We start from the raw sequence: 72,089 nt of genomic DNA, 5'->3' as shown, positions 1-72,089 counted from the left end.
AACACAGTGGTTGCTGGAACCAGGATTTGGATGGATGAATCCAAAATCGATAAATGCAGAGGCTGAGTTTGGGCTTTTAAAATAGTCCAAGCAGAAGAGTTCAGTTTTGTGCCTCCATTTATCCGTAGCCGACGGTCGGAGCAGCCAGCTGGCGCTTGCCGGGGCGGCCGYGGAGGCGCAGCTCCGGCCGAGGGGGGCGGCCTGCTCGCCTTTGCCACCTGTTGGCGCAGCAGCTGCCGGAGGCCCAGCCGGAGCCCCGAATCCCCGTGGGATTCTCCGCGGCGCGTTCCCGGCTCGCGGAGGTGGCAGGGGGCAGGACGGCAGTGCGGTCTCCACAGAGCGCAGACCCCCGTCGTGTTCTTCCCGCAAGCAGGGCTCCCAGCCCCTTGGCACCTGGAAGAGGGAGATCCAAAGGCATAAAGCCYGCTTCTCCCTTACCCCGTTCTTTGGGACAGGAACGGGGTGGTGGGGGGCAGGGGAGGAACTGAGAAACCATGACTCGTATTTGGCTTTGATTTTGTGGCTCGGAGTCCTGCCTGCCTGGCTGTCCTTGCTGCTTCCCTCTCCTCTTCTTCCTCGCCCTGGTTGTTTTGTAGCTGGTGACGTCGTCCTGTGGTCCGGGGATATTTGCAGCAATGCCAGCGTGGCCCCGCTCGGCCTCCGGATCAGGCTGGTCCGGTGCTCGAAGCAGAGTCCAACAGCAGCTGCAAGCCTGTCCCTACCACCTGGAGAGACCCCGGGCCCAGATAAGGAGGAAGCCTGCAAGCGCCRAAGTGAAAGAAAGCAGATGCAGCAACAGCAGAGGTGGAAGGGCCGGAGACGCCCTGTGGGAAGGGGGCTGCTGTGGGCGCGTGGCGCTGCAGAAGGGAGCGGGTCCTGTTCCCGCTGTGCCKGCGGGAGGCCAGGCTCAGGCTGGCAGCTCTGCTTTTCCAGAGGGCAGGTGTGATGTGAGAGGCATGGACCTATTGAGGCCGTGCATAGAAGGAGTGAAAACACCCCAAAACCCTGTCGTTGCCTTACTTTGCTATGAGAAAGGGCAGTGTGGGAACTTCCCGCTGTCTGGGACGAGGGGGTGATGGCTGGGAGTGGATGTTGACTAGGAGGAAGGGAGAGGAGAGGAGCTGGCTGTGCCTTATCTCCCCGCTCGCTTCCCTGCTGAGTGCCAGCTTGTGTCATAACTTCATTTTTCATCCATCCTGCTTAATTTATTTCATGAGCTTTCTTAGTCAAGCCCGGAGAGCCTTCCCTTCTCAAGCATATTTATGCAGAAACAGTCTGAGACAGTCTATACTTGTTTTTCATAGACTCATGATGTATTGGTGGTTTTTGTTTATCTTATAGCTGTGATTTTCAGAGTTTAAGACTCTATTAGAATCTAAGAACCAACAGAACAAAGATCAACTCCACTGTACTCAAATTAACTTTCAGAGGGGATAAGATGTATAAAGTAAACAATTCCTTGACTGAGCGACATCTAAGATTTTCCAAGAAATCCCTCTGCCATGACCAGGGACTTGCCACTCCTGATATATTTGAGATTAAAATGCAGAATAAAATAAAACCAATTATCCCAGGCTTTATCTGTGTGTCCTGAGGAGAATTTTTAAAAAGCCTTTTCACACTACTGCTCGAGCTATTTGGTAACAAAGTCCCCRTGTGTTGTCCTCAGCATGGCACAGTCCCCATTTTCAGACCCCCACTTTAAGCCATATTTCTTGTGGATTCCTTACCCATTGGGCAGGTCAGAGATTATATCGTCCTCTTCAGCCTCAGGGCGTTGTCTGCTTCGCTCTTGCAGGAAAGAAATGACAAAGCTAAAAAAAAAAAAGAAATATTTAATAAAAATACGTAATAAAAAATACGTTCTGCTGAAGACCATAAAAAGGGCTTTGGGGCTGGGATCATGGGTAGCTCCGTGTATGTGTTACTGAGATCCAAGGACACTGACAGACTCCAATAAATAATTCCAGTTTACTCTTCCTTACTTTTCTAGCACAGAATGGGTAAGTTCTCAAACAATACTGTAGCATAGCAACTTCTCATTCACACTGAAAATTACAGGAAAAGTAGCTTGAAAATTGTACCATAATGGATTTCTTTTCAAAGTAAACTGTAGAGCTCTCCTTTTCAAACTGTACTTCAGTGAAATTTCCTTTGGGTTTGCTGTTCCCTAGATTTCATTCAGCAAGTTTCCTTTTAAATTAGATCACTGAAATGCCATATCCATCATAGAGTACTGCACATTCTCCACATATTTTCATTCAAAACCTGCCACTATTCTATAAAGCAGATGGGATGATCTCATGATATTAATGAAACAAATCTTTCTGTTAATTCTTTTCATGGTTTAAATGATGTGGCTCAGAAATGAGATACATTGTGACAGTTCCTTTGCTCTGCTCTGCATGAGAAGTTCAAAGCTTACAAAAGTGCCTGAAAGCTAACTGAATAGGACGGAAATATTGTAGAACCAGAACTATGTATATCACCCTGGAACTGGGTCTCTGGTTTCATCCTTCGTGTAAAATTGTCCAAGGTTAAATATAAGATGAAAGCAATACTAGGCTGTAAGCAAAGATGGTATAACTTGCTAGGTACCTACAACTACCCCCCCAAAAAAACGAATTATCAGAACAGTGAGAAGGAAGGGAAGGCAAGATACAAAAGGGAAAGATATCATCTCAGAAAGAACAAGCCTCTGGATGGAAAATTGTCTGCATTTCTAGTCCTCCCGTATGCAAAGCTCTGGTATGTGAAATACAATGGAAATGAGTCTGYTGCTGCTTTCCAGAAGACAAAGTGGGATTTGTTCCTCTTTTGAGTAAGTTGTATTTCTGTGGTTTATTATAGGGCACATTGTTTCAGGGAGGGAAAATCTTCCTCTGTGTGTTGTGGCCTCCTCTGCTAGAAGAAGGCTCAAGTGGAGGGAGGCTCCTGTGGTGTCACCAAGCAGGTGAACCGGAAGCTTCTGCCTGCTGCTCTTCTTGGCTGAAATGTCCCAGGGTTTGATGCACGTTATGGAGCAATGCTACAGAGGACTTGAATTTGCCCCCAGAGGAGCTAGGCTAGATGCTAGGTACAACCGCTGTAGTGCCCTTTTGTTTCTGGCTCGCCAGCCCTGCTGAGCGAGGCTGTAAGAGAGTGCTGAGGCTGGTGGGAGCGCTGTGCTAGCACGTGCACTGCCTTGGCTTCTTGATCTAACTTGGATATCCCAGCACAGTCCTGCGCTGGGCTGCAGAGACACGCTTGTGCATGTAAATGTCCAGCACATAYGTGTGTTTCAAGTGGAGGTTGACCCAGTACGACTAACATTATCATAGATTAGCACCAGACTAACTAAAGTGCCAACTAAAATCAGTTTAAAATCATGTTTTGATTATTTCAGTATGTTTGCATTTTTAAGATGTTGCTAGGGTTCGTTTAAACAATGAGTATAACCAACTGAAATCATATTTAAATCAGATTTAGTCCTAATTCATAGCAGGTAARTTAGTGTGCCACTTTATACTTTGCAATTCCGTTTTATGATGCTTGAAAACTTTGTCCTAATTTCTTCCATGCAGAATTTGTTTTAGTCTTTGTTCCTAGCTGCAGGTGAAATAATGCCACTTAGAGTAAGAGCAAGACTAAGAAAAGGTTCTTATTTTACATGAGAATTCAGGATATTCACAGTATTTCTGTGTGCTTAGGGCAGAAGGGTTCAAAAACAAGCCAAGATCATTTACTTTTCACAGTAGAAGTTTATCATGTAATGCATGGCTTTGACTCACAAGTGAAAGACAGATAACTTGTAAAAGCTCTTCAAATGCTTTGGTGTGACTTTCAAATGGAATAGTGGAGTACTAAAGGAGGACAGTCATTCAGACACTATTATACAAGTATCAGCTGAAGAACAAAAATGCAAATATACCATACTACTTATGTGAATCTACAGTTCATTAGAAAATAGAAGYCAATACGGTCAAATTAAGGTGACTGATAAGTCAGGTTTTGATCAAGGAGTTATTCTGTAATGGAGAAGTATAGGCAACTGTGAATCCTAAAATATTGTGTCATTGCTACCAGATTAATATTTGAGGAGTTTCCCTGTAATGCCTTTGTGGAATGATAGTCATTATGATACATTTTTACACTACATTTTCAGAGGTGTAATTATCTAGAGGTGCAATATGGCAGTGGAGAACCAGTGTCTTTTTCATCCTTAGCTTATAAATATATAAAGTTTGTGCTTCTGTTTTGGAAATAAGCCAGTATAACTCAAATGTCAAAGGCCCAGTGCTCTGGTTTGATCACAGGAGGTCATTCTGAGTCTCCTGTGTGTCTAAAGAGTAACTATAGATATTAAGAAGGTAAAGATAAACATGCATATGTGAGTGGGGGAAAAAATAGTAGCAGCAAAAGAAAAATAATGGCAAAAACTGAAGTCCAAGTTGAAAAATCATTAAAGTCTTCTGGTTTTGGACTAGTCATCGTGTGCACAGGCTGGCTTGTCATGGTTTCAGAGCGGTGGTTACACCTCAAGAATCGCAAAAGGTGATAACTGCACGCCAGTGCTATGCTGGGTGGGGTGCCCACGTGTGGGGCCACTGTGTACCCACTCTGCACGTTTTTGCGCCAGACGGTTGTGTTTCAGGAAAGTAAGGGAAGAAGGAAGGGAGCTGCAACCGCATGTTTTCTGTGTTGGCTAAGTATGACTTAAAAGATGGGATGGAAGCTAGGCCAGAGCAGAGATTGTGTCCGTGCTGTTCGTTGTGCAGCACGGCAGACTGCTGCTCTGAAATGGGCGTTTGGGGATGTGTCATCCAGAAGCCAATTGTTGGGCATCCACAGGCCTTATTTCAGAGCTCTGCAGACCTCATTCTGACCATGTTTGTTCTAAATAGAAAGTGAGTAAATTCCTATATTTAGTAGCTGAGTAGGACCTCTGTTTTTCATGTATCTATTCATATGCTTAATTATATTCCAGTGATTACTTCCTTTAGAATTGTTGGAAGTACTCATGTTAATAAAGTTAGCATATGTGCATCTGCAGAAGTAGGGCTTAAATATCTTTAAATTATTCATTCTTCCCAACTGTTTTCTCAGTATTCAAACTAARTAACATGGGTGAGTAGAAGAAAAAAGCAGTTAGGAAATTAAGTTTTTTTTTAACAAGAGTGACGCCAGTTACTGCTTTATAGAGGAGAGGACAGAGAGAGAGGGAAGTTTAGCTGTTGAACTAAAAACCTGTTGCCACAGTGCTGACATTGCTAGATTTGTTATTTCCAAATGCACTTTTATATACATATATACATACATATATACATACATACATATATATATATATATATATATATATATAAACAGATACATACCTTGTAACAGATTTTGGAAAAACAACCTGATTGTAGCTTCCAGGTACAGAAAACAGATTTTTTTTTTTTTTTTTAAGATGTTCAAGAGCTGCAGTTCTCTTGAAAAGGAATCGTATTTGCAGCAATTGGTGCAAAAAAAGAATGTTTTTAAAGTACTCTATTCCCTCTGTCATAGCTCATTTTATCATTCCTTAGAAATGATATAGGTATTTTCTCTGTTTAAGTTTGAAAAAGAAACACTTCTACTTAGTGGAAACATCTTCAGTTTTTTTACATCTTAAAAACTACATTTCTGAGCTACTACACATTTTAAAATTAAGTTATTCTTACACCTTTAAACAATGAACTTCCATTCTGCATAATGTGTTTTTGAGTGCTGTGAAGCTTAGGAGGGTCATATGTGCAGTGTGTGGAAAAACACTAAGATACAAGTAAACGGAATTGTGCTTTTTAAAGTACAGATTCATTCTATTGGATACTGTTATGGGTTATCATGAAATGCTATGTTGTATATTACTCTTTGGAATATATATTGAATCTTCAATGGTTAAATACATTTTTATTGTTGTTGTCATGGGGGAAATATTGGCCTAGTTTTAGAGAAGAGAAAAAGCATAGAGCCCTAACTGTTTCTGTAGAAGTTATAACAAACCTGTACTAAGAACCCCCGCCAACTGCAGTGACAGGGGTTGATTCACTGGAGGGTTATTGCTCAACCCGGAGTCTGCAGTCATCTGCACAGTTCGTAAGCATGATAATATGGAACTGCCAGGAATTTTGTAGCTATGAATGTACATTCGTATAAATAACACCTGAGGTTATGCGTGTCTGATGAAGGCATGCAGAGACAAGGCATACAAATATTTAGGTGTTGGCTTGCTGTAGTCATGCAGCTTTTTTAACAGGAAAGAAATGTCTTTTCATAAAGTATTTTAAAAGCACTTTTCTTCTGATGTATTTAAAATACAAAAATAATCAAGTAAATGCACAGGGGTAGTTCAAGAGCTAATAATGAAATAGGAGATGTGGAGACTGTGGAGCAGAACAATAAATAATAAATAAATAAATAAAAAAAAAAAAAAAACAAAAACCCAACTCTATGGATAATTCTAAAAACAGAAGTTGCTTGAAAAATGAGTCCCTTTTACTGATGTCACGACTGGAAGATGATCAGGGACCCAAGTAAATTAAAGGGATTTTCCTAGGATAAGGATTCTTGATTTCTAAGAGGATTTCATGCTGCCAGTTGAACTCTAACTATGAGGCAGCAGTCTGCTTTCAAAGGGCAGATGCACTTTGGTGTTATCTGTACTAGGGAGACGTACAGCCTGGCTGGTAATTTTGGAATCAGGGAAGTAAGAAGATATTTATAACCTTCTGAAGGGTAAAGATGGCTTCTGGGTTCATGATACTTCTACATTTTCTGAGGTCACATCATGATAAGATTTGGAATGAGGAACAGATAAGAGCCTGCTGTTAGGCTCCAGTCTGGCAAATGCACATGTTCCGACAGCACATAAGTGCATAATTATGAGTATGTAAGTAAAGATTTTTTGTGTGTTCATCCTATTTGTTCAGGGCATCATCAGTTGGCTAAGTTGACTAAGTATTTTCTTAATAGTAAGTTTTACCAGGATTTATTCTTCTTTAGATTTGAAGAAACACATGTGTGACATTGCTGAACTTSTAAAAAATGGAGTTTTAACTCTGTTTGGTACTAGAGGACTAGAGGATTGCAAATTTGAGGAAAATTTTGAAATACGGTGATTGGAAGAGTTATAGCAGCTAAAAAAAAACTGTAAGAGCTGTAATAAGAACAGTATTAGTGGCTACATGGAAAGTGAAGAGTTTGCAAAGGGAAATCATGCTGGCTGGAATTCTTTCAAGCAGACAACAAGCAGGTAGGTAAAAAGTCAGTTGTCACAGTTTCCTTGGATTTTCACATTACTCCAAGGCCTTAAGTCTTTAAAAGTAGTACGCAATAAAAGACATATTCCTCTTGTAGATTAAGAACCAGCTGAAAAAARGAATGCAAATGGAGAGAGATCTTCCACACAGGGAGAGATCTCCAAAGGGATCAGTCCTGGGACAGATGCTGTTCACTGTATTTTAAAAGACCTAAGAAGGGACGTGAGTATTAAGGAGACAGTGTTCACTGACTTTATAAAATTATTTGCAGGTCAAAACTGAAGCTGACTGTAAAGAAAGATCTTGTAATATAAATGRCTGGGAAATAAAACAGCAGGCCTAAGATCAGTACAGTACAAAATAATATACATGAAAAATTATAYTAACATACAAAACGGGCTCTGAATKAATTTGTTCCATTCAGCATATTGRTCTTACTGTTGGTGGTTCTCTGTCATCTCAGTKTTTAGTAGCAGTCAAAAAGGAAATTAGAGAGTTAGGAATTAGGAATGAATTAGCATATGAGACAGAACACAATTACACTACACTGCTATAAACCCATATCTTTGCTRCATCTTGAATATTGTGTATTGTCCAATAATTTTGTCTCAAAAAGGATATAGTAAAATGGTAAAAGAATGCCAGAAGTGATTAGAAACAATGATTTTTTGTTTGAGATGCTAATTAGATAAGGATTCATCTATGGGAAAAGAGGTGACTGAAGTGGGGAAAGTCATGAATAATATTGAGGAGATGACTAAGGATGTTCATTCACTGATATTCATATAACAGCAGGCACACAGTGAAGTTACTGGGCAGAAGAATTTGAAGCAAAAAGTCCTTTTTCAAACACTGCATAATTTAATTGCATAACTCATTTCCACATATGCTATGAGGGCCAATAATATAAATTAGAAATTAAATAATATAAATTAGAACCTGTCAGTAAATACAGTGGTCTGTTTACACCCATGGATGTTTACACCCTAATCTGCAGGTTACCAGCAGCAAGCAGTAGAAGAAGGAGCGCTGTTACTCTTTCAAGYGTCCACTAGTGAGAAAGATTAGACAGGATATTGAGCTAACTGAACTTTTGTCTGAGTCAGTGTATAAGATTAACACTGGAAATCACAGTCAACAGGAGAAGAACCAAGCTAAAAAAAAATTATCACATACTCAACTAAGTGCTAAATACAACTGCAYAAAAAACTGGAAACAAGAACTGATAAAGCAATCACTTTCTGAAARAAAAGGCTGAGGAAACAAATGGGTTGCAGTGGGTGAAACTCTGCCAAGGTCCTGCCGAGACCTCCTTCAATATTGCTCTATTAAGAAAGGTGAATACTTGTCCCATTAATGAATTACAGCTCTAACTTCAAACTTTATAGGTTACAGTATTTGGAGAAAGCCAGCAGTCCATTAGTGGGTCTCTAAAACGTCTCAGTGCCTCCTTCCACTGCTGCCAAAGAAGCTGTATTGCTGTTGGTGAGACCTTCCCCGCTATGGCTACCTCTTGAACGCCTCCATGCTGGGAAAATCCCTTCAGAGGGTGATTTGTGGTAAAGGTAATGCAGCCTCTGTCTTTTCAGAGTTGATCAAAAAACCTTCTCTTAGTCTCTTCTCAGGCCAAGCCCCCTCCTGCTCAGTGGATCTTGATTTCTGGAATAAATACAAGAGAATGGCACAGCAGAGATTAACATCCTACCTCTCTTTTGTGTGGAGGATATCTGTGGGCATATGTTCTGGTCTTGATTTACTAATCAGAGGAAAAATCATGCTGCAGCTTTGTTGAAACTTGTCTTGCAAGATAGTAAAAGCCTGCTGTTGACTTACTAGTAATAATGAAAAAAGAAAGATAGATCTGGATAGGTATTAACCTCAAGCTAACCAGAGTGAAATGCTCCTTGTACTGAGAACTGAAAGCTCTGTGTTTCATGATGCCAGAATAATAAAGCAGCTTGGCACTTAAATTTTTTTTCCCCTGACTTAGGGTTGCCTGTGAATTGAAGATTTACAGATACTGTTATCTATTCATTTATCTATTCATGAGACTGTTTTTTTTCCCCTTAGTGAAGTGCCATTGTAAAAAGATCTTTTCCTAAGACTATTAGAAATGATTAAGAACTGAAATGCCTTTTCAAAGGAGTCTTGGCCCTGATCAGCAAAGGAAAGTTTTACTAGAGATATTTACTTCCATTGAATATATTCATTGTTTTGTGTCCTGCTGATACAACTCTTAGCTTATGCTGGTCTGATTAAAATAATGTTTCCAGCTTTCAGGTGCTTCTGTTCCATTACTGCAATGTTACTATATTACTAATTACTATTGCAAATAGTTCTCCTGCAACGATCCCATAATGTAATGAACATGGCCCACTCCAGTTATGTTTTGGAGCTTTGGTGCTGTGAGTCACTATGTTTGGACTTTTGCTTTGTAACATTTGAAAAGACTTCTTTTGCAAGAACCCTGTAATGAGCACTACAGTGTGGGCCCAAGCAAGGTCAAGGGTGTACAAATTGTGCAAGAATCGATGTTATTCAGMTGGTCCAGAAGAGATGAAGAAGTATTGGATAATGTACAATGTCAGAAAAGGGTACAAGAACTGCTGACAGCTTTATCAGAGCTCCCTTTTTTTCTGGAGAACTTAGCCCCATACTGTATGGGGCCTACTAACAACCTGCGGCTAACAGTATATTCCCATACTGTTTGGGAAAAGCTTTGACCAACAGAGCGAGAAAGAGCTTCTGAAGGATGCACAGARGGCAGGTATTTGGCAGAGTGGAGATATTTAACATACCTTAATGACCTAGCTTGAAGTACTGGAATGCAGGCTCACTGGGGCAGCTCTAAAGCTATGTATATTGCCMTGGTCAGACTGTTTTTAGGTACCCAAGTTATTTCAATATGTTGTGTGATGTTATCCGCAGAAGGTGAAAGAACTCAGGTACTTTACAAATCACAYGTGTGTTAAAGTAACTCTCCAAATGGACTGTGACATGCCGCTGCCTTTTTTCCTTTGTATCTCCAATACCAAGAGATTTCATGCAGACAGGGAACAGGACAYTGTAGTTTAAAGTCGCAAATCATTTTAGAAGCATGTACATTAAGCAATAATCACAAAATAACAGAATGAATGCACAAGCTATGCAGTATTCCCTGTCATAAACATTAGCAAAAACTACAGTTCAAATTGAAGAGCAAATCACAAATGTCTTCTATTACAATGAAAACAAAATTGGAATATGCACCCAAGAGTACTAAACATGTAAAACAAATTCATGGAGAAAAATGAGATCTGCGGTTAAGCAATGTGGCACTATTAAGACTGCATAATGCTGTAGGACTGTCTTTTCAAATGCCACTTCAACTTTTATTGTCTACAGTAATACTTTTTTGTGTACATAATGTTTTTATGTTCCTACTTCAAATCACAATATTCTGACTTCTAGATATGCCTAGTCCATTACCTACATTTCTAGGGAAGCCTTCTTATTTGACTTTATTAATTTCTCTGCTTTGTTCATACTTGTGATTCTGCATGCAGGCTGTGGTTAATGGTTACACACATCTGCAAAGTAACTGCCTCCTGCAATGGCTTTGTTTTTGACACCAAACAGATTGAGTGATGCAAACTTTCCCTGTAAGACTGATAGCCTGACTCTTCTCTCTCAAAGCAGCTGTCATTTTGGCATCCTGATGCTGAAATAAACTTGGCGCAGAGCCTCAGGAACACAGGATCTCAGAAGGCTTGCAGTCACTGCTGACAGGCACAGACTTGTGCCATTACCTGATCCCACTGCTYGGCGATTGCCCTACCATGTGCAGCTGGTCAGCAAGGACTTGTGACATCTGTTATTTGTTGTTTATTGTCTGCAGAACATGCATGTGCTCAGATTTCTTTTCTAGCTGCTGCGCACCTGGCCGATCTGGTAGTTGTAGTTCCACATTACGGACAAATTGATTCCTTCTCTTCTGGTCAAGTCAGCCCTGTGTGACAGTGAAGAGCTTGCAAACTAACTCATCAAAGGTTGAAATGGAACAGAGAGAACTGCTAAGTTCTTTAAATATTGTGTGAAAATGATGAAATGGAACAGGAGGATTTTGACACCGAACTCTTATTCTCTGATATTCACTTGTAACCCACAATGTTCTGCAAAAATTCCCATAGGGAGTCAGAGTGTCAGGATGGATATTGTTACAGTGGTTACCTACAGCAAAGCATAATTTCTACTAACAGAGCCTGTTACTCAAAGGCTAGGACTTATCAGCCAAATGTGCGTATGTTCAGGTATYGCAGCTTAGCAGCTGATGGCTATACAAAAGAGAACAGGGCCTTTATAACTGGGCAGAGGAGAATTCACACCAGACCTGACTCTGGGTCCTGCTGCAGCTTTCCTCTGTGATACTGAGGCACTCTCCTATCCTTAGGTAGACTRCCAATCTTTTCCACTAAAAAATGGAGATTAGAATACTTCCATAGCTCACAGAGTAAGAATGAAAATGCTTTTTGTTCTGCATGGAAAAGTACATCATTACTCTAAAATAACTGCATTGTATTCAGTTAATGTGAAGATCAAATCTACAGTAAAAAGGGTCAGTATACATTTATTTGTACTGAAGTAGCAAATAAGAATCATGGCCTCTAACTGCCAATTAGGTTGCATAGACGTTGTTCCTTGGAGACGCTGGTTGACTTTAGGAGGAGTTGGGCAATAGGAACGGATGTGTGTATTTCACAGAATGATTTCATGATCAGAAATTCACAGAAGTGGACCTGCTTGTATGTTGGAACACAGATACTATTTGTTAGGTATGTTTTTTTTTAAAAAAAAATCCAACCCCAAAGTAAAGAAAGCGATSTATTTGTGGTATGTGAGATTACTACTCTTAATACTACTCTTRCTGTAGTATACTCATACTGTAGAAAATTACAGGAAAGGTATAGCCCTAGTGAAAACTGAGAGAACCTATCCCTGACTGTACATCATCTTACCTGGCTAAGCTTTAAGCTTTTTGTGTTCCCAGACGTATGGAAGGAATTCTGGTAGGTTTTAGGTGTTCTCCTTGAGATTGCTGGAGTTAGATAAATGTARATAAGCAAGACAGAGAACTCCCACTACACCTATGCAGAGATTGTTATTTTCAAATGATGAAAACATATGTAGTTCTGATAATGTGTACTTTAGGAAAGTTCCTCTTATCATATTATAAAATATGTCTGGGTTTGTTTAAATGTGAATACCATAGGAAAATGTAGAAATGACTTTTTAAACTCTCAATTTTTTTTTCCTGAACTAATTCACAGGGAATGACCAAGCAAACAATCTTCTGAAAATAAGCAGTGTATAGAAATTTAGAAATATTCTAAATTGCCATAAATCTTTTACCAACTTATGATGTTATTGGARTAATTGTTTAAAACTCTAAATCTAGATTGCCTAGAAGTTACTAGGCATTTTGCCCTTTCCTAGGAGGGCCACTAGAAGTGTGGAAGTATAGACAGATGGGGGGGAAAAGGAGTGAGAAAACTGGATACATAATGTTTTATGTGGAAGCTTGCATTAGAAACCCTTTCAGTACAATAGGAACATTTGCACTTTCATAATTAATGACCTTTCCTTCCTAGCCCCTAATTGTATTCGTTCGAGACAAATGAACAAAAGAGCAAAACACTTGAAGTCAGTGAAGCTAACTTCCGTGAAACCTTTTGCCAAACTGATTAGATTTGCAGTTTACTCACTAAGCCTGCCTGGTCATGGAAGAATCATGCAATGAATCTTTTCATGGAATAAAACTGGAATTACAGAGGAACTTTTTTTTCTATGAATACTTCCTTAGTGCTTGTTTAAACATAGAATTGTTCCTGATTAACTCCATGTATGAGTAGTCGTCTTCTGGAATAAAAGTATCTTCTTCCTGTTAAGCTTAAGATAGTAGCTTAATAATTAAACAGAAGCAGTTATTTGGAAAATACTGAATGTGCAGATATCCTCAGTCTGTTTCCTTTGGTGGATGTAAATGTTTAGTGGTTGGGTACAGAACATATATTTTTTAAAATTTGTCCTTGGATAACAGATACTCTTAATTTATTAAACCAAATGAGAAAGTTAAAGTATCTGATAATTTTAGCATATAAACTAGTAATACATGTAGATTGGAATGCAGGTAAAAGAATCCTTTGCTGCTGTAGAATAACTTATGAAGCCGCAGAAACTAAAGGTTGCATTGCTCAGCAGGGGCTTTGGAACAACTACAGTGTGTCCTAGCCCTTYGCGTAACTGCTATTCATAATTAGGCAAAGAAGAGAGAGAGGGAGCGCACGCAAGCCAACGACCTGATTTTTTTTTTTTCTTCACTCAGACAGTAGCCCAAATCTTAACAGGACTGGGCTTTCACAGGCTTTATTTAGGGTCTTTTTACAGCCTTTGCATAGTTAAAATCGCCATCACTGTGAGTGATAACATTAGCAAAAACTGAGACCGAACAAAAGACTGGATTTGTTCGTCATGTATTAATTAACCCCCCCCCCAAAGATTAATAAAACTAGATGCTGTTTGGAAAAGATATTTTTAAATGATCATTCAAAGGAAGTAAAAAGGATGACTGTGATACTCGGTGCTAGTTTGCCCAGTTTGTTCTCCAGAAATCAGGATGTCGATCYAAAAAGAAAAATGAATACATGTGTTTGGTTTATGTTTACTTAAAACAACAACAAAAAAACACCTATGGCCTCCATTAGCAAAGAAAAAGTAGAGAAAGCATCTTGCTAAGGCTGCTAAATCTACACCTTAACCAGACAAGCAGCCTTTGCTGGCTTTGCCTCCAGTGCTCTGAAAGCCATGTTTGAACACGTCTTGAACACTCTTCTGCTCAATCAGCAGCAGACRTGGTTTGCTTAGCACATGTGAATGAAGTGGCTATAGTGCCAATGTTGTAAAATTGTTACAGACAATGAATATCAAGAAAACTACATCTATTTAAAAACAATCATATTTCTGATCAGGATCCCAAACTAATAGATTTAGCAGGATCCCCCCTCCCCTCCATGGTTCTTGTTGATCCTTGGCAACCTCTGCAAATTCCTTCTCCCTGACTGGGCTTTACCACCTTTGTGGCAGCCGAAYGGCCAGCTGACCACCCTCCCAGCTGGGTGTGATCCACAGCCCGATGGGGAGCAGGTGCAATGAGTGTGCTAGTGACCAAGCAGCAAGGGGAATTGAGGGTACCAGCTGTGCCATGCTGTTACGGTAAACTAGACAGTGACCTGCAGACCAGATTCCTCAACTATCTGTACTTCTTGATCTTGGACTTTGCAGACTCTGCCCTAAGACCAAGTCCTGTGTGTCCAGCACCTAGCGCAGCTCCTAGAGGTAAGTGGAATCAAGTTTGTACTGAGCTGTGCTTTGGGTGATGGCCAAAGTCTCTTTAGCCAGAGTTTGTGTGAGCTAGGAGAGCAAAAGTGTTTTGTCCTGAACAATGATTACTTCTGGCTCCTGATGCAGTTCAAATATGTCCATTGAAGATTCATCTTGCTTCCTAATTTCCTGGAGAGAGTCTCCAGGGAGAACCTATGAATATTTTGCTTGCAAGCATTACCTACCTGAGAAAGATCTTTATTTAATCTCTTTTGCTAGCCTATGCCATGTTACCCAATACAAGTAACCTCTGTTGACTGTAGATTTCTAGGTTTCCTTTACAGTGAGGGGTATAGTCCTATAGCCTTGGCAATAAGAAAACCGACACCAAGCATCAGGAAGGCATTTTGCCTGTGAGGGCAGGGCCAGATGGAGCAATGGTTGGCTCCTTTGGCCCAGATATGCTATAAGGCGCACACATAGATAGATGTTGAAGGAGAGCTGAGTAGATTAATTGCCTGAAAGTGTGCCTCTGGTACTGGAAGCCAGGTTTTATGTGTGGCACAGTGTGGTAGATCAGGACGACATASATGGTATAGACAGATCTGGGGCACATTCCTAGAAGTCTCACTAGCAATGATGCAAGAGATTGTRGGATACGTATCTTGCTGAGAGCGCCCCAAAATGGGTTTTCTCACGAAAGGCACCTGTGATGCGTATAAGGTTGTTTAAGCTTAGGCTGCCTTTATTGGGGGCATCTTATACAGCTGTACATGTAGCTGRTGAATTAGAATATGTATGCATATGTTTAAAGTGACTGCAGTTTTATGCCTCATTAAATTTTGAAGGAACATCCTTAATTTTCTCTACAGCAATCCAAAGTATTGATGTTTAATTTCCATTTGTTACCAGTATTTCTCTCACCTCTGCATAGCTATGCTCAGAAAAAGTGCCTGCTCCACATGTTTACAAGGATGTTCACTCTCCAATCYGCAGTAGTTATTCTAAAACTGCTTAAGGTATGTTCCTGACAACTTGAGTGGAAAAGTATTCTCGTATTAAAAAAGACATAAAGAAACTGGTATTCTGGAAAACTGGGAACTGGTACAAAACAATTTCATGTTTGGATAGAAATTCTTCTGTCATTCCAGATTTTTGTGTGTAGTATTTTACATACTGTATATACACCTGTTAAAACCATGACACAAAATGTTAGAAGTCCAGACATGTAGTCTTTAAAGATTTCAAGTCATAAATATCGTGTCAAATTCTAAAGAATTTATCTACAGAGGCAAAATGTTTTTGCTTTGTAAACCAGTAAAGAATGGGAGAATGATGTCTATAGTTTTATACATTCAAGGGGGGAAAACCCCCCCAGCAATATCTTAATTTGTAACCAGAGTTAATCTKATTAAAACAATAGAGCAACAGGTACAAAAGTTGAATCTTAGAACTTTCTTTTTGAAAAGATAGTAAAGAAAGAGAGATGAGACAATCTTCATTTTATTTACAAATGATATAAATAAGACTAGAGTCAGTTCTGTATAATTCAGAATACCAACTGTGTAAATAGTTATATTTTAACACTTTAGTTCAGAACGAAACACTTTGCTTATTCGTTATCAAGCACATTGCCTCTTCTACTGCTGTTTGCTGGTCATGACATCACTACTAAAACAGAACCAAGAACAGCAGTAAAGGAAATTCTAGCAAAAATAGCCCAATAACCTGGATGCAAGACAGATTAATAGTTCAACTGTTTATTGTAGTTCATGAGATGCATCCGTTCAGAAAAAATAAATMATTTGGAGAACAAGTGCCTCTAAACATGGTATGTGTATTGCATTCGGAAGAAACCATTCAGAAGGTTGATCCAGGTTAATAATGCTTAAAAGTAGTTTATGGTTCTGAACTGAAACAAACTTAGTGGCTTTAGAACTTGCACAATGAGCCAAACTTTTTTGACCTATATCAAATTTTCATCTGGAATTACATCAATTGTAAGATTTTTTTTTTAATGAAATGTGAAGGGTATGTTTACTTATTTTGGCTTTTTGGAACCATTTGATRTGCTGCATTAAAGCTGCACAGCTGAGTATCCACAAGTTGTGCATTTCTTGCATAACATGCTTTGTTCATATAAATGATAAAAGTTCAGAAAGGCAAAGCATTGTTCCTGGTCTTCCTTTTCGAGAAAGGCTAAAATGTCTTGCCAAGCTCTGGCTTTTCCATCTCATCTCTTCTGTTTTTCAGATTTTTTTTTCCCTTGGTAATTAACTACACAGTTGTCTGGAGGAGGAAAGTATTACTGGCACTAAAGCTTGCTCAATATGCAGACACAGCAGGCAAACACCTTGTAGCCCTTTGGCAGAGTACCAACATACCGTTAATAAGCAAACAGCTTGAAAACTCAGCTATAGCAAAACATTTGATATAGAAAAGAGACTTAGCTTTGATCTGGCTAATACTTTTCTTAGAATCACCACAGTATTATGTATAGTACAGTGGTCAAATTTAATTGGTCATAGCACCTATTCTTTGCCCCCCTTTATACAGGGATGGTACAAGAGAGGAACTCCTGAAGTGTGTGTTAGTCATAGATAACCCACAGCATGGTTTTTTTTGGAAGAAGAGCAAAGGAAGGAAATTGGGATTTTTTTCAAACTTTTTTTTCCTCCTCTCATCTAGAGCAAATTAAAATAGTACAAAATGACAAGAGACTATCCAAGGTAACTCTAAGCTGTTTGTGTGCAATTTTGCTCCACCCTGTGTATAATCTATTTTTGTTGTTCCTGCTGTGGTCACTTGAGACAGATTTTAATATAACTATGTTTTCGAATGCTCGTTTCTGCATCTGGAGATGAGAAAACTGTCTCACTCCTCAGCAACTTCTGTGATAACAACAAACAGGTAAAACATGCCCAGGCAATGCTGGCTGGAGAGAGGGACAGGAAGAAATCACATGAACCTAATGTGCCAATATCATTCAGATGGCTCTGGATACTGCTTGGAAGTATTTCTGTGACTCCTTACAAAAGTTATCGGGTACAAGTATTGCTTTAAGTAAYTATAGTTACTGTAAGAGTATTATAAGCATGCAAGTTTAAATGGTTCTGAAAGGCAAACTAAGACTTTGGTACAGTCCTGGACACTATTTAAAAAGACTTGCTTTCACATCTTTGCTAATGACTGCACAGCACACAGACTGCAGTGAGCCTACTCTCCTGTAATTAGCCCGGAACCCTTCCCCCTCCCGAGCCCTGCAGCGAAATCCTAGGGCAGCGTTTGCGCCCGCGCAGTTTTCTGCCATGGCAGCGGCTTAATGTGATTAAACACTGGATTAAAACTTTGAAAAAGCTGGGCACAAAGAGCAAGCAGGGAAAGCTTCCTTTAGGAATAAATGTCTGGGAGCCTAATTTAACAAAATGTTTTGTTTTCACATTAAATGCACGTTTCTGGTGCATTTTCTCTATTCTTGTGATCAAGGGTGCTTTAGTTGAGCTGAAGACTTGCCTATGCCGGGAGTTATCCTAGAATAATTACTCTGGAGAAAGTAATCTGGATCAACTCCACAGAAGCATAGTATTGTTCCAGAATAAATTATTGGGAATATTAACGTGCGAGYGGTCTATCTCAACTGCTCTTTTCTCTCTTTTTGCTGAAATTTGTTTTCTGTGAAGAGAGGTTTTTCTGTCCCCATCTTTAATATCAATAGAAAAGAAAAAAGGTATTGTCACACTGCTTAAAATTTGTAAGGCTTAAAAACCTTACGTTCACTTTCCTAATGCAGACAGCTGTAACAAGACTTAATTATAAATGGACAGAAGTCTCTATTGGATGGATAAAATCGTTAAGGTGTGTTTAAAAATATCCTTACAGAGTGAGAGCATGAGATATGATATAAAACCCATATATTTGTTTTAAAACACAGTAAAGGGTTTAAAAAAAAATCTGATCTGTTCAAAGGCTGGGAATGCTGAAGGAATGGAGTTTGAAGACTTGTATGTGGGCTGAGCCTGTGTRTTCATGTGCTAACGTCTTTGAAACAGGTATAGGTGCGCCGATGCTTTTCGTTGCATGCCTTTGGGGGAATACGGGCTGTAAATACTAGAAATACAGGTAWTTACGCTGCCCTGGCCCGGCGAGGCGGCCGCAGCCTACCCGCGCCTCAGCCCGGCCGTTGTAACGGCTCTGCCCCGGCCGTTGGAGCCGTTAGAGCTCGCGGCCCGCGCCGCCGCGGAGGCCGCAGCACCCGGCGCGGGAGGCAGGGACGGAGCCCCTCGGCTTCGCCGCCGCCCCCTGGCGAGGCGGCGCCTGAAGAGCTACCGCGGGGCTGTAAGGGCGAGGGGAGCGCCGCCCCCGCTGAACGGGGACCCGGGGGACATCTTGTGCCCGGCCCGCCGCCCCCGTTGAGGCGGGGGACCCAGGGGACATCTTGTGCCCGGCCCGCCGCCCCGCTGAGGGGGGACCCAGGGGACATCTTGTGCCCGGCCCGCCGCCCCCGCTGAGGGGCGCGGGCCTCGGTGGCGGGAGGCGGAGGAGGCGGAGCGGGGGCCTCCCCGCGGCGGGGCGGGGCCGCCGGGGCACAACGGGCGGCCGCAGCGCGGGGAGCGGCGGCGCGCGGCAGGTCCCGTCCGCGGCCGGAGCAGATGGCGGCCGCGCTCTTCTTCTGCCTGCTCCTGCTGCCCTGCCTCGCCGGCGCCTTCAACCTGGACGCCGACAACGTGATCAGCCGGCGCGGCGAGCCGGGCAGCCTCTTCGGCTTCTCCCTGGCCATGCACCGGCAGCTGCAGCCGCAGGAGAGGAGGCTGTAAGTGCTCCCGGCCGCGCCGCGGGCAGCGACCTTCCCTCGCTCCCTTCCCACTGCCTGGAAACTTCCCGGCCGGGCCGGTCCTGGCCTCGCGGGGGGCACTGGGCGAGCGGGGGAGCCTCCYCTCGGAGGGACGGAGCGGGCACCTGCCGGCCGCGGCGCCGCCGMGCCCGCCGTGCCGCCGAAACCTGGCAGGAGCAGGCCGGGGAAAAGGAGCGAATAAGGCAAAATGCTCCTCGGCAGCGCGGCTTCCTGCGGGCCGGGCGGGAGGGGTGCGCCGGGGCAGCGCCGCGCCGCCCTCGGCGCTGCGTGCTCGGCTTCGCATCGCAGCCTTTGCTGGCGGCTGCGGGCGGGCTGGGCGGCTTCTGGGGAAGAACAACGTTGTTTGTGTTTAGAAGAAAAAAAGAAAAAGTGAAATCGCGCTGCTCGGATCGCCCCCACGATGCGAACGCATACCATTATCCTGACTTTACGTAATTCGAGCGCTGGTGTTCAAGACCGAACCTGTCTAGGAGTGAAAGTGGGAGACGATATAAGAAAGACAGGAAAAATAAATCAATTAGCAGCATATGGGTGAAAGTCAGGAACTCCCTTTRGAACATCCAAAGGCAACATGAGGCTTCTTTGTACATCTTCAGGAGAGCGGAGGAGTCCTTGCTTGTTCACGACTGTATTTGAGCAGGGCGTATGACCCCACCCTGTACCACAGTGCTGATGGAGTGTGTCTCATATTAGGTATTGCCATGAAATGAATCTCTCCACTAATATTTTGGTTTAAATCAAGGGAAGATGAGCCAGTAATCCCAATAGAATGCATGGAAGAAGAAAATGGGAAAGAAATCATGAGTCCTTAGTAAAGTTAGCTAATGAACTTAGTTAAAAGTGTGATTTCCTAGAAATCRTAACGTATAAAAATGTATAAATCACAAATAACTAAATTCCAGCTTTTATTGTAGTATACAACATGTCCCAAGGGTATTCTGAAAGGCAAAATATACACCTGGGATTCCTTTTCAGAGTTCTGTGTTGTAATTTGTAGCAGGATTAAATGTTTGTTGGTCTTTGTTTCATTAAGAAAACAATATTTGAACTTGTTAGTATCCCATGGTGCTGTCAAATGCTGGTAAAATGAACGTATCCAAATATGCAGAGACAGAAGGCCTGTTCAGAAGTCAGCAGAAGAATAGTCATAATACTCAAGCAAGTCTGCAAAGTTTGGCTGAAATGCCTTGATGGTTACTAGCTTGAAAGTTCTGTATTGTATGTATAGTAAGTGCCTTCTCAGTACCCAAAATCAATCCAGATCAGGGACAGAGCAGAGCCAGATGCTTTCTCTGTTACTGACATGGCTTTCTGAATCCAGGCTTTCATGAGAAATGAGGGTCTCTAACAAAGACTACACTAGACTGGGGAAACCATGTTTTCTGCTGGTATATACTTCCGAATGTGAGATATTTTGTGGGTTTTTTTTGTCTATTTGTGTGCTTTAGCATAAAGAAAGATTGTCTAATGATTTGAGTGCCACTCTGGGTCTTGGAAAACCTGTGTTCAGTTCTTTCATATAGCATGAGTATGTTATGATCACTTTGAGCATTTTTTTTTTCCCTGTCTGTAAGAGTGGTAGTGTGTGCCTGTGAGAGAACAAGACGTTAAATATGCTGAATTGTTTTGTGTGACACCTTCCTGTGGCAACTGTGGAAGTATATTTCATAGAGATAAGGGTGTGTGTTAAGTTCTCTTCACGTAAATTGTGTCATATGAAACAGATGGGAGTTTTAATGGAGAAACTTGAAGAAAGGGCTTCCACGTTAGGCTGCATGTTTGTAAGCTACCAGATAAGTGAGCGACACTAACCTAATCCTGAGCAACTTGTTTGGCATATTCAACAGATACCAGTTTCGATTTCTCGATGKATTGATTGTTTAGAGGTAGAGCAAACTGTATCTTTTCCCTAGATATTCAGTGAAGGTGGGAATGGAGGTCCACAGGGAAACAAAGTACGTCTAATCCATATATGTTGCCTATTATCTGCAACGTTTGTGTTCCAGCTCTGTTGCAAAGGTGGCTTTATGCCTGGCTACCTCTTGTGTCAGGTAGAATGACACAATAGCGACAGTAGAAGTACTTATTAACACCCCTTCTTCTTGAGAGGATGCTAACTTCAAAGCTCAGYTATGGCTGTTCGAGTTCGAACACTGTTAAGCAGTTGCTAAAATAAACAAAACTAGTTTCATTGTTGAAGCTTAATTAAAAGTGACATATCAGTCCCAGTCTGGTGGAGCTATCATTCCAAACCACCAAGAAACACTCCAAGAAAAAAAAAACTTTATAAAATCAGAAATGAATTATAACTGACATGTGCAAGGTCACTGGATCCTTTTGTGAACAAGCTAATGTGTAAAGATGAAGTACATGAATTCTGTTCAAGGGCTGCTTTAGGGTTGGTAAAACATGCTAAATGCTTAATTTTTCTCTTGCATTGCTTAAGTTCTCTTTTTCTCCCACTGAGTGAGTGATCCAGTGTTAAGCATTATGAAAATTCATTGTAAAGATGAGGGTRGAGGTCTACAAAGCATGACAAATAAAGCTACAGCGGAAATAGCTTTTAATTAAACATAATATTTGCTTTTGATCACCTTTTTTTCTTAGTCACAGGATACCTTGGGGTTACATATTAGCTTTAAATGGCAATCTTTTTATTTGTTAGCATTAATTACTAATGCTATGTTTACTAATAGGAAGTTATTTAACCCCTAGTAATACAGGTAAATGTCTGTTCAAGAATTGCTTTGAATTTGGTTGTAAGTGGTACCAAATTTAAGATTATGGATTAATAACAGGTTTTTGTGTGTGTGTGTCTATATGAGAGGATATTTTCAGCTGAAAGAAGCTGAAAAGTTTCTCTGTTGGAGAGGAGAAAAACTTTATTAATTCAGAGTAATAGAAAGTGGGCTGCTAATGGCATGTGGGTGTGGAAGAGAGCAGAAAAGACTAATGGAGCTCTAGGAGAGATGCACTTGTTGCCTTATATAAGATTGTTCTGTTTTTAGTGTGTCAGTGTGATGAAAAGAAGGTTGTTCTGGTTCTCAGAGGTGGTTGTAGCACAGTTACAGTACACTTAGTCGGAGAACTAGAAGGTTTGTAACTTTGAGAGGCCTGAGACTCTGGGACAGTGTAACTGTAGGAGTAATGTGGTTAAAGTTTAACTCTCTGTGACAGAGAATGCGAGTGTATCTAGTACCTATTAATGGGGGACTATATTCAGTAGATACAAACACACACACACACAWGTACCACCCCATGTAAGATGTCCAACAGTTTTTTTCCAGTTCTTTTTGTTTATAACTCACAATGGTTTAAGCAAATTTCATAAATTAGAACACAAACCCTGTGGATATTTACATTTGTCTATAAGTTTACTTGCAAGTAATTCTGATGTTACTTTAAATAAAAGTAGGGAGCTAAATTGTTGTAGGTTTTTTCCTTGTTCAAGACAAAAAGATTGAAGCTGTACTAGTCAACAGGATGTTCTCATCAGAAGAAAAGCTGCATTGTTAAAAACTGTGGAGAGGCACAAGTCTTCATTGACCATTAGCAGCTACGAAGCCTTAAAAAAATCTAATGTTTTACTGCAATTCTTGCTTGTGGCAGGTTCTGCTGGTGTTGCATATCCCTACTGTGAGCCGTTATATTAATAAATAACAAAGCTGCCTGTGGTCAGCAGGGCTGCTAACATTGTTGTGCTGCTGCAGTGCATCCTCAGTGGCATATAGCCAGTGCTTCTGTGTTGACTGAGGGCTTGTGCTCATAGACTTTTTGCTCCTGTAATAAAAAGGCTGAATTGTGCCACTCTGCAGTGGAAAGCAGCAGTTCTGCTCTCAGAAGTGCTGCAGTGTAATTCAAGCTTTAGGTGTGACTGAAATTAATAACACTGCATATTGGTATCCTCAGGATTTAAATGCACTAATAATGCTGGTTTTTAGTGCAATAAAAAATAGACTTAGTATTTAGCATTAAAAAATAGMTTTACTATTAATTTTCCATGTTTTTTCTTTAGATGGTCTCCCTACTTCCTGTTATACTCAGTAATTTTCTTGAGTGTCTCTCTGTTTTTGTCTATGAAAATTGTTCCTGGATAACCTTAGTGAGGTGCTTGATTAATTTCTTCATTTATGACAATAGAGCAGTTTGTGGTCTGTGTTCCAGCTAGATGGAAGTTCTGTGGCAAAGGCTGGGGTTAAGGGAAGCTGAGAAAGAGGAAGAAGTAGTTTAAGAATAAGATTGCTAGAACACCAACAGGCATCTTGATTTTGGAGGTCAATTTTGGAGGAGTAATTTTAAGGGAAGATTTTTTTAAAAAAGCCCATCATACTGATATGGGTGAGAGAGGAAATAAAATAACTTCATTGCTAACATTAGGTAAAAAAGAATTGCTATGATTGATATACATGGAGTCAAACTGCAGGAAGAAGGTAAGGGACCTTTCTGTTTGTTTTTTTGTTGCTGTTCTTCCCCCCTCCCCCGAACCGTGTTAAATTGGAGTTGTCATGTTATCTGTTGCAAAGACTCAGCTGAATGTACAAAACTAAGTTGCAGAGAAGGTTGGCAAATAGGCTCTGCATTTTGTGAACTGTCTAGTTATCCAGTGGACAGGTCAAGTTTACAAAGCTTGAAAAGTCCATCAGATGATCATTTCCACTGTCTGACTCCTGATTTTGTTGGTGGAAAAGAATAATTCAGTGTGTGTGTGTGTCCCTCAAAGGAACAGGAAAAGATTGCAGTCAGTCCTGCAGAATACTAGTTAGAGAAGGAGGATGAAGTGGAGTGTTGTGCTGATACACACTAGAAGGTTGCCTTAGTTAAATCCGTTGCATCAATGTGAATAAAGAGCAGATCTTTGGGTAAATGAACTTGCTTATGTTTTGTCTAAAACCAGACTTATTTTAGTTTGGCTTAAAATCAATATTAGTTTGTTTTTCTTAAAAATAAGAATTAATGTAGCCCTCTGCACTAATATAATTGAATTGATTGAATATTGCACTTGATTTGTAAAGTTAAAATTTAATTCAGTAACTAATAGAGTCTTCTGCAGATGAAACCTGAAGCTGAGTGAATTCAAGGCAAGGTGGCTGGCACATTGTCAAAACTGAAGAGGAGAAGAACACGACAGCGTATTTCTGCTGAGTTTTGCACTCACTATCAACTATTTAAATTAACCATTTCATAGGTTTTTGCCTATGATTTTGAAAAGGTAACGTTGGAATCAGTAATGAAGTGCAGGCAGTAAAGCTGGTTATGAGGGACTGGCCATTGCAGTTCTTGGCAGGTCTGGCCTTCCCATGGCAGGGTACAGCTTTAGCGCGCAAGAGTGCCGATGCGTGGCACAGGCAAGGGGTGCCTGGCCCTGCTGCACAGCTCTTTGGAGAAGGCAGAATTCCCTCTAGGCAAGGAAGTTCTTGTGCTTGTATAGCAAAATTATTTTCCTGAGCAACAGTAGTGAGGTTAATACAAGTTGCGTCTACATGAATATTTTGGCAATGTAGTTGCATCATTACACAAGGTGTATTTCCCCCAGCTTGTGTTACAGATTGACATGAGGCTTTGCCATCGCAGCTGTGTTAGAGATTGCGCYTGTGCTGGGAAGCTTTTGCTCGTGTGGATGTGCTGATATGTCATACTTGCAAGGTACTAGTGAAGTCACACATCACAGTGAAAATATGCTCCTACCAGGACAATTTAGTCCAGGTAGCTCCGAAAAGACTGTGTCAGGAAAGATGTGTTACAGTACAGTCCTTTTCTTTTAGCTGCACAATCAGCCAATACTGCAGTGCTGACTGGCATGGCAGAAATTCATAGTGTAGAACTAACTTTCAAGTGTGATAAATGGCAAACCTCTTATCCCAGTATTCTATCTCTTTGAGACATTTGTTTCTTAAGGGTCATATACTTTTTAGATAATTTTTTTTAATAGTTACCTGCAGATGTTTAAGATTCTTGATCAAACTTGCATGACTTCTATTACGTTGCTATTAAGAATGAGCAAAAGAGTGAATAGTTAGTGTGTTAGTAGGAACTTTCTATGAGTAAGGACTGTAGGATGTGCCTTTTGTCTGCAGTGCTGTTAAGTAGCTTCACGTTCAGACTCCAGAATTCAAAAACAGCGTAGGCTATCAGCTTCAATTAAAGCTCATAAAACTGTTACACTCTTACTGGAAGATGCATGCACCTGATGGAAGCGCTTTGTTTCATCGCTTTTTGTCTTTATATTTGCTGGACCTGACTGATAAATATGTTTCTAATGTAAGAGGTACCATCTCTTTGGTTTGGTGCTGTTGCTGGAGTGTAAAATTTGCAAGGCAGAGATGGTGACAGGTTTAGGAAAATAATGGCTTAAGCTTTCTTATTTTTAAATGTTTCTTATTTTTAAATGTCTCATTTAAATTTTTAAATGTGAATGGAAATCTATGGAGGCACGAACTCATCTCTCTTAAGGCTGTTTTTCTGGAAAGAGGTGGTGTTCTGTAAGATACTACTCTGCATATAGAACATGGACCTGCCAAGCCCTTGCAAGAGCATATAAGTAATGGCTCAATTAACGAAAATTACTTTAAGTTCTGCTCCATGTTATAATCATTGCTTTATAAAAAGATTGAATTTATACCAGCTAGTTCTTACCAAATAATATTAGAGTATACATCAACCCTAATGAACACMGCATATGCTAGCCAGACAGCTGTTGTGGCCAAAGTATTAGACACATCTCRGAAACAGAAGAGGAATAGGATCAAAATGTTAATCTTGCATACGCTTTACACTAGTAAGGTTAGAATAAAGTAACTAGAACAGAATAGCACAGTACAAACAARGACAGACCTTGATCTTGGAAAGAAGAAATGCTGTACTTTTTATTAAACTAAATGAAAACTAACAAACTATACAAACTGTAAGTTAAGGACAAAGGCAAAGAGTTCTTGACAAGTTGTTGTGTTCCTGAGCAAGGGCAGTAAGCCCTGAAGAACATAGTACTTAGTTATGTCTGGGAACTGGGAAGAGAGATGTTGGGGGAAGGGTTAAAGAATTAGGAAAAACAGCAGCTATTCTGTTTGGTTTCAAACTGAGCTGGTGTAGACAAACACAGGCAGACAAAGTAAGCATGATTGTGTGTGCGTGTCTGACTGCTAAAGCCTTTAGTGAAAGTGTTCATGATGTATTCCATTATGAAAAGGCCATAATACTTAATGTTGTTTACTTTAAATAAGGATGGGGGGCTCATGCTATACCCCTCTTATCTGACACAGAGCAGTTTCAGAACTGTAGCTGTGAGCTAGATGGGCTAAAATATATTTCAAGAGCAGAACCATTTATCATCTAAAACATGAGCAGGGAGTGAACCAGAGAAGTGCATCTCTTTGTAATTCTCTGTATTCAGCTGAAGGCTGAAATGAGAAGTGGGGTGCTGCTGGCGAYGTACTTGCTGGGTGCTTGCTTTGCACTGCTTCTTGGCTGTGCTGGCTGAAGCTGCGCAAAGAATTGAGGCTCTGTGTAGCGCTGGAATCCTGAAAGGTTCAGCTGGCAGACAACTGCTTGTGGAGCTAATTGCTGTTCCCATTTTACTGAGTGACTGGCACAAGAAGATTTGCGTTGCTGTTTAGACTTAAAACCTGACCATCAGCTACAGAAGAGTAGAAAGCGAGAGAGACGCAGAGAATATTGATCAAGATGCAGGGGTGTAAGAAGAATGCCATTCAAGTATATGAAGTATGCAGCATGCATAAAACAAGGCCCCTGCTTCTGCGTGCTGCCCTGTTTCAGAGAAAAAGAGTTTAGGATGGACTTGTCAGGAGTCCTTCTGCAGCAGGGACATTGAAAAGAGCATGGTATAGTCAAATAATCTGCAAATTGGAATCTTAAAATTTTTCCATGGATTCTTTTCATTTTTCTATTTTTCTGAGGTCTTGCAGGCAGTAAAGAGTTTTCAAGCAGGTAGTCTGCAAATAGCTGGGATGTGGTGATAGTTTTGGATGTAGACTGTGTCAGAATTATTCTGAGAAGGTAAAATGAAATTTTTGTATCAGTTTTACTGTTACAGATTTTACTATATTCTTTTTGGTCAGATAGTTAACTTCTAATGAATATGACTGTCACTCCTGTGACTACCTTGATTTGTGAATGAGACTCCTTAAGCTGGCATATACTTTAAGAATTAAGACAAAAAAAAAAAAAAAAAAAAAAAAAAAAAAAAAAAAAAAAACAAGTATTGATCTATGTTCATCCACACATGGAGTTGTAGGTATTGCATTGTCTAGTGTTAAAAATAACATTAATATGTGTCCTTTTGTTATGATATACCAGAAAAATATCTTGTACCTTGCCTGAAAGAGATCAGTAATATCCTATGTTGTAACTATTTCTGAAATACTGGCTAACCCCATCAGTCCTTACCTGGACTGTTTGATGGATCAGGTCTGTAATTGTGTAAGACCTATGTATATCTTCATAGTCTGACTACCAAATCTTTTTTTATTTAATTAAACATTTTTTATTATGTAAGCTTTTTAGATCTAGATTTTTAGATTACTGTTGATGACCCTTTAATAAATATTAGGCACTTGTCTAGCCTATTTCGTCTAACGATCCTAGTGTAATATATGGTGATGTCTATTGTTTATTTTTCTTTAACTGTGAAGTAGGGAAAAAAATGAGCATGAAATCACTGCTGTAGTGCTAGCTAACAGGAGTGCAATTTTCAGTACACAGAAAATATATGCGTTAATAGCACTGATGTTAATTTGTAAATAACAAAGATAAACTTATGCAGAAGCATGACAGGTAGACTGGCTTCCCATAAATACTTTTTTCTTGAAGGATAACAAGCAGAGAATGGTTTTACCAATCTAATTTCTTGCTGTCTGGATTCTCCACAAAATAAACCAGAACATTTTTCAAATTAGTGTATTGAGTTGCTGGCATGTTACAGCAGTGAATAGCTCACCAGTCAGCATGTGCCAGTCTTGTTCTCCTATGTTAAACTTTGCCCAAAAGCCTTTCCACATGTGCCAGAGCAACTGTTGCTTTTGCAAGGAATGTAATAGGGTCAATTTTTCATAGAAGATACATAATCCRTTTCAGAAGAATTGCTGTTTAAAATCAGCTGTTGTTTCTTGTTTAAATGGTTTAGAATCAGCCTGAAGCTGTGTGAAGTGTTCTAATTGTAACTGTAAAAACGCCCTGATTTGGGAAGATATTTTGCAGAAAGAGCAGGGATTAGGCTATGAGGCAAATAGCTATTTAAAAACAAGCACACAAATATGCATATTGTTGAATGAGCAGATGGTGTTGTGTACTGTCAGATGTTTGCTAGAAAATTTACACCTCACAGTGGTATTTAGCAAGAGTAGAGTACAATTAGGCCCAGGAAGAAAGAAAGAAGAAAAAAGAACAGGGAAACATTGAATAATCCATTTACTGATATTTGGTATTGAAGAATCGGATATGGATAAGCAAGCTACTGCTTTGAAAGTGGTGATGGAAGAATRTAGTGTAGAAGAATCAAACATGAATTTCAAGAAATATCTCACTCCCATTTTTAAGTGAATAATGCAGTACATTAGTAGTAAGTGAACTGAACCACAGGTTAATAAAACTACCTTTGCAACTTTAGCATATTCTTGGTAGATGAACTTCCCTTGCACTTAAGATACTGAGTGTATTACCTGTTCTATTTTGAGAATTGCCTACCTATTGCTTTGCAAAAAAGAATTGCAGTTATGTTGGTTTAGTTTAAAGAGCAAGCCAGATACATTCCACTATCAGATACCTGGGATTAGATTTTTATATGGCTTGGAAATCGTAGTAAAAAGCAGAAACTGCAGATTCTCAAATTATGTTTCTCAGAGCATTTGGTAGTATGGGCTGACTGGCTCTGGCTCTGTTGGAGTGTTGGTCGTTTTTCTCATTTCCTGTTACAGAACTGCATCTAAAAATATGTCCTTTCCTAAGATTAATTTCCTTTCAGCAGTTGTTATAATGTGAGCGAGGATGTTATGACTGTGTTTGGAAGGGAGAGAGTCCTCCAGATCAAGAATGGATGGGAGAGGCGTWCATGGGATACTCCCTGTCTAGCTGCAGTCCACAGCGTAAAAATGTACCTGTGTCGCTCCATAGTAACAAGGTATGGGCCCTGCACTGGATTTCACTGTTGGTGAGTGAGCTTCTAGGTTACTTTTCAGCTTTATTCTTCTTTGCATTTGTCTCCAGCTTTCAGGGAATTTGGGGATCTTTGAGGTRTCACTGTGAGAAACAGCAAATAAGATCTATCAGCATTTTTGTTAATTAAATCTGCTGAAATACACTGTAGCACGAATAACTGAATTTCTGATAAGAGACTTAGGGTCATCTTTCTGGCGAAGATGAAAGAGGCTTTTTTTTCCATTGAGCATGTTTAGCTTTTGTCTGCTTCATATAGCATTGGTACTCACGCCCTTCCAAAGTAGGTTTCTAAAATATATGTTTAAAAAACAAAGCTGAACAAGATTGAAAATATGGTCGGAATGACTGATCCTTGTAAAGCCAGCGCTCKTTTGCTCAGCACATGCACAGGTCAAAGTTCTGAGGGAAACACGTGGTTGTCCGGGACGTGCTYTAAAGTGGCAACCACCTGCTGCAGTGAGCAAGCCCAGGCGTGTCAGCTGCAGCTGAATTTTCCGGGTTCCTCCTTTTTCATAGCTCTTTTCTCAATAATTTTGTGATGGGAATTRTAAAGATTGGTTGGTCTTGCATTTTTTCATTGGCATTGCTAAAGCTGTAGAGTGGTTACATCTGCCAGCTGTATGTGGACCTTTGCTTTGTCCACAAAGTGTATGAAAATTGCGCATGGCTCTTATTTAACCATCCATGTTTGTTTAGTATGAAATGAGTGATAAGTGAAAATGACATAATTTTCTTGGCCAGAGATACCAGAAATAATCGGATATATTTTTCATACATTTTTTTTCATATGTAACCAACTGTTGTAGCCATTACTAAGAATAAATTGTGTAAGCCCTGTAAAGTTTCCATCTTCCATTCAACTTAATTTCTGCTAGAGAAATGACGGTAATCACGTAATCTAGTCCCAGAATGAGGTTTCTTCTCTCTTTTCAGCCATGCTGAATTTTTTCATTCAGTGAAAGAATACTCTGTTGTTGTCAGCTGAGATCCAGTCCTAGTAATAGGTGAATTCCTGTTTGCACAACTCTCAACCTACAAGAAAATATGATGTTAAAAAATACGCGAAAGCAAATCATTATTTCCAGATTTTGCTCAAGTGAGAATGTGGCAAGCGGGGGAGAATGGAAAAAATGTATGTGCAGGGGGAAGCGTGTAAAAATTAAGTATGTATGCAAGTGGAGGGGGAGCAGTACATAGCTGGGGAGAATGCAGTGGGTTTCCTGGCATAGTCTCAAATCTAAGTTACTTTGCACACAGAAGCAGCTTGTTTTCAGACCTTGCAAGCCTGTTGAAATTCTCAGTTTGTACATTGCTGCTGACAGTGAAATACAATGTTGCTTATTCCCAACTCTGTATGGAGAAGTTTGTTGTGAATTTAGGATTTAATTCTGTTTATCTATTCGAGCTGTTTCTTAACACTTGTGTGGAACATAATGAGACTCATTAAGCGGCCGGACTGAATGGGCACCTTCTTGAGGTGTGACTGGGTTCCACTGCAAAGATAGCTTATTGGAGTGACACTCTTCAAAGTGACAGATTTTCAGTTAATTTGATAAATGTATCCAGGAACACAACTGTTTTTTTCTGAATTAAGTTCATAGTTTGAAGAAAAGCCTCGCCCAGACTTTTGATCCTGTTTTACACATTTAATCTAGGGCTATGGTGCTTTTAAGGTTAGAGGCATAATTTGAAAACTGTGCTTTAGTGTATAAGGGGCTTTCCACTGTCTTAAGTGTTTGTTTGCTCACTGTTTATGTACTTGCTCTCTGAAATACATATTAGGAAAGTACATACCTCATTTACACCTCTGACTGTGCGTTGTGGGTTGAACTCTATCCCGTTTCCCCAGGATATGTCTTTGTGGTTTCTTGGGCTCGTTTTTGAGAACATGGAGGGCAGAACTCCACTCAACTCTTATTTGTTGGGTTGGTTTTGATCGGGTGCGTTTCTCACTAAGGCTTTGGTCAGTACTCTTGAATGTGATGAAGAACTTGTTTTGTCAGCCTGTGAAACTGCACTAGTTGTATATTATTGTTTCTGTGTGCTAATGCGAGAGTTTTATGCTTTCCCCCCCCTCCAATTAAGAGGGGGAGCCAGATGGGAACATGGTAAGTTTGAAAAAGAGCAACAGGAGTCTTTTAAGTTGGATCTGTTGGTGAACAAATAGCAGTGTGGGACTACAGCTTCAGTTAGCTTCGGGAATAGTCTGCTCTTCAAATAATGGTAGGCTGTGTAGTAACTGTAACATGATATATTGTCCATGGTTTTAGTGTGAAATGTCTGTGCTTCTTACTGAGCTTCTTTTTATCTTTTAATGATTYAATTATGGTCTTGAATGAAACTGATTTAGTTTGTTCAGTGAAACAAAAATAGGGGAGTGAAATTTTAACCCAAATATTTGTTCTACACTTATGTTCAAATCCCTACAACTTTTTTTTTTTTAATGGCTTTTGTCATACTAATGAACAGTRTGTGCCTGTTACGGTTGTTACCTCCCTAACAAATAGTGCCTTCAAGTAATCACTGGGAGCACTGCTCTTTCAAATTGCCTTTTGGGGAAAAAAAGTAACCAAGTGTTYTTGTATTCCTATTACTTCCATGTTCATTTCCTAAAATGAACCTAGTAAATTGCATGATACTGCTTTCATTCTGCACAGAGTTCAGAGGGAGGTGGTATGTATTGTAGGGAGCACAAAGACAAGCCCAGCAGAAAAGATGAAGTTTGAATCTGAATGCCAAGGTCATACGCGACACAAATGGTCAATGACCCGTTTCCAGAAGATAGTAGTTCCCAACATCTATYGTGTACTTGCTTGCTTGAGCTAGTAGAGTATGTCCACAGAACACTTGATTGCAGCACGTCTGGTGACGCTCACTTGCTTCTGTATGTACTAGCAGCAGCAGCAGCCTCTTCTTTTGCAGCCTGTTTGCTGCTGGAGCTCAGGCACTGCTGGACAAGAAGATGGGGCAGGGCCCTGGTTTAGGGGGTTGCGGGCATGAGACTGAGATTCCTGTGTGGCAGTGACCTATTTCAGAGGAGCAGCTGGCAGGGCTGGAGAATGGACTCTGCATGTGCATACAGCTGAAGAGCAGTGGGTCACCACAGTAGCCAGTCTTGCTGGCATGCAGCGCTGCTGCTYGGGACCTATATCTTAATGCACTGTGGCTGCCTACCGTTGAGGGCAGCTAGACTGTGCCCCCCTGACTAACGATGGGATTTCCATGGATTGCAAATGAGCCACAGATGAACAAGGTGGCTGGGCTGGCTGCAGAGTACTAGGACCTTCTCCTCCAGGTTTGTTTCCTAAAAACAGCATGATTGTCACTTCTGGAGTTAAAACCTTTGTTGTTGTAAGAGGATTTCATGCGGTGACAGGCACTGCCATGTTATAAAATCTGAGTGAAAATCTCTTCAGCCTTATTTGTTTTATAGTTCATGTAACATTAGTTACAAAACTGTCTAGTATATATTTCACAGTATCACTTTATACTTAAGTCTGTCCTGTGCATGGATGGTGGTTGTTCTTTAAATCTAAAAAGATGTACAGTGTGTAAGGGAGAGATTAAAGAAAGCTTTGGGTATTATGCAGGCCCTTGGTACTTGGCAGTGTGGAAAGTGTCGTGTATCTCTTAGTCTGTAACCAGAGAATAGTGCCTGAAATGGAAAACTGTATTTTGAAATGGAAGTTTGGGACCAAATTGGCTTGCTTTCTTTTTTTTCTTTTTCTTTCTTTTTTTTTCCCTTTTTTTCTTCTTCTTCTTTTTTTTTTTTAAGTTTGCCTGCAGAAAAATGCTTTCTACCAAGATTAACAGATTAACAGTTAGGTCCTTGCTCTGAACATCACTAATATTTTTGTTAGTGGATGAAAATCTGATCCGCAAAGTCTATCTCAAATCCATACAGACRGAGCTCTTGACTGTAGGGAAGGAAGTGTTTGTTTTTCCAAGTGACTTTGAGAAAGTCAATAATTAGTGGCCTTTACAGAACAACAGGTAGCTCTATACTTGCAGTTTTGCTTTTTAGTATATTGCCCTGGTTGTTCTGTTGCTTTTTGCTTCTTCTCCGAGCTCTTACCACMATATCTTTGCTAAAAGAGGCTGATCTAATAAAATGAAAATTGCAGTCCTTTAAATGCCAGGCCTCCAAGGAAAGAGAGGTTAATGGTGTGCTTGACTGTAACTTTACATTGGTAGTTGGAAAATGTAACTGTGGAGTAGCATATTAGGAGAATTATCAGTCAGTTAAAATAGCTGTAAATAACAGCATGGGAATGATGAGTATCTCTATAGCAGTGACATGTTTGTGACATTTGTTACAGTTACTTGCTGGATTTGCCAGAACAGGGCTTCTTTGGAGAAGCCCAGTCTGCTGGTTTGGCTCCAGTTCCCATCACCAGTRTAAGCCTGTGGATGGAAGATCTCTGTGCACTCATTACCCTCTGGTGCCCTTTTCTGCACCTTGTTCATAGTGTTGGAAGCAAAAGCCAGCCAGAAAGCAGAGGTGGGGCTTCTAGTATTGAAGTGCAGCCTCTGTGCCATTGACCAGCTTCARCTGTGCTGAGAAATACTGTGTGGGTTAAGAGGTTTCCCTCCTCCCCTTTACTAAAGTTTAAAAACTGTTGAAATACTTAGTGCTTGAGGGAAGTTCTTACGTTACAGCAATTTGGCTTAGAAGGTCAGGAGCAGCATCTTTGTGCACTGAGGGCCAATCTCATTCCCAGTGCGATGGTGACTTGGCATCTGTTGATGTGAATGGGAGCAGAACTGAGAAGCTTATAGGCTGTTTCTCAGCTCTGTATAACTGTGACCTGTTCATTTTCCTGAGTTGTTGCTATCATAAAGCACTTTTCTCTTATGACTTATTATCTTTCTTTTTGCAACAGTTATAAAATAACTCCTAAGTGTTGACTTGGACTGACACAAGTTTGATGCTGAGGCCATAAGGGCTAAAAGGAGTTGTCTTTGAATTGGGTATAACATAAATGGACAAACTGGTTCAAGAGAACTGAAAAATCTTCTTCCATAGAAAGCTGTCTAGATGTCCAGACTCAGATCAGTGATCTCTGCCTGGAGATTTTAATTATCTGATATAAAATGAGGAGTGTGATTGGATTGYGCAAATTTCACCTAAATAAGAGTTAGTGGTAATTATTCAAATTCTTCATTTTGCTCTATAGAATTAATCTATATGAGAACTAAGTACTGTGAGTGTGGAAAGAAAAGGACGCAGGCATATATGTGCCTAGTTAGGAGTGGAGGAAGTTTCATACCATTTAGCTTCATCATTTTCCAAATTTGCCCCCTTTGTGTATATGGAGTCTTTCTGAAAACACAATGAAGTGCAAAGTCTACAGTGGCAGCATTGTTGTCTGCGAATACCAACCTTAAATTGGACATTTGTRCTCAATGAAGGCTGAAAAATTGGAAATTGCTTGCACTGCTGACTATTTTATTCCGCCTATTTGTGGAAATGGCTAATGGTTTGTTACCCAGGAAACACTTCCAGTGATTTCTGCTCTGGTCTGTTAAAGCCCAGAGCTGGCACTATTAATGTGTTGCTGTTACTTTTAAAGAAAGGATGGCAAAGATGCAGTGCCTTTTTCAGAACAGAAGATACCATGGAAAAGGAAAGAATTTCAGGAATGAAGAAAGGTTTGGAAGATAGCAGAGTATCTGAACTGAATGCAGACTGTAGTATTTCTCGTATTTGTTTAAATCAGGATGCGACTTGCTCAGTGGCAGCTGTTCACTTTCATGAACATGATTTTTTTTCCAAAAATATTAATGACATTTCTCCCTGCTTTTGACTTGCTTTCTTGTGAGTTAGCATCTAATCTAGAGATATTGTAATGAATCACTGGCAGTTTTTTTTTTTTTTTCTCCTAAGTATGGTTTGAAATTTTGTGCTGTCCTTTGAAAGTGCCAAGCTGTAAGTGAGGAAAAGAAAATCACTGTGGAGTGAGGGAGCTACTTCCTAGGAACCTGGAGTTTATTTATTTATTTATTTCCTTTGATATATTTTTCTCATCTTAACTGCAGCTTTCTTTTTGGAAGTAATCCAGGTAGTTTTGTGAACAACATTGGTGGGGGTTCAGAGAGCTTTAAGCATAAACTATTCCCAGTTCCCACTGTTKCTGTTGTTTTCATTAGCTGAGAAGGATTTTGTAGCAGTAAAACTGTCACAGCTGCCTACTAAATGTCACAGGTATTATCAATGAAAGCAGAGAGGGTCTTAAAACAGCAGTTTTCTGGTTAATATTCCGTATTATCTGTTAAGATAGAAAACTATTTGTGGTGTATTTTGTGTTGGTTTTTAAGAACAGTATTGGACTACTRCTGATTTAACATTGCAGCCTTTCTTCTTCTTCATCTGATTGCTGTTGCTGAATTCCTGTCAACACCAGCCAACAAACTGAGGCACARAGGCTGCCTAACTATGTCTCAGTAGTCAGGTACCACCTCCTTTCATCTCTTTGAAATACGTAGGTAGGTATAAAGCATGTTTTCTTTAAGCATGCTCTTAACTAGAGATCTATTCCAGCTTTAGATGAAGTCGGTAAGAGTTTTGATGCCTCTTTGGAGGCTTGAATAGTGTGGATGTAATCCATGGAGTGAAGTGTTTCTTGCCTCGGCCGCTTCCTTTGGGAGTAACGAATACTGCAGCGAGCTAGAGCAGGTATAGCCGTGCCCTGGTCTGGGGGGCGGTGTAGTGTTTCGCTGGATCCTGTCCCCAGGAGGGGAGGCTGGGTGGGCACAGATGGGTCTTGTCGGAGAGCCAGGCCAGCAGACCTGAGCGTGGCAGATGCTGTGCGCCTGTGTCACGATTGCATCTCGGTGATGTTGGTTAGCTAAACCGGTGTTGCGCACAGCCCTGGAGCTCAACCTGTGTCTCTATAGTATTATCTGAAATTTGGCCATGAATCTGGGGTTGTAATGGAGTAAATCTGTCCCTAGAAGCCTCCAGATGCTGTATAATTATCAGTGGAACTTCAGTCGTTATCCCCCAAATCCAAAAACAAGTAGTTCAGAGAAAGCAATAATTAATCTAATTCTAACCAATAGAGCAACTCAAGTGATGTATTTGGTTTGATTGGTATTTTCATTTGAAATCGGAAAGCACATGTTTTAATTGTAGAGTATAAATAAAAGCAAAGAACATTATAATTTGTGCCTGTGTGTGAGAGAATTCTGTTTTTTTTTTTAATATTGTCACTTAGACATTTCTTTTGATCTGTAGAAATGGCATTTTTATTGAAGGTAACAGAATGAGCTACTAAAAGAAGTTCATTTAACACCTGTGCAGTGTGATTGGCTCAGGGGAAATGTAATCAATTTGCAGCGTGTATTTAAGCAAAATGAATGGGGAAAAATCAGGATTCAAGTAATAGGAAGCATCTGATTCTCCAATTTACATGAGGAATGGTCTTTTTTGTGTCTGACTTTTAGCTTGTTTGAAATAAGAGATCCTAAGTTGTCATAACTAAAATCATAAAAAGTTAAGGCTGCATCRGTAAATAGTGTTCAAATAGAAGCATTTATGTTCAGTATATTGTATGGTTTAACTTCTGCTATCTGCATGCTAATACAACATGAAATAGAAAAATAACTAAAATATCTACATTTTGGAGTCTGAGGTATTTACCTCCAGCTGAGTCTGCAATCTGGACAACTGGGCATTWTTTTGGTATAATTATAATACAGATTCTGGAGCTGGGATTTGGGCACTCAGACCTGAATAGAAACTTCTGTCTGTAGCACCCCCACACATAAAGGAGAAGTCATAATAAATAAATGAATCGTAGCAAGGTCAGGAGGAAAAAATTAAGAACTTGTTTTTGTCAGTCTTCATTTGCAGAGGAAGATCTTTCATTTTTAGTCTCTTTGTTTCATCCTCTAAGATAAGTAGATATTGCTATCTAGAAAAGCACCCTCCCCCGCCAAGTTATCTCCTTCCTTTTGCAGAAAGAGATTTTGCTCACCCTTGAAAATTGTGAACTGGAATGTGCATAGCTGCAAACAGAATTAACTTTTTTTTTTTTTTTTTTTTTTTTTTTTTGGCATGATGGGCTCGAACTCTATTAAATTTCCTTTATTAAAGCTCAGCAGAATAAGTATCTATATGATAATGACTGGAATGTGTCCTCAGTCTGCAAGACTACTGAGCATACAACACAGCTTTTTCAGGCAGCGCACAATGTGATCAATTTGAACTGCTTCAGTCATGCTGAAATTCACACTGGTGCGTGATCCCGTGTCATACGTCCTAGGCTTTGGGCGCACTTCCTCATTGCCATACTTTTATTTTTAAATAAATAATTTATTTTCTATAGTAGAACTCTGATTTTTCAAATGTACCTCTATGAACAGTAGGTAAGGTGAATAGTAATACTATTCGTAGATAAGTCACAATGTTTTATGTAATTTATTCAGTCAAAATTTAAATGCACATGACTGTCTTGTTCATATTTCCTAATATTGTTGATAATCCTAATAATGTTGGTAATCCTCATCTCCTTTAGTAATCTGTCTAGCAGAACCTGGAAGTGTCGGTTTAGTCTGTTCTGCCGTTGTCTTTTGGGCAGATAAGTATGTAGTAAAGCAGTGTAGATGGGCTCCTCCGACACTTCTTTGGCTACCACTTGAAAATACATTTCAATATTTACCATTATATCTACCTGAATGGATTTACTCCTTTACAAGTGCCTGTTCATAGTGTGTACTACTATTTAATTGTCTTGTGCATATAAAACTTGCAGCATAGTTTAGCAGCAGTGTACCTAACAGGATTCAAGACTTACTGTTTTGTTTTGTTTCATGAGCCTTGAGGACTAATGACAGGATTTCTGGCAAAACTTCTTTGAAGATTGGAGAGTTTTAAATAAATCTTCTTAAAAATACTTTTTTTTTTCCCCAGTGAAAACAAACTTTGGAAAAATTGGGAGTTGKTTTGGAGGTTTGGGCACTAGGAAATATCTAAGGTGGCATATTTCCACTGAGATCATGTTGGCCCTAACTGAAAYGTTTTCTTATTCTTGGTAGGCTGAGCCATTACATTTTTCATCTATTTGTCCTTAGCAGGGGTCTGTTTGAGATGTCACAGCGTGTTGTGGGAATTGTAGGTCAACCGGCACATCTTTTCATTTATGTGCTGTTGGCTAAGCTGCCTATTGCTTGATGCCTCAGTGGGTCTTCCCTCTGGCTGACTCACGACCAAGATTATGGGCACGTCATCACGCTGTGTCATAAAAGATATAATTTAGCTAGGGAGAGGCTATAATCTGCCTATCCCATTGGAGAGAACAGGGGCATTTTCTTGATCTAGCACCATTGCAGTCAGTAGTATACGGGCAGATGGTGAACTTGAGTTCCTGAATTTCACTAACAAAAATCTGTTCAGAAATATTTTCTTTCAACATTCTAATCACAACTAAAAGCTTAAATCTTCTGGAACTGAAATATTTCTTTAAGTTCATTTTCTCCCCCCCTCCCCCAAGCTTTGAATKAAAAAGTTGAAATAATAGATATTTCAATGAGTTAGGAAATCAGTTCCTCTGCTTTTTTAAATTTCTGGTTCCTAATATTAAAAATTTTAAATCTCATCCCATCTGTCTTTTTCTGGAGGATAACAGAACTGAGGAGAAAATGTATCTATTCCCACGTTAGCAATAGTTCAGAAACTAATTCTTTTGCAAAAGAATCACTCCTCAAAGACAGATGGTAAATGCCCTGTTGCTGGAATTAGAAAGTGAAGTTATTAAGGGCCTTTCTAAAAGCGTAGTTGTATAGATTATAAACTGTTGTGATGACTGCTATGTTTCCGAAGAAATCTTTGAATAAAATGCCAGACATATGTAGGGAGAGGAGAAGATAACTATTTAGAACAAAACATACCTGATTTTATGTACTTATCAATCAAAAGCAAAAGTTTTGCTAAGGSCTATACTACTCAGGAGGTTAAATTACGGATTTTTGAAGAATTTATTTATATAAAATCAGTGAAAACTTGTTTCACGAAACAGATTTTTCTGTTTCAAAAATGTCTTTTTTCATAGTAGATCATTTTCATTTTCTCTCATATTAAAATGACACTGAGTAAACATTTTCTTAATAGTGGAAATCTCTATTAATCTTAACTGATCAAGCTGGTGTATGTGAGATATGAATAGAAGTGAGTTTTGTTTTTAGTAAGTTWGTAAGTGTGTTTTGGGAGGCTAGAAGAAAAGTGTTCTGAGCTACAGCAGTTTGCTTTGCCCCACATCTGTCCCAAGGCAGGGCAAAGCTTTCCCTTCCCAAGGGGAGCTCTATAGGTGGAGCCTTAAAGATAGTCTGAGTTCTTCTTTGTGGCTCTGTGGCTCCAGCTGTGTCCCCAGCGTTGCCTCCCTGGTGCAGCARTGTTGCAGAGCTCTTCTTTCAAATGATGCTTTTTACCAGGGTCAGGAAGCACATGGAGTCCAGTTCAACCTACATTGTACCTGCAGGATTGTGTCTGCCAATAAGTTGTTCTCTCTCGCTTGTTTTTTTCAGTTGAACGTGATATTTGTTGTTTCTTTACCCTCCACGACCTGTGGCGCTGTTGTTGCGGACTGGTTGTCACTGGTTTCAGTAGTGAACTTCTGAGGTGGCCTGTGCTTTACAAGTGTGTGATAGTTGGGAAACAAGTGCCCAGGTTTTTGTTTTCCTGAAAACCCTTATTTAGCAAGTRAATATGTCTACTGGTGATCGTATGGTAATACTCAGAGGAGAGAGTTGATATGGGAGGAAAAACTTGCTTTATTCGGTTTTTAAAATATGGACCTTCGCGATTACCAGAAAAGCATGTGGAGAGCTCGCTAGAACGCCTGTCGGGGAGAGGGAAACTTGCTGTGGGAGTGGCCTGTGGTTGCTGAGAGTTTTGCTGGAGAGAGAAATTTCCAGCTTCAGGAATGGCCATTTGGACAACGGAGCAGAGAAGGGGGAGCGAGAGCCTTGCACAAGGGCTGGAGTTGTTCAGGGATTTGAACCCTTGCTGGGCCAGGAGCAATCCTGCTTTGTCTGAAAGTGTCTCCAAATTCAGCCCAATAGTGGCACAGGACTGGTGTAAAACTAGAAGAGAGGCTGAAAGCAGGTGAATTCGCGTTTTGGGAGTTTTTGGTCATTTTAGCAAAACTACTTTTTCTGACGCTTACCAACAGTGTCCAGTAAGGCAACCCTCCACCCTTCCTTCCCCACCCCCAGAAAAAAATAAAAATAAAACAGCCAACCAGCCAAACACTGGGCTCTGTGGCAGAGAGGTAGCTTTTGCAAAACCGCTAGAGMGCTACTTTTGAAGGTATGTGCACTTCTAGTGCTGTTTCAGTGAAGGCAGGCTTTGGAGGAGAAAGTTCATTTGCAGGAATAGTGCCATGATGTAGCTTYTCATCCTTCTTTAGATGCTTGCATATCAGACCTTTAGCAAACATGATCAGAATGTTCCCTGATTCTGTTACCTTCCTCTGGTTTCACTTCACCTTTGCAAGTCCCTTGAAATTACTTTACTTTCCCAACAGATTGCTGGTTGGAGCCCCTCGAGAAAAAGCCCTTCCATCCCAACAAGCTAACAGGACAGGAGGGCTGTACAGCTGTGACATTACATCTTCAAGTACACGCTGCACACGTGTCATATTTGATGAGGACAGTAAGTTTTTCAGCGCTTTTGTTTTGAATTGAAACAGACGTCTGATTTTTCTCATTCAGTGTGGTCCTTTCCATAGTAAATGTATCAGACTGAATTTATAAATTCATATAAAACTTTTTTTGCATTGGAACAAATTGTAATTTAATTATTAATTTAAGGAATTTAATTGCTTAAATCTTGATAGATTTGAATGCTCTTACATTCTTTAGTAAGCTGATGATGTGACATAAAATAGCATGCTAGAAATGCTGTAGAAAAGGGATGTTGGCAGTCATAAAATGTGTAGACACTGCCACCTATAGACTGTTTTGTGTACTGTATGAAGCTGCTGTCCTGACAGAGACTTAAAAAAAGTTAATTATTGGCATTTGAAGCTGAATTGTGATATTCTGCAGCTGATCCAAAGATGGAGAGTAAAGAAGACCAATGGATGGGTGTAACTGTCCAAAGTCAGGGGCCAGGAGGAAATGTGGTGGTAAGTCCATAGGACTAACTTATAAAAATATTTTGGGCTAACAGTAAGTGTTCTGAGTGGTCTGTGTTTCAATGCAGCTTTCTAAAAGCTGTCTTCATTTGTTTTAATCCTGGATTGCAATGTCTTATAATTAAGGACTTAAATGTCTCTCTAGCAAAATGAGACACTTGAGATTATAAGTTYTAAAATACTTCCTGATTCTTAGTTAGTCTGTCTTTATAATCTTGGTACCAGTCTAGGATGTGCAGTTATTTTCTTGGTGTACACATTTTCTTTTTGTGATGTACASATTGTTTTTTTAAATACAAATTTCTACAAAAATAGGGAAAAATWGTGTGATAAAGTTTTTAAAAAGTAGCAGACTGTCATCAGCCTCTTGTCTGAGATGATCAGCCTCACTCTGACTTTCACCATAGACTTCAGCTGAGTTGATTCTATGTAGTAATGTAGACTGGCCATTGTGCTGGGACTTAGGAGGAAGAACATGATGCAGTGAGACCTTGTACTAATGATGATGCAGGTTATTATTTTATAGCATATAGAGAGAAGCTTTCAGGAGTTACCAGAGAATGTTATAATCTATCTTTTTAAGTGAAGATCTCTTTCTCATTTAAGTTTACCTCTCATGGTGCCACGGGATGCCAGCTTTATCATAAAATGGGTGTGCAGTGGAGCTTCCCCATGTAATGGTATTCTTGCAGGTTATCCCCTTGAACCTCACTGCTTCCAAAATTGGATGCAAGTTACTTCAGGATGACTATGGAGTTACTTTGGGGTAATAGAGGCAGTAATGACTTGTTCCAGTCCCTCAGAACCCACCGGGGGGAGGAGAGGAAGGGCAGATGGAAAAAATTCWGTTAGTTTAATCATCTGTCATAAATCAGTGAATCTTGTCTGTGTTGTGACCTCTCAGCAGAGGAAATTATTGTAAGTGATAAATGGAAAACAGGCATATTAGATGAGCTGAGSGCAGCCTGAAGGTCACTGTATGGTCGGGTACTGTGTAATGCTTCTTAGCATGCCCGAAGAGTACTGCAGTGCCCATAGTGTGGAGCACCAAAAAACAGCTGGCAAAGAAGTGTGTGATTGTACCACCTCTTTTTGAGATTGGTTTGGTGGTTATACAACTCCTAGTGGCTATCTTTTATGTAAAATACTTGATCCAAATTCTTTGTGAATTATTCTCGGAGCAGGGTCTGGAGCCTAGGTAGGTCACTGTTCCCAGCTGAGCAGCCTAACCACTAGTCTAAGGTTATGCTCACTGCTTTTCTCTTTCTCTGTCCCAGCGACTCTGATTATCCCATATAAAGTGGAATGCTATACGTAAGAAGTAGGCAAAATTTCTTTTTTCTTTGCATTACTGGAAAAGCTTTCAGTTGCTGATCTATGGCACTTTTCTAGGAGAGGTAAGTTTTGAACAGCCTCAGGCAGAAGGTAGTTGAACCGGCTTTTCATGTCCTGTGTAAGTATGCAGGTGAAATAGCTTGTGATGGCGTTGGAGAAACACAGCCACTTCTTTCTTTTTGAGGGATATGATTGTTCTCCCCTTGCTTCTTGAAGGAGAGTGAATAGGTATTAAGAGAAGATTTAGGGCTAAAAATCATAAATCCTGCAGAGAAGAGAGGTTTAACCACGTTGTCTCTCATGACCAGAAAGTTGGTTACTGTGAATTGTATCCATAGATGCYTAGCTATTGCTATACATTCCCCAAGGGTATACAAGGCTTTGCATTGCACCACAGATATGTCTACAGGGAGACTTACTTTTAGTATTGCTAGCACAAAATATTGTGTAAGGAGACCTTCTGTCTGCTTTGATGACTTGCATGAAAACATGCAGAAAGCATCACTTACTATCTCTTTTCTCTTGCAGACGTGTGCACATCGCTATGAGAAGAGACAGTATGTAAACACAGTGCAGGAAACCCGGGATATCATTGGGAGGTGCTATGTGCTGAGCCAGGATCTCACCATTAAGGATGATATGGATAATGGAGTATGGAGTTTTTGTGATGGTCGTTTAAGAGGCCATGAGAAGTTTGGTTCCTGTCAGCAAGGTGTTGCTGCTACTTTTACTAAAGACTATCATTATATTGTGTTTGGTGCYCCAGGCACTTACAATTGGAAAGGTATGACCTGTCTTCCATCCTGCCAAGCCTTTAACCTGCCTCCCCAGGCTCCTCTTAGATTTTGCACAGTTGTTGCATCCAAGTTTCTAAAAATGTTTGTTGGGAATAAACCTAATGGGAATCTAATGGGGGATGTTTTACCCTGTTTTCACAACGTGCTGTGTTCTTGAATCACAAATAYTTAGTGAAGTTCCTTTAAATATTTTTGGGGAGACTACTTACGAACTTAAGAGAACTTTGCACATACCTACAGAAAATTTTTCTCGTATTAGTCTTAATTTTGTGAGTGTTTGTTCTGAGATTTTCACAACGGACCAAATTATTAAACTATTTTAAAGTTATTTGACCAACTTTTTCTTCTCATTTGAGCAAACATTAGATACCTGTGCTGAGATCTTTGTTTATCTTTCAGTATTCTCTTCTTTATCTTTGAGAAATGTATGGAAAGTAGTATTTCCCAGATTCAGTACTAGAGGGTGGTAAGACGATATCTGAGCTGASCAAAACTTCATATATTGATATTTAWTTTTTTTACTCAAGTAAAATTCCTTGGATAGTCTGTCTGAGTAAAAGCCACAAGGACTTTTGCATCACCTAGGAGATACTCCCAAACTTAGGAGAAAGGAAAACAATAACAGCAACAAGAACAGATGGATTTTTCTCCACTGGTTTATACAGAGAAGCATCTAAATGAACAGCCCTGTCTGTCTTTTCTTAAAGTGATTTTTCCATTGCACTTCATTACACCAACAACTGTAAATACTTCTCTCCTTCTCTTTAGAACATCTGATCCTTGACCCGTTAACATTTTTTTTTTCCTTCACACACCTGCCTCTGCCATATGAACCATGCAAAATCTTTGAGTTAAGCTCTGGCACAAGGTGTACTTTTGTGAAAACTTAATCTTCCACATATCTGTTTCTGTCAACAAAATCTGACCAAGCTGAAACATCATATTGAGTTGAGAGTTATTGCTTTACCTTAATTGCAGAGAACTGCTACGACAGTGTATCAGTCCTAAGAGTACTCTTTCATATCGTGGCAAAACATGTTCGTGCTCACCAAATTGTTAAATATGCCTGTCAATATAAGGGAAGCACCAACTATATTGAGCTATCACTCCTTTGCCCTTAAATAATGCTTTCAAAATACATCACAAGGGCTTGTCCTAATTGAACAGTTATTTTATAATTTTTTTTTTTTTTTTGGTAATCTTAAGCATTTATCTCCTTTTTAAGAGAGGCTTTTTGAGATTAAGCAATTGGGAGGAAGTTGATTCATGACCAAGCTAGTTCCATGCTTTTGAGAATTTTATTAGTATCCCATATTTTCCAGTCATTGCATGGTGTCTGTATAAAATAGCCTGAGTTTCTGGCACACAGCTAGAACTTACAGATTCATTGCCTTTTGAAAATTATTTCTTCCTGTGTGCTATTCTGCATTTGTCTCCACTTAAATAGCTATTTCTGTCTTATTAATGGTAATATTAGTCAGGATCCATTTATCTATTATTTTTTCCCTTGCCATTCATTTGCTTTTATTTTATCATTTCATTTCTTTAGGGGTGGTTCGTGCAGAGCAAAAGAATCAGACATTTTATGATCTGGGTATCTTTGATGATGGGCCTTATGAAGTTGGTGATGAGAGCCGCCAAGATAAGAATCTAGTTCCTGTTCCAGCTAACAGTTACTTAGGTAGGATTAAGCTCATATAGTAAATCTCTTTAGGCTTCTTAATTGTCTGTGATCTCAATGTGGTGCGATAATATGGAATGGGAGCAAGAAACTATTCATTTATGAACCCTGTAAAATGTTACCTATTTTGGGTAATTCACATCTTGCTTCACATTTATGGGCTGGTTTAAAATGTAAGATGATACTCTACTGAGGTACCTATAAGAGCTGCTAATGTTAATGAAACATTCAAGAGCTGTGATCAGGACCCACAAATCCTCAGGGAGCGATTGTAATCGCTCTGTCTGATGGTTAAGTACTGTCAGTAGATCTATAGYCACAAGGTCTGTGCTGTGTAGTGTCACGTTTATGAAAATCTTGAGTTTCTGGATATAACTATTAAGAGTGCAGTTTTTCCTGATAGGTGAGTACATTTTTTTTATATATATATATCTTCTAAGGTTTTTAAAACTTCAGTGGCCTTTTTGTAGGTTGTCTTAAATAAATCAAATGCAATATGATGATTTAGGTGTCTTTTAAAATACTATAATGTGAATAGTGTTTATGTTTTAAGTTTGTATGGATGTGTAAAGGGAGGAGAGTCTCTTGTGCTTTGTGCAAACATGAAGGCAAGATTATGTCCTTAGGCTAATGGATGTTACTGTAAATCAGCAAGATAAGTTGGTGCAGAGAAAAAGCTATACTGTGTTTTTTCTTTGAAAAGACTCTTGAGTGTAAAGAGGTMGCATCTTTCTGTCCTAGTGCAGATTTCTGTGGTATATTGATCCAGTGCATTTGGCATTTTTGTTTGCAACAAATAGTTTGTTGGTAATTTCAAACTGGAATTTAGATGTTAGTACTGGAAGGTTAAACAGATGGGAAGCGTATTGCTAACATATTTTTAAAAAGAAAAAAAAAAAAGCTGAGAAAAGAGCCAGCTTAGAGCTAGATATCTGTTAGAAGAAACAGAGCATAGACTGCAATTAAATATGAGTAGCAATTACTAGTAGTAAAAATCATAAAAATGTTTGTTCCAAACACAAGCTCATAGCCTTTTCTAGAGAAAGAAAAAATGGTAGGGAGAAGAGTGTTGTGGAAGGAGTCTTTTGCTGTGGACAGAGTTAAGACTATTTTTCATTGCAATCGTAATAAGCCTAATGTTTATTTCGTAATAAATGTAGTCACCTAAACATGAAGGCTGCCTTTGCATTTGTTACAATCAAAACTGCTTCTGTGCAAGCTGGGTGTTCGCTGCCATTGCTGTTCCCTATTTTCGGACAGTAAGGATATGTGTAGCTACAGTTACTCTGCTTAACTACTGTTTTTTTTTTTCTCTTTAATATTTCACTCATGTTTACAGGTCTTCTATTTCTGACAGCTGTGTCTGATACTCACCCAGATCAGTTTGTATACAAAACATTGCCTCCCCGCATACAGGTGGACAAATCAGTGGATGTAATGATGAATAGCTACTTAGGTTTGTGACCACTTGATTTGGCAGCATCTGGTCAGACATAAACTCCAGACCTTAGACATGACATTCCACCTCCCCACCCCCTTTCCTTTCGAAAACATTGCAAGTAAAAGCATGTCACAACAGGGATTCAGATGAAGAGTAACTTGCGACATAAGATGGCTTTGGAAAAACATTGTTTTGTGATGCATCTGTCCAACCCTCTCTTTCTCCCCCCAMATTAGAGTCATCTTACTGAATTTTTCTGAAACTCTGTTTCATTGTGAATTGCTGTAATTGAGAATTTGAATGGTAGTGGTGAAGTGTTTCAGAAGGGAGATTACTATCTTGTCTTGGTATTTTTCTTTCTTGCAAYATATGTAATTTCTTACTTTGGGCTTTATTGGGTATGTTAGTTTAAGCAGTATTTGTTTTTAATCCAATATTTCCTATATTTTTAAYCTATTAACTTTTATAAAGAATACTTAATAAATTAATTTGAACACTTCCTCTCAARGTGCATTGAAAAAAAACTATTAATTTCACCATTACTGTATAAAGTGATTCTCAAATACTGTATGCATCAATAACATAAAATACTATGCTTGTACAGTATGTTTTGCATGTTTATAATAGAATGGCATTGAGTGATGTCTCATAGTTTGTCAGGTGAAGTACTTCAGCTATATTAAAGTGGTAAGCTTTAGTCATTTCTAAGCTGGTATGTTTAAAAAATCAATCTTATATTTGGTGTTTGCAAAAGATAGAGTTGAGTGAGCAAGGAAACTCTTGTCAATATGTTTTGTGTGGAAAATATTTAAATGTAGCAGTGTAGGCTTGTAAACACACATCCACCAGTTTAAACACAAATGCAGAATTCTCAGCATACCATATTCTGTTTTAGACAAAACTTCTATCCAATATACCACTTCAATATAGTAGGGGAATTTATTTTTCCTATTCACGATACAAGCCTGTATTTACATTTCTTTATTTCTTTCTCTGTTAAAGGTTTTTCTTTGGACTCCGGTAAAGGAATTGTTTCCCAAGATGAGATGACTTTTGTGTCTGGTGCACCAAGAGCCAACCATAGTGGAGCAGTTGTTCTACTGAAGAAAGAGAAAAATCAGAGAGCACTTTCACTTGAGCACATGTTTGAAGGAGAAGGGCTGGCCTCTTCTTTTGGTTATGATGTTGCTGTTGTGGACCTCAACAACGATGGGTATGGCCTTTGGTTAACTCATGCTGCCTGTATAAAGAAAAATGACGTAGTTTATTTCTGCTTTGATTTTCACATTAGAAGTACAAGGAGTGCTAAGTCCCATCTTCCATGTTTTGCTGGAAGAAAAGGTGAACATCTTTGAGAATGAGGCAGGACACACTCCATTTTTGTCGCAGGATTATTGATTTACTATAGAGGTCTTAGAGACAAAATATCTATAAACAATTAACAGAAGAGAGTTCTATTTAACCATAAAAAGTTGGTGTAAACAAAGAAACAAGAAACAAATTTTATACTCAAAAAAGGCCTAAGAATATCCTTACATGTCTTAAAGGGAGAATAATCAGCTTGTAATGTCAGTGGAGCCRTTGTTAGCTTCCGTTGCTGAGCCAGTTTTATGTACTTTATAGTAGCAACTCTTTGGCTAGTTGACCTTGAGACCATAGTCCTTATCAAGTATTTTCAGTTATTTTTCATAGTTCTGTGAAACAGTATTTCTTTTCTTTCATTTTAAGGTGGCAAGACATTGTCGTTGGAGCCCCGCAATATTTTGACAGAAGTGGAGATATTGGTGGTGCTGCGTACATCTACATTAACCAGCAAGGCAAATGGGAAAGGGTAAAACCTATTCGYTTGAATGGAACCACTGACTCAATGTTTGGTGTTGCAGTTGAAAACATTGGGGACATTAATCAGGATGGATTTCCAGGTGAGTGAAGAATAATTAAAATAGGAATATGTGAGACTTTTTTGCTAATGCCAGACATCTTGCTTTATCATGATGGGAAGCTGCAAAAAGAGTGAAAATTATTTTAGATACCACAATTTATTTTCAACAGATATTGCAGTAGGGGCTCCATATGATGGTTTCGGCAAAGTGTACATTTATCATGGGTCCAAGAACGGAATAAATACAAAACCAGCACAGGTAATTACCAACCTTTACTYTATATAGTTGGTCTTGATAAAACTGTAGGCATAATAGGACTATCTCTCTTTGCTCTTTCCATTACTATTAGCAGGGTAGCGGGTATGCAGAAAAGTTACTGGACTTGTCAAAGAGTGTAAGATGATGAATTCCTGATTTTTTAATATATAGCCTTCTTTCTGGGGCAGTCCTTTGGTACCATTAATATGTAGAGAAAAAGGCGTGTAGATAAACAAGTTCTGTTTTTTGGGGGAGGGGAAGGGAGAAGGGGTGGGGAAGTGGGATTTTCAAACTACYGGAATTGTAATTCCTTGCTTTTGAGACAGTATGGTCACATTAGTGGAGAATTTCTTCTCTGGAAATACTTACACATAACATTTTTCCTGCTTTGAAGATAATCAGTATCTTTTCTTTTTCACTACTTCTCCATTTTTTTAATAAAAATTTTTGAAGTCTTTTTTTTTTCTAGAGGACCACTCTATGTTCAGTTTGCAAGGTAAAAAGGGAACTTAATCACACTTTCTAGAAGACTTATTTGTCTAGTTTGAAGTGCCTATGCTGTATAAATCCTACAAATAACGATAAGCTAGGCAAAATTTGTATGCAAAACAGCCATTTCTGGCACTCATTGCTATTGCAAAGGAACTTTTTGGAAGGAAAGCAAATCATCGAGGCTCTTCAGCGTCATTCACCTGAACATAGAGCTCCTACTTGTGTCTGTGTATGTCTGTATGTGTGTCTTTTTTTTTTTTCTTTTTTTTTTCCTGGGGTGGGGCATAGAACAATGTTGTTCATTTGTAAAACATTTCATTTTTGCACTTTCGAATGTCCTAATCCCATCAATCTGTTTATTCTTTAGATTCTTCATGGTGAAAAAACAGGCACCAATTTCTTTGGTTATTCTATTGCTGGAAACATGGACCTGGATAAAAATTCCTACCCTGATATTGCTGTTGGTTCTCTTTCAGATTCTGTATCTGTGTTCAGGTATTACGTGTAGGACTGTAACTAATTACTCCAAAATATTATTTTCATAGCTTTTTAAAAAGAAATTGCTTRGAAGTAACAAAAGAGCTGTTTGGCCTGGATTATTTTTCCTTCGAGAAGTTAAAAATTCTGGAAGAAAAATACCCAGAAATTGTTCTAATACCTAATCCTTTTCCTCTCACTGAGGAGCTACCTTACAATTAATATAGGGCAAGAGGGTGAATGTGGACAGTTAGTATGGAGTGCTGATGTGTTTACTAAATCTGTACTACCCTAACTTATTTGTATGCCCATGTCATTTGATGGAATTAAGGACGATATTTAATTTTTTCTTTTAAGAAATAAGTTAACTGATACATTTGATAGAGCTTTTGTTTGTTGCTCTTGTATAAATCTAATTCTCCTTTGTTGAAGATAAAAACGAGGCTGTTCCTTTTAGTTGAGAATCCAGCAAGGTCCATAGAACAGCCTTGAGGGAGCCCTGCAGACTCCTTGTGGATTTCTGCAGCACTTGCCTTAATTAGGGATGTAGTAAGATGAAATTGTTGTTTGTTAGTTAGTTAGTTTTGTTTTTTAACAAGTCTCTCCTTCCTACTTTTCTTTTCCCTCCTGTTTAATATACCATTAAGCTGAATTACTAGTGAAGAGCAGGAAAGAGAGGACTGTTTCCTCATCAACTATGAATTCTGCATCAAGTTCAGGGCTTTGGAAGAAAGAAACTTGGTGGAATGCGAGTTGGTTAGATTATTTAATGCTCTACTCAAAAGGAGCATTAGTTTTTTGCTGATAAGGACAGTACAAAAACCTTTACAAAGAAGATGAGAATAAAAAGCTTTATGTTGATGAATAAATAAATTAAAAYGTAACATAACAGCCCAGTAAAAGAAATCTACTAAAAAAAAGGGGGGGGGAGGAGATGGTTTATTGGCCTGTTAGAACTGTCATTTTAAACAACCCGTAGATAGTTCGTAAGAGTAGGATCAACTTATTCTTTCATTCATATCAGCTCTCTTTTTCTGTCCCTTCCAAAAAGGAAAACAAAAGCAAAGTTTTAAGGCTACATTATGATTAAAGCTTATGCGCAGAGAGGAGACGGGAAATGAAAACATTGTTTTCCGTAGTCATCCAAAATCCTAACCTGTATGACCTGAGTATCCACAGTCTGCTCACRGGGGCTGATTTACAATTGTTACAGGTTTTCTTGGGTTTTATGTGTGTCTAAAATGACAGCCATAACATTATGTTAATGTCCTGTGCTCTCCCATCAGGCGTTTAATATACACAATGGTATAGTCATTTTTTGTGACTTGCTTAGCTTAGCTTTAAATTGTTGGGTTTTCGCTTCTAACTGTTCTCGGAGCTGATCCYGATGTTTCTTTAAACTGCAACAAGTGTCATATCTTCATGGCRAATTGGTGCAGGTATAAATGGCAAACTATTCTTTTTAAAAAGAATTATTTCATTAATTTTAACTGAACTTTTCCTTCCTTTTTACCCCTTCTTTATGTTTCCCTGCCTCTTCCCAGATCTCGGCCTGTTGTAAGCATTAGGAAAAGCATTACAGTACATCCTGACAGAATTGATTTAAAGAAAAAGAGCTCTGAGGAACCTAATGAAATACAGTAAGATTTTTTAAAAATTACTATCATTGTGTCAGAAGACCTGATGCTATTGAGCTTTGTTTTCAAAATTTCTTCAATCACTGCTGATGTTACTGTGAGGAGACAGAAGTCATGCAGATTAAACAAATATAGCCATGTCATAATTTTTGACCTTTTAAATTTATTATGACAACTGTGCTAAAGACATACCATGAAATATATTCTGTTCACAATGTCCAATTTGAAAATGAATATCACTGTTTGCCRCTTATGTGAACTTACTCTTTGGCCTTACTCTTTGGCCTCTTAAAATTTAACATTTAAAGTATCTTAACCTGAACAGCTTTCTCATCAGCAGAAAAGTTAAAGCAAATAAAATATTTTTTCTAATTGTAGATTAAATTTTGTTCCTTGCTTTGTAATTCAGTTTAATAAGCAGTAAATGACTGCTATAGCATGAATACTACAGTGTTAAGACCGATAACATCGTTCAGTGGACTATGAAAACTTTTCAGTCTGTTGGACCTTACCTTATTAAAGTTAACTTTAAGTTTTTGGAACTTTTTACAGGATGGATGTGAAAGCATGTTTTCAATATACTGCAAACCCTAGGGATTTAAATCCAAGAATAAGTAAGTTTTGAAGATTAACGTTTTTCATCTGCTTGTCAAATGCTTTTTTTTTTTTTTTTTTTTAAGAAATTACCATGGAAGAACTATACTTAAAGTACAGAAGCTTTTCTAAAACTCTTTCAAGTTAAAATGTGATTTAGTACTAAGGACAAGCGCTTTTACAGTATTTGTTTTTACAGAAAGGTATAGGATCGTGTAAACAAATTACATATAGTATGTTATGAAGCTTTCTTTCAAAACTGAGGCTTTCTAGGTAACATAATTACCAGTAAACAAATGGCTGCCACAGAGAGAGAACCATTTCGTACACTTTCCATGTCAGTGCTGCTTTAGAAAATAGTTTTAAATGCTCATTTTGTATATCATTAATAAGCATTTTGTAACCGTAACATTTTCTAACATTTGTAACTGAAATAAGAAATCTCTTTATTAATAGGAGCCTAGAAGACTGTGCCATAAATGTATTTAAAAATGTAAAGTATCATTTTTTAATGTCACTTTTTTTTAAAAAAAATAAATTGTMAATGTGCTGCTGTTACTACAGTTCAGAAAGCTTTGTAGGATTTTGAGAGGAGATGAGAAGGATTTTTAAGCTGAAACTCTGTCTCCTGGGTAGTCTGAGTTTCCCTGTTGCTTGCAAAACCCATAGGACATACTTGAATAAGGTCTTAGTTCTTCAGCTGCTGTAGTATTTCCAGCTTTCAGAGGCAGCCGATGTTTGCTAGTCTGCACACTGCTGAGACCAAGTGTGTTTGGTACTGTTCCAGGCGTTATAATACTGAGGTAGCTCGATGAATGTGAAGGTGATTAAAAGGTGCATGGAGCTCAGCTCTATCAAAACGCGGTATTCCCTGCCTCAGCAGACATGGCTAAAGAGCTCTAGTCACACTTTTGTTTTCAGTGTTAAAATTAGCAGTGCATCGTGACCTCAGAACCCTGCTAGCTGCTTAGGAAGGAATTGGGACAAAATAGAAATCAGAGCGCTCTGGGTCAGAGTATTTACAAAGGTTTGCATCTCAGCCCTCTGCTAGCCCCCAGTAGCAATTACCTCCTCCAGCCAGCACTGAATACTGGCAAAGTAACATGATACTTCTGGAATAAAAGGCGGATTTGTTTTAGAAGCTCCCTCYGGATGAGAATCTGGCCCTCAACTGGAGAGGGACAAAACTGGAAGATGGAGGTTTTGTAAGTAACTGAAAACAGTTTGTAAAACTGAGCACTGAATGAAGTAGTCTTTGAGCATAATGTTGTAAGATCATGCCTGGAGAATGTATTTATTTATTAATGTGGCAAGGATTCCTCTTTATAGTGGCCTACTTTATTTCTTCGTTTAGAGGTCAGCTATACATTTGAAGCAGAAAATGAGAGAAGGCAATTAGGTTTGCCATCTAGAGTACGATTTAAAGACCATCTGTCTGATCAGTTTACTGCAACTACCGTCTTAAGGGGACAGAATTCAAAAGAGTGTGTGTCAACCAAGCTTGTGCTACAGGTAAGGCAGAAAGTTTTTATTTATTTATTTATTTATTTTTACTTCACTCAGACACATTTGAAACAAAAGCATACTTTGCTTTCAGTCTCATGGTACTTTATATATAACTAAAAAGTCATGCAATATAAAGCAACCATAGCTAAATAAGTAGTACTCTGATATTCCCTACACATATGTTGCTTCCTCCTCTAGCCTTTCTTCTAAAGCATTAATAAAAGTTTCAGCTACTGTAGTGTACCCTGAAGGTCAATAGAGCTGACCTAATTTAGAAGAATAGAGAGGAAATAAGTGCCAAAAATTAAGAGCTGTTGGAATACACAGAAATAGATGTTGTAGAATTTAATGGTGTGCCTGGCTAGGGAAGGAGTTTTAATGCACAACTTTTGGCAGGGATGAATGGGCAGGACCAGAAAGCTTTGTACATGCTTTCTGATTTGGTTGCTATACTGTCCCTTAAAGGTGACATTGCTACAAAAACTGATCAAATTTTCTGACYGTGGTTCAGGTGTAATTACCCTCCAATGTTCCTTATAGCTACAGGAAATTAAAAAACTTGGCCCTAAGAAATAGGGGGGAAGTGTGTCATTTTACTGTGGTGGTGTGTGTTTCACCTGCTTGAGTTACCATCTGTTATTAGTAATTAACATCTGTGAGAGAAACCAAACCAGGAAGCTAGAGAAAAAGATAGTAGAGAGAGACATGGAGCTACTGGAGAGAGTYCAGCGTAGGGCTACGAAGGTGATCAGAGGGCTGGAGCATCTGCCCGATGAGGAATGGCTGCGAGAGCTGGGCCTCATCAGCCTGGGGAGGAGAAGACTGAGGAGGAGTCTTATCAATGTGTATAAGTATCTGAARGGAGGGTGTCAAGGGGACGGGGCTAAACTCTTTACAGTTGCCCTATGTGACGGGACAAGGGACAATGGGCAGAAACTTGAACCACAGGCAGTTCCACCTGAACGTGAGGGGGAATTTCTTCCCTGTGAGAGTGACAGAGCACTGGACCAGGTTGCCCAGAGAGGTTGTGGAGTCTCCTTCTCTGGAGATCTTCAAGGCCCGCCTGGATGCAACCCTGTCTGACATGCTCTAGGTGACCCTGCTGAGCAGGGAGGTTGCAGCAGATGATCTCCAGAGGTCCCTTCCAACCTTACTGATTCTATGATTCTATAGTAGTTATAAGATCCTTGTGTTCTTGCATGTTTTTAGAAAATGCTGATTATAGTGAATAGTTTTAATATTGCAAAATATATCAAGAGAGATTTTGCTTCACAGCATGTTACAGAATTTATATCAAAAGCTGATCTTTGTGTTCTGTCTTTTCGTCTTCTCTATACTGTATACTAACTATGCCATTTAAAATATTTTGACAGGAAAAAATTAAAGATAAGCTACGCCCAATTCCTGTATCAGTTAGTGTGAAAATTGCTGGCCTGGAGTCTAGCTCGCCATCTGTAAGAAAAGAAAGAGCACTTCCGGATCTTATACCAATTCTAAATTCAGATGAATCTGAAACAAAGACCACAAAAGTAAGCTTTTTGTATACCATATTTCCAAGAAATAAGCACTTTACAAAGTTGCTAAATTTTAGAGGGTATAGAAAAGTAAATTATGACCAAAGGAAATAACTGGAGCGCCACTGGACTTACGACTACTGGTTTATATTTTGCTTTGCAAAATGTTCTGACCTTGATCCTGTATTCCTCGTATAACCGAAGTGAGGATGGTATAGCTGTTAGGGTCCCCCCACCCCCAGTAAATTTAGGAAGAAACATGCTTTGGATTAAAATAGTAACCCATCATTTCCTGCTGTGATCACTTGTCCCACATCACAGGCTCTTGCTCAGTCTAATTTTCTTGTGTTTGGGATGCTCTGACCATATGATAGCTCTGCAGCTATGATGTAAAAGACAGAGTACTTTGGGTAAAAGATCCCATTTCCTCAATCCTCATTGAAGAATAAACTTAAAGATGTTTTGCCTCACTTGAGGTGCCTCACTTAGAAGGGCAAACCACCAAGTTTTATCTAACTTTGCCTTATAATCAGTCGTGGTTTCATTTACCAGTGATAAGGTCTGTGTGTCACACAAAAAAGACTCTCTTGACTTCCCTAGGTAAGAAATGGACTGAAGTTAAGATCTTGTTTTACCAAAAARGTGTCTCTGAGCTCTCTGTAGATGCTTAATGCAGTGCACTTCAGCAATCTTAAGTTAGTGTCATATGGTATGTAATAAAAGTGTTTTGGTTTTATTTAGGTGGAGTTCTTAAAAGAAGGATGTGGAGAAGACAACGAATGTCACAGCAATCTAAAACTTCAGTACCGATTTTGTACTAGAGAAGGAAATGAAGATAGATTTACCTATTTACCAATGTAAGCCTTGATTGATGCGTTGCTAAAATTCAAGTTATCGGGAAGTGCTGAAGAGGGCTTTTGAAGAGGATTTTTGGGTGACTTAAAGAGCTTGGCTCTGTTAGTCTAGCAAGAGGAGGTACAAACACAGGGGAGTGGGGCCAGCCTGTTGAAGGAAATTGGTGGTGCAGAATCAAATGGATACAAAGAGGCCATAACCATGCAGTTTTAGGCTAAAAATTAGAATAAAGTTTCTAACCAATACAGAATTGAGATTTGAAAGCAACCTTGCAATAATTTAGTTAACAATAGCACAGGCAATAATAGTTAACAAATTATTGTTAACTAAGATGAAATTTGATCACAAGTAGGACGAAATGTTACACTACAGTACCAAAAAACTGTATGACTTGATTCAGTCCAGTAGCCTTAGACAAGCAGTTACAGAGAAGTGAACAGACAAATTTTCACYGTAACACATGCACAACACCCATCTCATCCTTCCTTCTGGGAAGACCAGTGAAGTTAGAAACAAGAGGTAAAACAAAACCAAATATGTTTAATTACCGTGAATTGCCTTTAGCAGTAGGTACTACAATGTGTCCTGGAAGCCAAAAGCACATAAACTCAACAAAAAGAGGAGGGGGGAGCAGTAGATATATTCAGAGAGGATTCATCACTATTAAACATGATGAAGCAGATACAAATGCTAGTTCAGAAATACTATAGCTATCAATTGCTTGAGGGGTATATTAGTAAATTTTATCCTGTTAACTGCTGGCCACTATTGGAGTGAAATGTTGGTCTGGAAAAAAGCCTACAACCATTTTTATTTTTGTGATCTTACAGTAATTTCTCTCAGTATAGGAATTCCATTTGCGTAAATCTTAGTAAGAAGCAAACTTTCATATGYATTTGTATATTTTGTATATTGTCTTTCTTCAGTGAAAATGACATGCCAGTGCTTATTCTGAAAGATCAGAAAGATATTGCTCTGGAAATAACAGTGACAAACAATCCATCTGATGCAAAAAATCCACAGAAAGATGGTGAAGATGCATATGAAGCTAAACTAATTGCAACTTTTCCAGATAGTCTGACTTACTCTGCATTTAGGGAGATGAGGGGTTATCCTGTAAGTATTTTTTTTTAAGAGAAAAAATACTCAAATTTTAAAATATTTTTAGCATGTGTTCACTTTTAAATGTATTCCATTCATTCAGGAAAAACAGCTAACCTGTGGTGCTAACCAAAAYGGCTCTCAAGCAGAGTGTGAACTTGGAAATCCTTTCAAGAGAAATTCCAATGTAAGTTGTGGATATTTTACTCAAGTTACAAAATCTGATTCCCAGTTGCRGTCTTCCAAAGTTCCTTTCTGTCACATCTGGAAATTTGATTCAGATCGGTCTTTGTTAACATTTGAACATGGTGGTGTATTTCTATAATATTGTTCATAGTAATGTGTCTATATATTTACATATTGCATAGATGTTCTTTCTTTTTTAGGTAACTTTTTATCTGATCTTAAGTACCACTAAGGTTAACGTTGATACCACAGACTTGGACATTAATCTGAAGTTGGAAACGTAAGAATTTTTTTGAGTTGGTGTGTGTGTGTAGGTGTGAATGTGTGTGTGCATGCCTGCAGAATTTTCACAAACACTTATAAACATGTTAAATTAATTTCTTTGGTTCATAAAGGCAATTTAACAGTAATATGGAAACTGCTAAATTTGTAAAATTAAACAGTATTGTTTCCTTTTCATTGTAGAACAAGCACTCAAGTTAATTCGACTCCAATTACTGCTAGTGCTAAAGTGGTTATTGAACTGCTTTTATCGCTCACTGGGTAAGTGCTGATACATAACAAATGATTGTGTTGAGGGGAAAGGCRGGGGGAAAAGCACCTTTACTGCAGCCTTCATTAAAATCTGATTTTATTCTCCTTCTCCCTTACCCTGCAACTGAACAGAGTTGCCAAACCTTCTCAGGTGTACTTCGGAGGTAACATTGTTGGTGAGAGTGCTATGAAATCTGAAGATAATATTGGAAACCTCATAGAGTATGAATTCAGAGTGAGTAATTTAGATTAATGCCAAGAGCCGCTTCTAATCAAATGAATGATTTCTCTTTTTATGTATATGAATACTTGAAGTTGCTGGATTTAAAATTGGCTTTTCTTGTCCCAGAATCTTGTTTTCCTGTTCAGAATATGCTGTCTGCTTGTAGACTAGAGCTTCCTCAGGCTTTGAATTTTTTTGATATTCTGAGGAAGTGGCTGTGGCTGGCTGCACGCTCTTTTTAGAATAGCTCATTCACATTGAGCTGTACAGCATAAAACTCCATGCATTCAAGGAAGTAAAACTTAAACCCCAAATTCAAACTGTGGCATGCCCAGATAGTAGCACTTGCACACAGATGGCAAGTATGGACACGTACACATGCAGGATTCAACATGCACAAGAGAATGCTATACAGGAGCTATTTTGAACATCTGTGTCCAGTTCACCCACTTAGCCTTCTCCACAGTCCTTGATTTATTAATTAGGCAGAAGGCCAAGGGAGGATTCTGGTTCTGTGAAAACTATGTTTAGCAGTAAGAGATTTCTTTTCTCACATCATTAATACAAGCACCAGTTGTGTATAGTAGTTTGTCAGGATTATTCTCGTAAAATCCATCTCTRTCAAATCCTTTACTTGCTTCTGTACCTCATTTATTTACTGTAGTATTGTAGGAGCAATTAGAATAYCTGTTTTTGAACTTGCTCTCATAAACAGCAATGCTGAGAAAGCAAAACCACACTGGGAAACAATTCCCAAACTACTGGAATACTTCAGAAAGTATACTTTCTGTGTCAGAGTTTCTCTTAAAGTTGAAATTCTTATCAGTTATGTAACTGAATGATTTGTTAACTCTGAAGCGTTGCTGTTGTTGTTTCCTATGAAGGTAGATTTCTAAAAATCAATGTCTTATCATATTTGTTACGGAATTTTAGACTTTACATGTTTAGTCTTTACAAGCGCTGTATCTTCGTTGCTATCCAAATGTGCTAGCTTTAGTATATGGTTTGTCTTTATGCTGTATATAGTCTGTCTTTCAGTGGCTTTTAAATTTCCTATTAGCCAAATGCTTAAAACTTGCCAAAGTCGAGAACCATTTTGCTTGGAAAGAAAATCCCCTTAAACCAGATTTCACAGTTGAAAAGAATGTTTGTTTCAACAGGTAACTAACTTGGGCAGGCCACTTAAAACATTTGGCACAGCTTCCCTGGACATCCAGTGGCCAAAAGAAATTAGTAACGGCAAATGGCTGCTTTATTTGATGAAAATAGATTCCAAAGGCTTGGAAAAAGTCTCCTGTCAACCCCAGAGTGAAATCAATTATTTGCATGTTACGGTATGTTATCCAGTCTCTCCTGTTGATGAATTAGTACAACATTAAAGCACCACAGCTTGCAATAGTAGGGCCAAAGTGCTTCTCTCCAGAATGAATTTTTTGTCTTAAGCAGCTCACAGGCACAATACATAAACAGTGTATCAAGGTTTAAGCTTATTAGGAGACTGCATAATGGCTTATGACATACGCTATAGGATAGGTACTATCTTACCTTGGTTTCACCTGCCGTGGGCGGGTGTACGCTGTTGTTGCATGCTGCACAGGATGAAACTGCTGCTTGCTTTAATGCATTCCAACACTATTGAAATCTGTTTCTGCTTGTAAATTAAAAAAAAAAGGATGAGCAATAGTAAACATCTCCCAGTCCTTGGGGAATTCCATAGACTTTTTTGATGGAAACAAGAGCTTGCACTTAAATGTATATATTTACACCAAATATGAGAAAAAGTTTCTTAAGTAAGACTTTCATAGCTCTTTGTTGTGCCTACTTAGCAAGATTTTTTATTCTAAACCCTGGGCACTCAATTTCATACTTACAGTCCAGTTAACTTCAWCAGACATAATGCACACAATTGATGTAACTAAAAGCTTTTATTGTGGAAAAGGAGTTAACAAGTTTTATTTCAGTGTTTTATGTATAATCTTGATATGATCTAGGAAAACTTAAAATTTTTATAAGCAATGAAAACTGTGTACACACAAACCCACTGTCCTGTCAGTTTGTTGAACACTGCACTGGTTTAATAATTTTTTTGGCAATTGTAATTAGTGTGTGTGTGTGTGTGTGTGTGTGCATATAGTTCAAAATATGCATCTACTGACCTTGCTACCTCTGCCACTTTTTCTTCTTTAACATAGTAGCATTAGTGATCTGTATTTAGAACAAAAATGGAAATAACATTAAAAGCTTTATAGAACCAAAAAAACCCTCCACCTGTTAAAAGACAAGAGAATAGTTAGTTGATCTATTCTTTAATCTCAAATTGCCATGATTATCCTGACTCTGCTACTAGCAATAAAGGTAAATAAGTAGGGATATACAATGATGTCACTCGTGTGCCGATTTTGGAGCAAGCAGGCAGATTAATTGAACTCTTCTGTTTTTCTGCTTCTATGAGGGGGGCTGGAATTATGACATACTTATGATATACTTGTGCTATACCACTAAAAATATTCAATCAACTTTTTTTTTTTTTTAAAGGAATCCCATAACTCAAGGAGGAAACGTGAGGTTGCAGAGAAGCAGATTATAGACAGCAAAACATTTTCTTTATTCTCAGAAAGAAAATACAAGACTTTGGTAAGCATATCACACCAACTACAGTTCTGTCAGGTATCTCTCCCTTTACTCCTAATAGTGCTTTCCYGAGTTTGGCAGAATGAAAGAAGATATCTTTCTTTGCTTTGTTTCCATCTTAATTTCAAATACTGGTGTGTTTAGGGTTTGGTCCATTTATATTATCCTCTGATAAGAGAGGAATAGGAAAGAATTTCTGTATAGTTACCTAAAGCATCAGCTTCATCATCGTCGTATCTTCCCATTGCTTTCAGTCCAAGCAGATTTGTTTCTTGTACATAAAGAAGATGCATGTCAATGTGTTTAAAAAAAAAAAATCCAAGGTTAAGTCGAGTTTTAAGGATGTGGCTTTTTTTTTTTTAACATGCGGAAATTTGTAATTGCAGGACTGCAATGTGAATGCACGTTGTGTGGATATAAAATGTCCCTTGAATGGTTTGGACAGCAAGGCATCTATTGTGCTGCGTTCCAGACTGTGGAACAGTACTTTCTTAGAAGTAAGTTTGCTTGCTTGCCATTTCTGAGAAATCATAGTTCTTTCCTGTTCTGTGTCTGATGTCTGTATTTTATTTTGAAACAGGAATACTCCAAAATGAACTATCTAGACATTCTCGTTAGGGCTTCGATCAGCGTTCCTGCTGCAGCTAAGAATGTTAAACTCACAAATGAAGTTGCTCAGGTAAGCTCAACATTTAACATGAACTATTTGTGATTAGGGTGATCATGTTTCCAGCTTATCTGAAAAGACTGGGGAAAATAAAACACTTAGAAACAAAAAGGAGATACTGGTTAGATTTTTAACTGAATTTTTAATTATTGATTCTTCACACCTTTAATCAGGTTGGAAGAATTAACTATCATACTGAAATGATGAATTTRTCTGGAGCAGGTGCTCTATGCTTAGAAAGCCAGGTGTAAGAATAGCATCTGTAAGTTGCAGTTTTGGATTAGATATATGCTTTTGAAATGGTCTTACCATTATCTTCACACATTTTCTTTACTTTAGGTGCGTGTTACTGTCTTTCCTGCAAAAATGGTAGCACTTTATACAGGGGTGCCTTGGTGGATCATCTTAGTGGCAATTCTTGCTGGAATACTGATGCTTGCACTGTTGGTATTCTTACTATGGAAGGTAAGTTTTTATTCATCTGGTCATTTCACATTTCTTTGTTTACAAGTAACAAGATAAGAAACKAATTAAGCAAGTGATCAAGTATTTTGTAGTTGGGACATGAAACAAAAAGCAGCTAGCGCAAACTGTACCTTATCTTTTTTTTGGTTTTGCAACACTTGTGATGAAAATGGTTGCATAGGAACATCTGTTACCCTTTTGTATCGTGAAATTTTTCTGTTTCCAGATCTTCAAAAGGAAATGTTTTGAGTTCTAGGCAAAACTTAGACAAGTTTTCAGAGACTGTAGTTACTTTGATATGGATACAGTTGCTTGGGGTTTCTGTGGCTTCTGCAATGTAAGGCTGTTGTGAACTATCTACAGATGTCTAACTTTGCAGTTAATTTATCATCACATACAAAACACCATTAAACTGACAGTAGATGAAGGTAATATAYCACAAAAGGTACAGAAATAATGCATAGTCAAGTGTATTGGCTAATTCCTTTAGTATTGGCTTGTCATCTTAAAAACTCTAATAGTTTTTAAGTTATTATTCAGGAATAAAAAATATTTAAAATGAAAGATTAACAGTTTGCAAATAAAAAATCAAGTGACTATTTTTCTTACGCATTTTGGCATTTTCTATAACTGATTCCAAGTGTAAGAGGTTAGTTCTCTTTCTTTGGCCTCCTAATCYACATTGGCAGTTAGTATTTGTTGCTAGGGGATAGCAGAAGGTTGTTAAGAAAGAAGAGGAATGCACCATCTGATTGTCACTTAGTCTTCTGGAGAAGCTGGCTTAACTGAGGAGCTACTGCTTGCTGCAGATCACCTCCTAACAGGATAAGCCCAGCCTCTCTGCTTTCCAAAAAATGCCCAGCTCCTGCTGCAGATCTCCCTGATGAATTGTACAAAACAACACTTTGGCTATTAGGTTATAACTGTCTTATTGCACGTAGATATTTACACATGATGTAGAATGTTTTGATGACAAACACTGAGCTATCCTATGAAGAACGAAGATTCAGAGTCAATTGCATGATCGAGTTTAATCAAGCATTTGTCTCAAGAGATTTAACTTATTTATATATTGCCACTTTAACAGCACAAGTAAAAGCAATAAGCTTAAGTATCTTGTAATTCATCTACCCTGTGTACTAGTCCCTAGCTGATTTCTGTACAGATTTTTTACTGYTCTTCACAGCTTTAGTTGCTATGAACATACTTTAATGTAAAAAACAAAAACAAAATTATACAGATTTATCAAAAAACCCCACTAAGGTAAGTACCTAATCTCAGGCTATTATATGATTTTACAGATTAAGTTAGTTCAACAATTTCTTTATTTAGAAACAGTTGTGAGCTTTCTTGTATGTTTTTTTTGGCAAGGAACTTATGAAAGGGATGACAGGAGGACACTTCACAAAATTCATTTAAGTTAGTTTTAACAGGTTTGATTTTTTTCCAGTCAAAAAAAATGACTAAAATACCTTGCTTCCTTGTAGTGTGGTTTCTTCAAGAGAAATAAGAAAGATCATTATGATGCCACATATCACAAGGCTGAGATCCATGCTCAGCCATCTGATAAAGAGAGGCTTACTTCTGATGCATAGTATTGATCTACTTCTATAATTGGTAATCGATCAGTATTTTTTAATTTTTAGCTGTGGCACATGCTATGGTTGTGGTGGCTAACTATGAGCTTTTGCTGCATATATTAACTGCTGGATTTCAAACTATCAGTACTTACTTACTCATTCTATTGACAGATTTCAGGTTTTGGTGCACGTGAACACACACAGATCTTTACCTTGGTCCTTTTTGTTTATTTTAAAACTTTTTTTTAACAGTACAAGTTATTTTTAAGCTTTAGAGATGGTAATCAACACTGTGCAGAGTTAAGATTTAAACTTAAGACTACACAGAAGATAATCTTGCTTTATTAACCTTTAGTGCATGCTAAAAAGTAATGTACTTTACTCATAATGAAAGCAGTTTTCTTAAWAAAAATTTAATTGCTATGGAAACATTTCTTTCAGTTCTAAGGTACATTCTTCTGGGCACATACCTTTTTCTGCTGAAGCTTCTAGGTGCATGATGATTTATGCTTCTAGCAACCTTTACACAAAATTTAAGATGTTAAGTGCATGTCTATTAATTAGTGATGCTTGGAATGAGAGGGTGGGGRAGAGTTTGTAACTAAAATCTCAATATAGTGCATAATGAAATGCTGGAGATAGCTAAAGATTTGGCCTATACTTTTTTCTTCAAAAAAAAAAGTCTGTTCTATGTAAGTTTTAATAGACTTGTGTAAAAGTAACCCTTAGTCCCAAAATCACCATCACAAATATATGAACAAACACTGACAGTTTCATTTTATATGCTAGCASTGTCTCAGGATAGATGTCCGTCCTGCACTTAATCTTGACCTGTGAAGTTGAGAGTCTACTTTGGCCACAATGCTGCAAAGATGACTGGTTGCATTAGAAGTCCATTTTATTTTGAAAAATAACTTCAGTCCGTTCTTAAATAAGTAAAATCAATTTTTATTTGTGCCTTGCATTTTTTTTTAATTCAAAGCCGACATAAGCTGAATTAGACTTCACCTAGGGAGATTTGTATCATTATGGTACATTACAAAACTTTCAAGGACTGCCTATTTCTAACTGTACAGCAAACTAAGCAAGATTAATATTCTAACCCCGCACGTGTAGTTAAGCTGAGATGACTATAGATGCAATAGTGCTTTGGAAAGCATGGCCCTAGTGTAACTGTTCTTGAAGGTACTGGAAATCTTTCTGTATATCTTAAAAGAGAAATCATGTCCCCCTACAGGAGGATACTGGACTACATACCTACCTTTAATTCAGGAGAGGCACACTTTCCTGAAGTGTTAGCTTTTTCTGCTCTGTGCTGCATTAAATTCATTAAATTCTCTCACTAGATAAGCAACTATCTTTCATAAAAAGACTTTCAGAGACTTGTGAAACACATTAAGAAAGTTACTAGAAGGAATTTGTTTAAGATCTCAGACTACTGAAATGTTGGACTATGCTATTTGTCTGCAACTGCTTGCTGCTGGAACTAATTTAGACACTATCATGTATTTTATAGCTAAGCACACTCTGTTCTTGGCTTTTTTTTTTTTTCAGTTTTCTTACCTGTATATGTGCACAAAGGAAGAATGTACTGCTTCTGTAATTGTAGTCCTTTGGCAGCATCTCAAACCTAAACCGTTCTTTTTCTATTCTGCCCCAGTGTGGGTTCTTCCAGCGTTCTAGGTACGATGACAGTGTCCCCCGATATCATGCTGTAAGAATTCGAAAAGAAGAGCGACAGATCAAAGATGGGAAATGCAAAGATCTAGAGACAAAACAGTGGATCACAAAATGGAATGAGAATGAAAGTTACTCTTAAGGAAAAGGTTTTTTTCCCTCCACAAAGTTCAGCTAGTTATTTTCATTAATGGAATACTGATGGAGTTGGACCTGTGTACACTATGGACATTCACTGTTTGATTGTAGATATTACTACTTATATTGAGGCTTTTGTTTGCACAGTTAAAATTGCTTCAACAGACTTCATTTGCATTATTTAATTTCCAGACTGCCTCTTTYTCACTTCAGATCTTAACTCGAGCTGTAGAAGATACTGTATTGATTTGGGTCTTTTCTGCAATGTGCACATCCGTCACATGGCAGACTTTTTCCTATGCTCTAGCATTCCGGGTGTGCAGGGAATGCACGGTTAAGGTCTCCACTCTTCCCGCAATGCACACAGTAGCCTTGACACACACTTTGTTCAAGTGAAATCTGAAGAGCTGCAAACCTACTTTAGTCATAAGCTTTGCCTGCTACAGTAGTTAGGGCTTAACAAAAAGCATCATCTTAAATTACATGTGCAATAGGTCATGTTGCTCAATTTTTAAGATCAGATTGTGTGAATCTTGCTCACACCAAATATACACAGGTTTTTTTTAAAAGAGAGGCTTGAATATTAGATGTACTTTTTGTATATATATTTTAGTCATTTTTGTATTTATTTTTGTTATAAATCATTGTCTTTGACTAAACATTAGGCCAAAGACTTAACTGAACCTTCAAACCCACTGTGCTTATGAACTTTGGATTATAAGACCTGAAGCTTTCACAGCATTTTAATAAATCACTACAGGTGCCACTGCTTTCTGAAAATGTAAATACGTATTCCAGTGATGTACGTGGGGGCTTTTTTTCCCGATACTTATTCTGTGTAATAGGAATTACCAGGTCTTGTAACATGATTTGTATATTACTTCAGAGTATTTAACGATTTGGAAACCAAGCAGAAGTATGGTTTTAAGTACCGTTTTATACTTGCTGCAAGAGAAGTGACAGGTTCTCTGGGAACAGCTTTACAGCTTCATGAGGATTTTCCAGTTGGAGAAAAGTGTTGACTACTGCGTCTGTTATATAGCACTTGAAGGAGGCTGTAAAGGCCTGACTTACCTTARTTAAGGGATCTGAGCTGATCCTCCTTGAGACTACTGAATTGTCTTGAATACCTGAATGTTGATAAGAATAGAGCCACAAGGTTGTGCTTATCAGTAATCTAATTATTGTAACATAAGTGATTTAAATACATAAATATTTAAAGAGTTTACTTTTTCTTACCCATGTTCTAAAGTGTTGGTACTATTTAAGAATGAAAATTCAGCTCACGATTGTTTATTCCATGTAAAACAAAAATTCTACTCAATGTATGCTTGCTAATTGCTTGTAATTTGAACTACGCAAAAACCTCTGTACTTTTTCCCTCCTGGGGTAGAAACCTGGTAAGAGAGCATTTGTCAGGTGTCTTACTTGTATTACTAACTTTGAACATATCKATTATGGAAGGTGCATTCGTGTAATAGACGTTCTTCCTACTGAATAATCTTGGTATGTTGTGACCCTGATTTTATGAAAATTTACACACACATAAAGCTGTTACGCAAGTTTTGACCTTTTAAAATTCTAGTGTACTTGCYGAAAYGCTCCTCTGTGTAAGAGGCCAGGCTAATGAGGTGCTAAGAAGCTTGACAGACCACTGTAGCCTTTGCTTTAGAAGCAATGTCTTCCCCACCCTGCCCCCTCAATTGTGGCACTGCTGTAGGAACACGAATGTCTCAACAGTGTTAAACTGAAAGCTTTTGAAAATAAGTCGTATCACTGGTATACTTTCATTTTGAACATTTATCACTGRTATACTTTTGTCTCAAACAATTTTTATACGAGCTAGCAATGCTACTTCATTCCATGATTAGAAATTACCTGTGGATATTTGTATAGAAGTGTGAAATAAATCTTTTTTAAATTAAAACACTAGTTTTGGTAATGGCAATTTCTTATTAATTTCACAAATTACTTTCAGCTGAGCTTGTTAGTCCATTAGACAAGCAAGCTGCAAGCTTTAAGTCAAACTATTAAAATACTYGCTTTAGGAAAAAAAACAAAAAAACCCAACAAACTATCTCACTCTAACTAGAGCCCTAACGCTACAGGCCCTCACCCGTGCCCGATACTGCGCTATCTCCCACGCGCACCTGGCTCCCGCCTGCCGCGGTTTCCCGCCTTGGCGGCAGTCTGGCAGCCAGGCGGCGGAGCCAGGTCCCGGCCTGGCGGCACCGCTGCCGGCAGCGCAGCTCCACGCCTGAGCTCCCGGCAGGGCGGAGCGGCCCTCTCCCTTCTCGCCCTGCTCCGGCGCTGCCCAGGCGCGAAGGCGCTTCGAGATGGGCTTCCGCACTGCGGCCTCAGCGCGGGCGGCCTGCTAAAGCTCCCTTGCCATGGGGTGGGTTGGTAAGTGGGGGAGGCAGAAGAACAGCGGTTCCTCACCCACCTTTCTGCACCTGGTAGTTGATACTGACGGTCATAAAGTGACACAATACAGAGTCAACTCAAAAAAACAAACAAACATGCAGCARATACAAGGACTAGTGGATTTTCTTCTTAAATCTTCAAGAAACATCATTACAGGATGTTTCACGCTGCTGAAAGATGCAACAAGTGCCAAAGAYAATTAAGAGAATACATGCTAGCAAAGGCAGTGACAGACAAGGAGGCCAGTGTTTATCACAGCTGAGTGCTTTCCCAGGAGGATAACCAGCAGCTGCTGCTAGGCCTCCCAGAGCACGTCAAAGGTGTGGAAGTAACCGTCTAGTAATGCTTTAATTAGTAACATGATTATAACCGACACRTAAACATTAATCTGCAGAAATACAAAATAGAGACTGGTGGAGCAGGTAAGTGCCTGCCCATGAAACACAGGACAGTGGCTGGCAAAACAGACCTTGACAGCACTGCATCACTAGAAAAATCTAGCGCAGGGCCTCRCTTCTGTTCAACACCACAAACAAGTTACCTAAAAAGTATAAAGTGTTTCTTTCCCTACCACACTACACACAGTCTCAGTTACCACTGTGTGTACAGCTTAAGGCACACTAACAGACCACTAGTAGAAATGGCGTATATGTTTAACTGACGCAGGCGCCAGATCTTACGAGAAAAGCTTCTGCTATAAGAGCCCACGATAGCGCAATTTCAAGAGGAGCCTGTGTGGCGGAAGAGAAGGAAYAGGGTGCACTGAAGCAAACAGCAGGAAACATAGAACATAAGTGGAATGGAAAAGATTTTTTGATGACGGCAGTAAAGCTCAAATCCATTTGCAGCACATTGAGCCACAATCCTTGCTGCCGCTGCAGCACAGCATCCCAACCAAAAATCAGACTATACAGAGGACCAGAAACCTGCTTACATGCAGCAGGTTTGGGGCAGGGGCAGGTACAAGAAAGTGTTAGCAGTCAGTTTGCAAAACCCATGCAAACAAATTGCAATTAAATGAGAGAGAGAAAGCAGTACTTTGAGGCAGCTCAGCAGCATGGACATGCTTCTGCTGGTTTTCCAGACAAGTCCACCTATGTGTGGAAACAAGAATCCAAGCAGCATATTTCCCTCCTATGGCTTTGTAAGCAGTTACTTCAGTTCCATCCCAATCCTTGGACATGAGCATGTCTGTCTTCCAAAGCTCTGGATTCATAATATRTCTTTTATAACTTCATAAACCTTACCGTTTTGCTAGGCATGGCCTGCAAGAGAGGACTGATGGCTCAGTGCWCTCCTGCCCGCATCCTTCTTTCCCAAGCAACATCCTCGGGGGCTTTCCAGCAAGCCCTCCTTTGCTAGTCCTCAGGGTGGCTGTAGCTCTACAGCAGCTCCCTTTGTGTGGGGGCACTTCCTCAGGACATGGCAGGACTCGACACACCCGAGATCTGGAGAGCATCCCGCCTCCCCACCAACACAGGCTGAGAAGAGAAAGAGGAAATACATAGTTAGCACCGTATATTGATGGTAAAGGGTGTATATGGTGTGTTCTGTTATAGCTTTTAAGGGGTTCAAAAATCTTTTTTTTTAAGGTTTTTGGATATCTTTGCAGCTGCTTACTTAGGGACAAGAAAAATCAAATACTTCTGCCAAGAACGTCTGAAATACTGCTGCTGCTGAGTTGATCACAAGAAATGTTTGTGGGCTATTGTAAAGCAGTGTAACGCTGCTTGGTTTCTTAAAGCAGAGGGAACCAACAGAGCTGAGCAATCTATTACAAGATATTCTGTGACTGATTCCAGTTTAGTGTGGAGAAACAACATTAAAAATAGCCATCCTTGTACAGACTATGGATCCATCTCAACTAGCATCTCACCTCTGACAATAGCTAACACTAAAGTGGCATGATGTAGCACATAGTAACACTTTGCTCTTCCCGTTTCACCAAAAAAATCGTGCTCAGAGAAATAAAGAACTATATACTGTGGTTTTTCCTATGAAAGGAAAAGCCATCCATGACAATCAATCATAATTTATCCAATCATCTTGTGATCTTGTGTGACATGAATTTTTAAATGGCATAAATTCTCAAACTCCATAGTTTTATTACACACTGTATTAAAATAAATAAGCACATCCATATGTTCTTCTTGAACCTACATAATTTAATCACAACTCATACAGAAGCCGTTCCATGTTTCTGATCAACTCTGCTGCCATTTTGTGTATCTTACTTTTTTACCTTTGGAAAAAGAGAGATGAAAAACCATGTCAAATTAATGCAACCCTAGGAAAATTCTCTAACACAGCAAAAGCAGCTGAACTAATCAATAAAAATGCAGGATTCACGACAAGCCCTAGTGCAGAGTAAGTATGCAAGCTAAAATGAAACAAGGTCAGACAGACCAGATGAGGGTGCAGACATCAGAACAAAGCACATGAAGTGTTCGAGAAAAAAAAAAGAAAAAAGACAGAAATATCCTATGGGTATCGTGCAAGGAGACTGAAATTTTGTCTCTATGATAGAGCTATTTTGAACAGGAAAAAAGAAAAAAGGAAAGAAAAGAAAGCAAGCATCAGTATATGCAGCAACCAAGAATGAAGACTTCCATTAGGAGATATTTATGGTATGATCTTAATAAACCAAGAATTCTTTCTACAGAACATCCTGCAGGAATGCTGTGCTTTCAATTAGTAAACTTTTGTAAAGTAAACTAAGTTTACCTTAGTAAACTTTAAATTTTAAAATGAAGTTGCAAAAAAATGCCTAGGTTAAAGTTAAAAGCTGTGTTTTCTATTATATCTTTAAGTCTGATTTGTTCTATCCCATTTGAATTGCAGATGTGGATGTACTAAAATTTCAGGAACGCCAGTAAGTGAGAAGGGTGTCACAAGTTACCTGTGACATAATGCTAGTCAATATACAAGTGCCAAGTGACAAAAACAATAAATTTATCCTTTCTGAGTTGCATAAGAGTTTACAAAAATTGACACACTACAGCTAAGTTCATGCCACACCATGGGATCTGGACCAGACCAGAGTAAAACTCTCAGAAAATCATGAATGAGAGAAACAGGTTAAAAAAAGAGGAAATTCAATATGAGCCTTCTCCAATATTTTAAAAGAACATGTTTTATGGGGATCAGTATCCGGATCAGTAGTTTAAATGAGACTAAGAAAAAACCCTTTAGGTAAACAGAGATGGTTTGTTCTTCCCTGAACACAGCTTTTAAAGAATTTTCCACGATTCTTTATCCACAGGTCATTATCCACAATTACTTCTGTCACTGCTGATTCTACAGGATTTTCCCTGACAAAAGAGCTTACTGTTTACACTGTCGAGAACGGATCCTAGTCCACGGCATTAAATGATTCACTTATCACACAGTCTGCCACATCTTTGGACAAGGGCTGTATGTGTCCAGTGGTACATATATAACAGTAGKGTTTAAGCCATGCCTGTGCAAACTGAATCGAGCAGTAAAAGAAACATCTGGCATCAAGACAGCAACATGAAAGCATAAAAGACAAAACCAACCCAGAACTACCATAAATTGCAGCAGCACACAACTCACCATCTGGAGGTGCTGCTTTAAACTACCACAGGCTCGCAATYAAGAATATATATGTATTTATAGCCACAAAATGGTTATAAAACAAAACAAATCTCGTAACATGGTTCTAAAGCAAAGCAGAACGTAAGCAAAGCTACAAACCTGAAGAGACGCGTGAGCTACCATTTGGTGCTGCTAAGGGCACCTGCGAGCAGCATTAGGGCAAAGGAAGTCAGCAGCCCGCTGATTCGGGGAGAGCGCCGCAGCTGTGAGCGGAGGCCAGCAGCCCCCGGCCRGAACAGAACAAGCCATTCATTTCTCAGCACAAGATGGGGGTTCGTCACCACGCCTCTGCCTTGCAGCGCAGCCCAGAAACGCTGTAATTCATTATGCTATTTTCACATCTCTAACAGGAAGCTCCAAGCAATCCATCAAAGCACTGAGGAAAAAAAAATAAAACCCACAGAAATAGTAGAATGATTCTTACTCTGGTGCAGGCCATTGGATACCCATCCCTACTGTCCGGTTAGGGCAAGKCAAACAAAACCTGTTCAAAGGAGATCAAACAATACTTAAGAGCTGRTTTCACACGACAAAATTATGGGAAAAATATAAGTATCTAGTAAAAGAAGGAAATGATAAACACCCTGACCCAGTAATGTAC

At 39.0% G+C, this 72,089-nt stretch overlaps 1 protein-coding gene and 1 long non-coding RNA gene across 4 annotated transcripts; one reads left to right on the top strand and one right to left on the bottom strand.

Moving 5' to 3' along the window:
- The first annotated feature begins 19,182 nt into the window (after positions 1 to 19,182).
- On the top strand, positions 19,183 to 67,378 carry ITGA6 (integrin subunit alpha 6). 3 transcript variants are annotated; one of them, XM_085322943.1, is made up of 26 exons: positions 19,198 to 19,428; positions 41,163 to 41,290; positions 41,686 to 41,765; positions 43,638 to 43,893; positions 45,456 to 45,587; positions 48,031 to 48,241; positions 48,757 to 48,950; positions 49,081 to 49,169; positions 50,029 to 50,156; positions 51,683 to 51,778; positions 52,328 to 52,389; positions 53,724 to 53,881; positions 55,249 to 55,404; positions 56,131 to 56,246; positions 57,171 to 57,360; positions 57,449 to 57,532; positions 57,732 to 57,811; positions 57,997 to 58,074; positions 58,198 to 58,300; positions 59,449 to 59,622; positions 60,824 to 60,922; positions 61,306 to 61,416; positions 61,500 to 61,598; positions 61,926 to 62,051; positions 63,539 to 63,668; positions 65,292 to 65,380. In XM_085322943.1, the coding sequence occupies exons 1-25, from the start codon at positions 19,268 to 19,270 to the stop codon at positions 63,644 to 63,646; spliced, it is 3,219 nt and encodes a 1,072-aa protein (XP_085179069.1). In that variant the 5' UTR covers positions 19,198 to 19,267; the 3' UTR covers positions 63,647 to 63,668; positions 65,292 to 65,380. The 3 variants fall into 3 exon arrangements, with proteins under 3 accessions (XP_085179083.1, XP_085179069.1, XP_085179077.1); XM_085322957.1 differs by lacking the exon at positions 63,539 to 63,668 and having other exon boundaries at positions 19,183 to 19,428; positions 65,292 to 67,378; XM_085322951.1 differs by lacking the exons at positions 19,198 to 19,428; positions 63,539 to 63,668 and having other exon boundaries at positions 41,216 to 41,290; positions 41,665 to 41,765; positions 65,292 to 67,378.
- On the bottom strand, positions 59,913 to 65,297 carry LOC146600594 (uncharacterized). The gene is made up of 3 exons (XR_014898003.1): positions 65,195 to 65,297; positions 60,445 to 60,493; positions 59,913 to 59,936 (listed from the first exon to the last, which is right to left on the bottom strand). It is a non-coding gene; the product is annotated as an uncharacterized LOC146600594 (long non-coding RNA).
- Positions 67,379 to 72,089: the final 4,711 nt, after the last annotated feature.

Source organism: Rhea americana, unplaced genomic scaffold (genome assembly GCF_003343005.1).
Source record: "Rhea americana isolate MKP2758 unplaced genomic scaffold, rheAme1 scaffold_12, whole genome shotgun sequence".
In the NCBI taxonomy this organism is placed as follows: domain Eukaryota; kingdom Metazoa; phylum Chordata; class Aves; order Rheiformes; family Rheidae; genus Rhea; species Rhea americana.
Note: the sequence above shows the minus strand (reverse complement) of the source record. Positions and strands in the feature narration are given on the sequence as shown.